Here is a 72,089-nt window from a genome sequence, read left to right on the forward strand (position 1 = left end):
CTGTCTTGTTGATAGTATCCTTGATTCAGGCAGTCGTAGAAATTATGGGTAGCTGCCAAGGTGTTGTCTTCTTGTTGGAGCTGCGGACATTCATCAGTGTAATGAGTATAGCAGTCACATATTCCGCACACTCTCTGAAGAACCAACTGTTGACACTATTATTGTGGGGGAAGCTGAGGTTGTTGTAGATTCAACTGTAGCTGCTTCAGTATGTTGGTCATCTCTCCCAGAGTCTGTGTGAGAGCAGCAGTCTCACTACTAGAGGAAACCTCCGCAATAGCCTTGGGATGGTTGTTCTTGTGCTTTGTATTTTGGGTAGACTCAGCTAGATCGGTGATCAGTTGCCACGCTTCTATCGCTATCTTGTACTTCTTCAGAGAGCCATTACTCGTAGCATCTAATGTAGTCTTGTCTTGAGACTTCATAGCTTGTGTGAAATAGCTAATCAACACCAACTGGTCAATTTTGTGGTGGGGACATGAATCTAGGAGATTCCTGAATCGTTCCCAATACTCATAAAGAGTCTCTGATTCTCCTTCGATAATACAGGAAATTTCTTTCCTCGGTCTATCTGTAACTTCAACTGGAAAATATTTGTCCAGGAATTCCCTTCTGAGCAGATCCCAATTAGTAACAACTTCTTTAGGTTGAGTGTAGAACCACTCCCTTGCCTTTCCCTCAAGAGAAAATGGGAAGGCATATAGCCAAATAGTAGTCTCATTTGCACCATGACGCCTAGCAGTTGAGTAGGCTGTCTAAAAATCTCGAACGTGCTTGATAGGCTCTTGAGTAGGTAAGCCATGAAACTTGGGTATTAAGTTGATTAGCGCAGTCTTCAATTCAAAATCTGCAGACAGATTCGGATGACGCGCTTGATACGGTTGCATCATAAAGTCTGGAGCTCCTGTTTCCTGGAGAGTAATCCTTCTGGGCTCCGCCATATTACTTGCACGTAAATCAACAGAATCAGTAGAAGAGGAGCTTGTTTCTTCCTCAAATGGCGCTTCAGATTTGCCCTTAGATAAGACTGATGAATTGGTAGTAACCATTTCACCACCCTCAGAGGCTAACCGCCTCTGAGCTCGCCTAATACGTGAATAGTTCTTTCAATTTCAGGATCAAATGCGGCTAAGCTCGGATCAAGCAGTGAATGCATCATTCAATGAAAGAAACATACAGCTCATTGATAAACCCTATTTTTAGGGTTTATCATGTATAGATTTTAAGGGTTTTATCAATGATCTTCCACACTTATTCATATAAAATTGCATGATTTTGTGTTTCTTTCCCCATTTTGCTTCATAGATGAAAACATGCTTCTTTTACATCAAAATTGATATATTGTAATCCTCCTCTATTACCATTCGATACCGTGATCCGTTTGTTAAGTAGTTTCAGAAGTTATAGGGCGAAAATGGCTAAGAGGAGTGAAGGAAGCATGCATGAATGGAAGGAGCATGGAATAAATTAGAGTTTTGGAGTTTGAGCATGGGCGCGCACGCGCACTGTACGCGCACGCGCGGATGTGCACCTTCAGATCCAGTGCGATGGAGCCGAGATGAGAAGCCGGCGCGCTTATGTGGCTGGGCCATAATTCCTTGGACGCGCGCGTGCACTGTACGCTTGTGCATAGGTTGCGAAAAGCGTACTGTGCGCGTACGCGCCGATGGGTGCACGTGATTTTTTAAGAAGAAAACGTGACCAACGATTTCAGGCAGTTCCAGGCCCTATTTTGGGGCAGAATTCTGGAGGGAAAAGCTTAAGAAGACTAAGGATTAGGGGGGTTGGAACAATTAGGGATAATTCTAGATATTTTGGGTAGTTAGTTACATTTCGTTTTAGAGAGAGAAACTCCAACTTCTCTCTAGGATTTTACCTTCTCCATGACAATTCTCCTTTGATTTCTTAGTGAGATCCATTGCTAATTCACTTTTACTTTGATACAAGTTGTAGATCTACTCTTCTTCTCCTCTCAATTAGTGTTCCTTTGATTCAATCTCTTGGATCTAGATTTGTGACTTTGTTATCCATTGCTAATTCACTTTTACTTTGATACAAGTTGTAGATCTACTCTTCTTCTCCTCTCAATTAGTGTTCCTTTGATTCAATCTCTTGGATCTAGATTTGTGACTTTGTTACTTTGAATTTTGATTAATAAATTGAGAAATTTCATTCAATTGCTTGATTGTTGATGATTGCTTGGATTAGGTAGCTTTAATTCAATTCTTTTCTCTCAATTTTATCATGTCTTCTATGATTGCCTTCCAATTGTTTGTGAAAATGAAAACCCTAGCTATGGAGTAGATTTCTTTTACTTGGCTTAGAGGTTGAGTTATTGGAGACACTTGAGTAGTGGATATCAATTGTTGATTAGGAATTGAGAATTGCTAATTGGCTTGGAGTGCACTAAAGCTAGACTTCCCTAGGGTGAGACTAGGACTTGTGACTCAAGTTAGTTACTCTCACTTGACTTTCCTCCATTATTAGGGGGTTAACTAAGTGAAGCAATAATTAATTCTTATCACAATTGAAGGGAACTACAATGATGGAACTTCTAATACTCACCATTGGCCAAGGCTTTTATCTCAATTGATTGTTGTTTACTTTTGCTAGTTTGAATTCTTGCACCAACTCTCAAAACCACAAAAGACTTCCTAATCAATGATGTGCATTCTAAGGCAATTCCTAGGGAGAACGACTCAGGATCAATACTCTCGGTCATAGATTTTAGAATTGTTTGATGCGATATTTGCGTGTCGGTTAGACTGTACTCACGATTGGATTCAATTCTAATTTCTAATCCAGCATAAGAATATTTCGTTCATCAAAATGGCTTTACACTAACCAATAATTTAGCATACTGTTACAACTCCCCGGCAATGACGCCAAAAATTGACGGGCGGAAAATTGCCGATTAAGAATTTATAGAGAAAATAGCGTTGCAAGTACAGTTCTTAACCGACAAAAATTTCGCTTATCAATTTAGAAAGAATTGTCACAAATTGAGAATAAAATACTGGGAGTAGAATTCCCAGGTCGTCTCCCAACGAGTTGACAAAAAAGTAGTATTTTATTGGTCAGGAATTTTCCGAGAAATTTTAGAGTTGGAAAACAGAAAAATAAATGATTATAAATTTAAGCAATGAAAATTAACGAGAGAATTTATATAATTAAAATAAAAGTCTTGACCGGGAGAAGATTAATTGGAAGTTCTATCCTTGTTGGATTTTCTCAAGTATGATGGTAAGAGGTTGTTGTTTTTACTTAGTTAACCTTTACCGAATAAAGAAAAGTCAAGTAATTGAGCCAACTCTGATTCACAAGTCCTAATCCTCTCCTTATGGAAGGATTAGCATTAGTGACTAGAGAATTGGCCAACAACTTCCAATTAAAATCAACACTTGAGTATTCCAACTCAAGGGTCTCCTTTTAATCAACTCCCAAGTCAAGTTAGGAGTCTACTCCATTGACATGAATAGCGTTTTCATAAACCATAAAAGGAGAAAAAAAGAAGACATGGAAATTCAAATAAAATAATGACAGAAAATTAATTGAAGATAAAAATAGTTCTTTGCATTAATAAATTCCAAAATCAAAGATATCCATATGTAAATTTGAACAGGGTAAATGGGTGATTAAAAGAGTAGGGAAATAAGGAAACAAACTAGAATAATGGAAACTTCAACGGAGGTAGTAACTCTTCTCAATATCCAAATCAAAAGCATAAAACTCTAAAACTATGAATGTGAAGAAAACCTAAAGGAACTAGTAATTTTTCTCTCCAATTCCAAACTAAAACTAAAAACTGTGTAAAAGTGAATGTGTGTTGAGTCTCTGCATGTCTCCTGGCTCTAGTCTGTGTTTCTGGGCCAAAAACTGGGTCCAAACTCAGCCTAAAATTGCCCCCAGCGTCTTCTGCACTTTCTGCACGTGGCGCACGTCACGCGTACGCATCAGTCATGCGTACGCGTTGATGGTCTTCTTTGTGTGTCATGCGTACGCGTCAGGTATGCACACGAGTCGCTATGGAATGCGCCAAGTCACACGCACGCGTCGCTGTGAAAATCTCCAGATCGCGTGCACGCGTGAGGTGTGTGTATGCGTCGATGCTCGCTGGTCATCTCCTTTGTTTCATGTGTTCCTTCCATTTTTGCAAGCTTCCTCTCCATCCTTTAAGCCATTCCTGTCCTATAAAGCCTGAAAACACTTTACACACAGATCACGGCATCGAATAGTATAAAGGGGGATTAAAAATACATAATTTAAAGGCTTAGGAAGCAAGTTTTCAACCATAGAACAAAATTGGGAAGGAATTATAAAATTATGCAAATTGTATGAATAAGTGTGCAAAGACTTGATAAAAACCACTTAAATTAGCACAAGATCAACCATGAAATAGTGGTTTATCACATAAGCATTCATTCACACCAAACACTCTCCTTTATTATTCTTTATTATTTCAAGGATAACACCCCTCCTAAGCAAGCTAGTAACCCCTCTTCCAACTCACATGGCATTCGGCCTCCTTCAACCAAGGTTGATGAGTACAAGACTGAAATGTCATTTTCTTAGAAATTCTGTCAAGAGGAAAGGGATAAATAGTTTGCCCGCTTTGCGGAGTATCTAAGAACATTAGAGATAAAGATCCCTTTCATAGAAGCTCTTGAACAGATACCTTCTTATGCAAAGTTCATGAAGGACATTCTAAGTCATAAGAAGGATTGGAGAGAGATACAAACAGTCCTCCTCACTGAGGAATGCAGTGCAATAATTCAAAACAACATGCCAGAGAAGCTTAAAGATCCTGGAAGCTTTATGATACCATGCACTCTAGGTGATGCTTGTACAAGAATAGCTCTATGTGACCTTGGAGCAAGCATCAACATAATACCAGCTTCACTAATAAAGAAGCTCTGCTTGACTAATGAAGACAAACCAACTCGCATGTGACTTCAACTTGCTGATGGGTCTATTAAGATACCATCAGGTGTAATAGAGGACATGATTGTCAAGGTTGGACCTTTTTCCTTTCCTACTAACTTTGTGGTATTGGACATAGAGGGACACAAGAGTGTATCTCTCATCCTAGGAAGACCCTTCCTAGTTACAGGACGAACCGTCATTGATGTTGAAAAAGCAGAAGTGACCTTAAGAGTCAATGAGGAGAAGTTCGTACTGAATGCTATGAAGGCTTTGCAGCATCCAGACATTCCTAAGGAATGCTTGAGCATTGACTTCATTGATTCCTTGGTGGAAGAAGTCAATATGGCCGAAAGCTCCAAGGACAGGCTTGATGATATCCTCAATGATACTTAGCCTAATTCAGAGGAACCTCTAGAAACCTCTGAGAAAAAGGGAAAGCCTCCTAAGCTTGAGCTTAATCCATTACCCCACTCCTTGAAATATGCATTTTTAGGAGAAGGAGAAACCTATCCTGTGATCATAAGCTCTACACTAGAGCCACAGGAAGAAAAAGCACTAGTTCAGGTGCTTAAAACCCATAGGACCGCCCTTGGGTGGTCTGTCAGTGACCTTAAGGGCATCAGCTTTTCCCGATGCATGCATAAATTCTGGCTGGAGGATAATGCCAAACCAGTGGTACAACCACAGAGGCGATTGAACCCAGCCATGAAGGAAGTAGTGCAGAAGGAGGTCACTAAACTCTATGAGGTTGGGATTATTTATCCCATTTCTGACAGCCCATGGGTGAGCCATGTCCAGATTGTTCCTAAGAAGGGTGGACTGACAATGGTTCACAATGACAAGAATGAGCTGATCCCAAAAAGGACAGTCACAGGGTGGCGTATGTGCATTGATTAGAGAAAAGTCAATGACGCCACCAGGAAATATCATTTTCTTTTACCCTTCATTAACCAAATGCTAGAGAGATTAGCAGGTCATGCTTTTTATTGTTTTCTGGATGGATATTCTGGGTACAATCAAATAGTAGTAGATCCACAAAATCAAGAGAAGACAACATTCGCATGTCCATCTGGCGTGTTCGCCTATAGACGAATGCCATTTGGCATGTGCAATGCACCTGTCACCTTTCAGAGATGCATGCTATCCATCTTCTCTGATATGGTAGAGAAATTTCTTGAAGTATTCATGGATGACGTCTCTGTATATGGAGATTCACTTGACTCCTGTCTTGATCATCTGACCCTGGTCCTAAAAAGATGCCAAGAAACAAACCTAGTTCTAAACTGGGAGAAATGCCACTTCATGGTAACTGAAGGCATTGTTCTTGGGCATCGGATCTGAAACAAAGGGATAGAAGTGGATCAAGCTAAGGTGGAAGTAATCGAACGCTTGCCTCCACCTACTAGTGTTAAGGCTATCAGAAGCTTCCTAGGACATGCAGGGTTCTACAAGCGTGATGGCACTAATCTTGGCACTAATCTTGGCAAGTGCACTAAATCGCTTCATGTAATACCACCGTGAGTGGATATCATTCCCACAAGAATTAAAGGATTGAACAAGGAACTTTTAATTAAATCTTCTAATTAGATCAGCCAAAATTACGGTGATTCTTCAATCCAGGATTGTATGCTTTTGAGAAAGGATCATTTTGTGGTCTTGAAACAATCCCCGTATAATTCATTTGCTCAATGGATGGTTGGGCTTTATTGATCAGTTTACATTCTTCATTCTTATGAGCTCTCCCACATAATTCACATATTGTAATGTGTGTTCCAATGGCTGAAACTTGCATTTGTCCCATTTGTTGTGTGAGTGAGGAGATTTGTTGAGACATAAGTCTGTTTTGTGCTAGGATTGTATCCATGGTGTCATTGTTGTCAAACTCTCAATTTAACTCGTAAACTCGTACGAGTTTACGAGTTTAGATATGGAATCGAGTTGACTCGGGTATAGACTCTATCTTGAGTAAACTCGGCTAGACTCGACTAGACTCGGTCAAACTCGGACAAACTCGTGAGTCTAGGACCGAATTAGCGAGTTTGTATTTTTCTTCATTTTTGCTCGAAAAAGCGTCATTTTGAAACCAAAAAAATATTTTTTTATTAGGGTTACGATAACACTCCCAAAGAATGAAAGAAAACTCACTCACAACTCACTCATCTGCGTCGTTTCTCTTAAGTCTTACTTTCTCCATGTTCTGCCGCAGTCGCCGTTCCTCGTCGAGCTGCCGTTGTTCGCCTGCATCTTCTACCTCTGCTCTGATTTGTGCCATTGTCTTTGTGAATTTTACCTATGTTGCCCTCTGCTTTGTATTTCTTCACATCTCCATTATCCGCAACTCCATCGTGCTATCACCGTTCATGAGTTCGACTACTTCTGTTTTAGTCCTATCTCTGCTCTAATTTGCACTATCATAAAATCTATGACTATTTGTCGTTGTCATTTCGTGCTACTACTGCACCCTCTCCACCGTTGCCTGCTGCACCTTTGTCTTCGATTTGCTGTTGCTGGGACCTTGCCCCTTCTTTTCTTCTGTATCTTCTATTTTTGTATGCCTTTTGCCCTTTCTTTGAGCCTTTGCTTCTTGATTTAGTTTTTTTTTTGCTTTTTAAATTTTATTGCTTCTAATTTTAGCCTATTGCTTATCGTTTATGTTAGATGGCCAGATGGTTCATCCAGTCAAGGCTGATTAGTAATTAATTATGTTGATTAGAGTTAATTTGATTATTTGATATTGTTCAATGTTCAATTAAAGATTTAGTATTACAGATTTAGAAATTTTAATTTTGTGTATTCTATGTTGTATTTGTATAAGAATAATTATAGAGGATTTGAATCTGTATTTTAAAGTATTTGTTATAATGTATGCTATTATTTTAATTTATTATGTGTTTTAAGATTGATATTATTAATTTTGAAGGGTTAGAATTGAGTAAATATACATTATGTATGATATATATAAACTTCATAACAGGTGAACTCGTACGAGTCTATGAGTTAACTCGCGAGTCGAGTCTAGGTCAGCTCCACGAGTTTACTTAGACTCGCGAGTTTGACAACCTTGCATGGTGTCCAACCTCATCACTCCTTTCTGCATTTTCCTCTCGGTCGAGTACATGAAATTATTGGCAGCCACTGTTTCAATTAACTCCAATGCTTCTCCAGGTGCCTTTCTATATAATGAGCCTCCTACTAACAAGTCGATCACGGTTCTTGAGGCTTGATGCTTAGACATCTTTAGTTATTTTTAGAATTCTTTTTCAATAGTTTTCTTAGTTTTAAATCAAAGTTCTTATGTTTTTAGTGAATCATTGTCTTAAAATCATTGTGTTTTCAAAAATAATTAAGCAAATTAGGATGAAATTTAGAAGAAAACATTAGCACTCCCAAGAGAAGAAGAGAAGTGGGCGTCCAACACCCAAATCACCAAGTTGGGCGCCTAAATCCCAAAGCCCAATGCCCAAACACCAAGTTGGGTGCTAGAACACCAAGCTAGGCACCAGGATGCAAAGCCTAATGCCAGGAGGCCAAGTTGGGCACCAGAATCATGAAGCCCAGTGCCAACATACCCAAGCCCAGCGCCAATGTCCATTCCTCCTCCCAGGAAGCTTCAATTCAAGTCAATATTCAAGATTTAAATGATTAGTTAGCAACAACCTCTTTTAGAAAGATAAGATTTGGTTGTTAGAATTTAGGTTAGATTAGATTATATTTGAATTTGAATAAAGTTATCTTTTTCTTTGAAAGATAAGATTAGTTTTTAAATTTTAATTAGTTAGAAAGTTAGATATAAATAAGTGATCAAGGTTCACATCCAGAGACACCATCTTTGACCGAATCATACTAGAGCATTCCAGCAACTCTTTATTTTTCTCTACCATGAGTAACTAAACCTCTCTTGTTAAAGGTTAGGAGCTCTATTTTATTTTATGGATTAGTAATGCAAGCGTTTTCTTTATTTTGATTCGTACTTCTCTACCTTTTCAAGATTGAGTTTCGTTCTTCATCTTTAATAGTTAGAAGTGTAACACCCTACCACACAGAGCTTTACGCTTAAGTCGTAACTCAATGATGGCGAGGCATTACTACACTTAGACTTGGAGTTACATATAAAATTATAGAAGGATAGTATTAAAACTAGGAGCCCGTGAAGAAAATTAAACATCAAAAATCATTAAACACACATGGACGTGTTAAAGCGATAAGCGTCGTATACAAAAGCAAAAAAAATCCCAAGACTCGATAAGTAGATACATAATAAGATATATACATAATAGTCACTAGTCTCAACCTGCAAAGAAAAGGCTAGCTAGGATTTTTAATCATTAGATAGAATACAAAATATACACCTATCTCTCCATAAAAGCCTCTAAGAGAAAATTAAAGTCATATACCGTATACTTTCAAAAGGGAGAGAATTCTAAAGTCAAAATAAAATCCCCAAAAGCAATCCTCTTTTTTTCACCACTTGAATTTCGCACTCTCTCACCGAGGTGCATTGCTTTCTGTATCTAAAAAAATAGAATAATAACAATGGCTGAGAACCCAAAGGTTCCCAGTAGGGTAACAGTTCTGAATAAAGACTACATAAGGAAATATGAACCCTCTAGGCAATTCTGATCTCCAACTTCACAAGAATCCAAGTCTAGGGTCTTAACTAATCCATGCAGGGTAAAGTTGCAAAGGCAAGAGTATTTTAAACTACCACTAGCCTCATCCATTCCTAACAATCATCATTATTAATTTAAATATCTATTCTTTCAATGGAATTCAAATACACACAAGCAATTATACCAAACAATCAAAAATAAGAACATTTAGAATGAGTAATACAATTAGTAGTTAACAGGATAATCAAATACGCAAACTAACGAGCTATAGCTCAAATGGCATAGTCTCTCCATACTCACCTAAGAGGTCGCGGGTTTGAGTCTCCCTATCTTCAGTAAAAAAAAGTAGGCAAACCAAAACAATTATGCACACCCAAGCACTGGCAAACAAATGCACATGATGCATGCCTGTCCTACTAGCCGTGAGCTCACGTGTCAGTTACACTGCCAGACCCAACACATCCGGTAGTTAATCGGACATAATCATTTTGCTGTGCATCCCCAGGAGGAACATAACATATATATATATGACTAACAAGAAGGGAATAATCAACCTTCTAGAGGAGAATCCTCAACCTTCCACCATTTTACTAGAGGCAGCACTATCTAGGATATAGTGCCCGCCACACTTCACAATCAGAAAGAGACAGCGGTGCAACAATAGGGAATTCTCAACCTAACTCATTCACACCATGATTAGAAACTGAATCAAAGGAAATCCTCAACCTTCTATTCAATCCCTCGATGTAACAAGAAAGGGAATCCTCAACCCTACTTTTCCACAGTAACACAAGAGAGGAAATTGTCAACCTTAAATTTGTCTATCCCGGAGCGTGACAAAGCCACCATCCTCATCGTGGGCAGGACGAACTACCATTCCCACAACATCAATAACACAAGCGGGACAAAACTGATGTCTTTGCCACGTAACCAGGACAAAATCCACGTCCTTGCCAATCAACAATTACATCTCATAATCATAAAAGCGGGACAAAACCTACGTCCTTGCAAATCATTAATCACCTCTCATTATCATGCAAGCGAGACAAAATCCATGTTCTTGCCAATCAATAATCACATCAACCGGACCCATTATCAGCATCAAATTCATCATTAATCATAATCGCTAGCATATATCTCAATCATGGTTTTCATCATGAACCTCATATAAATTCTTACTTTTTGACATAAGCCTCTAATCAAATCAATTCAATCATAATCACACTTTTAACCGATCTCGAAATGTATAATTACGCATAACTCCATCTGTTATTAAAGCAATTGACCTCATCAATCTGTGAGTGGGAGAAGCCAGCAACCTTATCGTAGACGGGACGAACCACCATCCCACAACATTTAAAACATTTAATTTTACAAGTTTTATAGGGAAATATACCAATTTAAATCCATTAATTCCATCTCCTATAAAATCAAGGTCAAAAATATGGTTTTCAGAGTTCATATAAAGGTTACAGCGGGCTACAAGCTCGCCGAAAAGACTTAACAGTTCAAAAATAGTATTTTTGGAAAATCAGCACACTCGTGTGTACGCAGGCTTCATGCATATCCTCAAAAGTGCGATGATGTGTACGCAGCATAGGTGCGTACACAGCGAACTTGATTCGGTCACTAACTCTGCAGAATCTACATAGTTCAGTTTTAACCACCAATTTTCAAACACCCATAACTTTTTCTACAAAAATTGTTTACCCTCTGTTCTTCGACGGTAATAAAGTAGACATCCTCAGTTTTAGTTCTAGAAAATTTCACTCATTTCCAGATTCCAAGAGCCATGTTATGGCCCTCCAAAGTTGACCAAAATTACCAATTTACACAAATTTTCTGCATCATTCAAAATTACCATTTCTTAAAACTCAAATCCTCTTCTTTTGAAACCAATATCAATCAAGCCTCATCCATCATTTACACCCCAATAACTCATCAAATACTAAATTTTTATCCAAATCATCATTTAACTTTTCCTCACCCAAACTTACATAATTTTTCAAACAAGCAACAATTAATCATCCCAAATTCAAATTCACATATTCATCATAAACAACTCCAATTCTCAATAAATTGAACATAACACCAAGACATACCAAACAAGAGAAACTCAGTCATTCAAGGCCTCCAGCAATTTTCATCCAACATCCAATATCATACAAAATCATGCATTCATACTAAACCACCATCATCAACAACATCAATCCAACAATATCTTAAGGTCAACTAGCCTAGGTTTTCACATAGCATTATATAGTGATTATCCAAAACTGAAACTCGTACCTTACTTGATGGCGATTCCAACCTCTTGAACCTTCTCTTCAGCCAATCCAAACCTCAACCAAACCCTCACCAATCTAAGCTTCAATAAACTCTACTCAATCAATTTCATACAAATCACACAACACTCATACTAGGTTTTTATATAAACTAGGAAAAATAGAAGGAAAGAGTTTCCTTACCTTATTCCAATGAACATCGGCTAAAACTTTGCTAGAATGTGAACTTGAGCTTCCCTTAAAGCATCAAAATCACAAACTTAATACCCATACTACCAAAACATAAAATAAATAAAGAATGGAAGAATGGGGAAGAGTTCTCATGATTACTCACTACAAAAGTTATATAAAAATGTAGGGAGATGAGAGCGACATATAGCCTCAAATGGTCGTCAATCGGAGATCCGATTTGTGAAAACAAAAGTGGAATTGAAGTGGGTGATGAATAGTGCTTAGGGTTTTCTTTCTTCTCTTCTCCAAGTATCGAGCCCTCTCTCTCAATTTGTGAAAAATGAATAAAAAATGAGTTGGAGTCACGTTTTATGACTCTTTAAGCGAATGGCATTTTTGTCCTTTCGCCTATTGGCCCTACCTAGGGCCAAAATTTTAAAGATAAAAGTTCCGGTTTATATTCTAAATATTTTTCTAGTTATGTCTATATTTTTATTTTTCTCATACACAATACCAGACAGACCTAAGCTGTACAGTTAATTATAATATTGGTACGCATTTTTTCCTAAATAATTATATTTTCTCACTCTAAATAATTTTCTGAGCTCAAATATTATCTGTAAATTTTCAAATTATAAAATTTAAACTTTTAACCTAGACTAAACAGTTTCTAACTCTCTTAACTCAATTTTAATTATTTAATCAACTGGTTAAAATTTTCTAGGTCTTACAAGAAGTATTAGAAAATATTCTAATTCTGTCTTGGATTACATTATTACATTGGAAAATTTAATATCGAAATTAGCTCTAAATTATTTCTCTTGATTTTTAACTTGACTATTTTAAAAATTGTGTGGCTTTAAATCAAAACCGTTCTTCACCTCTTCTCTTGGTTAATTGACCAAGGAATTGGCAATTAATTAAGTTAAGAGACATTAAATTGCCAAAGAATTGAAATTTGATTATAAATGATTTACTGTGAAAAGATTTTTGCATGAGTCAAAGTAGAGAAACACAAGCATCGCTTTTTCTAAGAATTTAACATCTCCAAAGCCTTTAACATTCCCTACCTTTGATTACTTCTTTAAAATCTCTAAGCCTTCTCTCGTTTTCTCATCCTCTTCTCCACTATTCTTGCTTCTAATTCAAGATCCACAATCCTATTACAAAGGCTTGATTGGTTTAATTAGAGATTCAATTAGACATTTCTTGCTTCAATCCGTTGATCCTCGTGAGAACGATATCCACTCACTATGGTATCACTTGATGCGATTTGGTAATACCAAAAACAAAACACCAAACTTAATTCAAAGTACCGTGGTTGAATAAAAAGAAAGAAACAAAATAAAACCCTAATAATGAAAAGAAAATTAAATAGGAATGAAAATGAAATAAAGACGGGATCTAATTTAGCAATTTAACCCAAAGTATGATGTCAATCTTAGTTAATCCCGGCAACGGTGCCAAAAACTTGATGAGCAAAAAGTAAGGCTCACGGATACCGGCAAGTGCACCGAATTGTTCAAGTAATACCATGGTGAGTAGATATCATTCTCACGAGGATTAAAGGATTGATCACGCAAATATCGAGATAAATAACTAATTAGATCAATAAAACTTGGATTGATGAATGTTGAAAAATCCTAGAATGCTTGAATGCTGGAATCTTGAAAGTTGAATGGTTCGGAGGCAGTAATTGTTGAATTGGAAGAAATCAATGGTGAAGAGTGTCTAGGATTCGGAGATGTTAAGTTCTTAGGAGAATCAAACTTTGTTAACCAAGTTCTAAATCATGCAAAGATCTTTCCACGATGAATCTTAATTAATTGATTTTCAGTGTCTCAAATCCTCTTCAAGTAACCAACCGCCAATGTCTTGGTCAATCGATTAATCTAAAAGGTCGAGTGCAAAATTTGATTCAGTTCATCATAAGATTCAAAAGTAGTCCTTAGGTTGGATTATATGTCATGTATCCAAGCTAGTCCTGTTGATGCACGGAAAACTTGTCTCATAACAAATTTTCTTCGGCAAGTGTACCGAATTTGTCGTCAAGTAAAAACTCACAATAGAGTGAGGTCGAATCCCACAGGGATTGATTGATCAAGCAACTTTAATTAGAGGAATGTTCTAGTTGAGCGAATCAGAATTTGAGTTGAGAATTGCAGAAAATTAAATGACGGGAAAGTAAATAACAGAAAAGTAAATGCTAGAAATAAAGAGCTGAATGTAGATGACGGAAAGTAAATTGCAGAATCTTAAATGGGAATGGGGTAATTGCTCATAAAAGTAAATGAGAGAAATTAAAGAGAATGGGTAAGATCAGAAATGGGGAGTTCATTGGGCTCAGGAGATGTTGCATTCTCCGGATCAATTTCATTTTCATCTCTTCCTCAATCAATGCACTCATTGATCTCCTTGGCAATCTTAAGTGATCGAATTACAATTCCTTGTAATTCAATCTCTCAAATCTTGATCAATAGCCAATTCCTTGGTCAATTGCTCATGAGAAGAGATGAAGTATGGTCACTGATTATACCACATGCATTTCCCAAATCACATGTTGAGAGGATTATAGTCACATATCCATCCAAATCCAATTTGGTCCAGCATGAGAAAGCATTTCTAGCATGATCTCTTCATTCCTCTTTCAAGGTTCAGAAGAGATCCAAGTTTGAATAGCTACTTTTCCAAGACAACTACCCAATTGGATGAAGATCAAAAGCTTTCAAGTAAAATCAAGAGAAAAGATAGAAGAAGAATAATGAAAACTAGTATTGATCCATCAAATTACAACAGAGCTCCCTAACCCAATGAAAGGGGTTTAGTTGTTCATAGCTCTGGAAAATGAAAACAAAGATGGAGAATACATTATGAAACTAGAAGTGTAGAGAAAGTAAAATACAGAGAGTAGTTCTATGCCAAGAGGCTCCCTATAATTTCCAACTCTTCTTTTTTCAATTCAAAGCTACTCCTATATATACTACTCTTCTGATCTTCTAGTTGGCTCTTCAAGTCTTGGGTATGGGCCTTTGGATCTTGAGTTTGAAGCAGTTATCTTCTTCATTGGGCTTGGCTTTACTTGCAGAGAGAAAGTGTGAAGTGGGCAGGGACTTTAGCTCAGGACGTTAGTGGTGTTAACGTTCAGTGAAAATATGGGTTCGAGAACGTTAGTGAGAATTACCTTTTTCACTAACGTTCCTCACCAAAGTAAGAGCCACGTTAACTTCAACGTTAGTGGCACAAACGTTGCCACTAACTTTGCCTCTATGTCCTTCGCACACGTTATTAGGACTTACCTTTCCCAGTAACGTTGAGAAGTCTCTCCCTTCCTTACGTTAGAGTCCACGTTAACTTAGTTAACGTGGCTCCTTAACGTAGGCTTGCCAACCTTCGAGAATGTTAGTGACACTTACCATTGTCACTAACGTTCCAGTGTGCCCCTATTTCTCACGTTAGAGTCCACGTTAACTAGGTCAACGTGGCTTCTAACGTGGCCATGCTAGCCATCTCCAACGTTAGTGACAAAGTTGAGTGTCACTAACGTTGGCTCATCATTCCCTTATCCACGTTAGCTTCCACGTTAACTAAGTTAACGTGGGAGTTAACGTGGCTCATAGTGGCTTGTGTGGGCTCATTCCAACGTTAGTGACAATGTTGGGTGTCACTAACGTTGGCGATCACCTCCCTTCTTCACGTTAACTTCCACGTTAACTAAGTTAACGTGGGAGTTAACGTGGCTTATTGGGGCTTGTGTGGGTTCCTTCCAACGTTAGTGACAATGTTTGGTGTCACTAACGTTGTCAACCACCTTGTTTCTTCACGTTAGCTTCCACATTAACTAGGTTAACGTGGGAGTTAACGTGGTTTATTGTGACTTGGCCAACGTTAGTGATAAAGTTGAATGTCACTAACGTTGGCTTCCCCTTTACTTCTTAACGTTAGAGGCCACGTTAACTAAGTTAACGTGGCAACTAACGTGGCCACTTATGAGCTTGGTCCAACGTTAGTGATAATGTTAAGTGTCACTAACGTTGGCTCCATTTCCTTTCTTCCACATTAGAGTTCACGTTAACTTAGTTAACGTGACTCTTAACGTGGGCAATGATGGCTTCGAGAGCGTTATTGGCAATTACTTTTCTCATTAACTTTGCATGTTACTCCCATTCCACGTTAGTGTTAACGTTAGTGTAACTAACGTAGCCACTAATGTGGTTCTTCTTTGCTTCCTTTGTCCTGAAATCAAGCAATAAAGTGCATCAAAGTTCTAATCCAAGTCATGGGAAATGCAACATTCAATTTGTCATTAAATTCATGCAAAATCCTCATGAAATCATGTAAAGTGCACAATGTATGCTTGAATCAAGATGTAAGTGAATATCTACCCAAAACTAGCTTATTTCCTAAGGAAATGCATGAAACTACCCTAAAAACAGTAAAGAAAAGGTCAGTGAAACTGGCCAAAATGCCCTGGCATCACAACACCAAACTTAAAGCTTGCTTGTCCGTAAGCAAGTACTGGAACAAGAGAATGATGAATGGAATGCCAAAAGAAATGAGTCATTCTTGTGGAAGTCATGTCCCTGGTTTTATGGTGGTTTCATGCATAGCAACTTAGGTTCATTCCTGGCTTTCAGACCTTTATCATGTCCTAGAACACTCACTGTGATTGCATCCCATGAGACTTTTATTCATTGATCCTTTTATTGTTATTTCAGGGCTTATTTGTGTTCTTAGGCTAAGTGCTCTGTAAGGGGGCGACTCTTTAAGATAAGCTTTTAGCCAACACTCCCGAACAAGTTGGTTCAAGGTGCTAGGTGTTAAGACACCCCTAAGGACTTACTCCCTCAAGTCTCTTTCCCCCATACTTACACACCACAGGCATATCGTTTATTTATTTTCTTTTCTTGAGACCTTGGTGTCCAGCACCTCTTTGGGTTACTAAATGCTCTGTAGTGAAGGTTACTCTTGATAGTGGACTTTCAGCTGATAATCCCGAGTTAGTTAACCCAAGTTACCAAGTGATAAGGCACCCCTAAGAGCTTATTCATCCAAGTAGATCCCTCACACAGGAGCACCACAGACACATGCCTCAAGATTAAAACCATTGGTGCCTAGCCTTATTGCTTACTCTTTTTCTTTTATTTTTCAACCTTTATTGTTCTTTCCCTTTTTCTTATTAGGATCTTCTTATTTAGCTAGTCTCATAGGGTGTGTCTCAAGCATAGTATTCATGACAGATAGTTGTCCTCCCACCTTGTGGTTGAACCAACTTAGCTAACTTATGACCACACCATAAACTCGTGAACTTACTCCAAAGTATGAACTCCTCTCTGGTCTTTTAAAACACTCATTCTCTTTTTCATTTAGTTCAAAAGGACAAGCATACAAGTAAACAAAGTAAGGATGCAGTGACATGAAGACTAGCAAACATAGACCTTATTCAACCAAAAACTTAAAAGATAAAATAAAAAAAACTCAAACTATCATGTAACTATTAATCAAGATTGCATTCGGACTTCCAATTTTCAACATTCTAAGTACATGGAGTTAAGTGACAATACAACCTTCAGGTGATGGTTTCTAGTTGCCCTCTTTTTGTCATCATCCTGGTCTTTGCTACCTCATTTCCTTGGGTGAAGGTGCACCATTTCCTCATAAGATTCCTGCAAAATTATTGGAAGTTGCTTGTTCCCAAAGCACTTGAGAAATAGTTAGCTTGCATGTATGCTTGTGACTTCTGAACTTAATTTGGTGTGTCAACACCAAACTTAGTTCCTTGCCCAGTACAGAACCTTGCATATATGCAGAAAACCTCATATCTTGATGTTTAACAAAACAATTATCAAATAAAATCTAACTAAATCTAAGTGGTTTCCATTGATTGATTGGAGCTAGCAATGTGCTTTGGGAATGGAGTGTGATTCTAACTAAATTCCTTTGGTGGAACACCAAACTTAGAATCACACTTTCACTCTTGAATTGTTTTGGTGTGGAACACCAAACTTAGCTCCTCGCAATACAGGGGAAACAACTTGTGATCCTTATTGAAATAAAGATGAAAAGGAAACTACTTGAGGTTGGGTTGCCTCCCAACAGAGCGCTCTTTTATCGTCGCTAGCTCGACGGTTCCTCTTTTACTTGAGATGGTAATTTACTCTGGGGTTTTCCCCCATGTTGCCCAGATAATGCTTGAGTCTTTGTCCGTTCACTGTAAAAGTCCTCTCTGAACCTTCATCCATGATTTCGGTGTGTCCATATGGCAAAACTTTTGTGACAAGAAAAGGTCTGGACCACCTTGATTTGAGTTTTCCTGGGAATAGTCTCAATTTGGAATTGTAAAGGAGTACTCGCTGCCCCTTTTTCGAAACTCCTGGGTGCAAGATGCAGGTCATGTCTTCTCTTTGCTTTCTCTTTATACATCTTGGTATTTTCATAGGCTTGTGACCTGAATTCCTCCATCTCTTGCAGCTGCAAGATCCTCTTTGCACCAGCAGCAATGCTGTCAAAATTTAGTATCTTGATAGCCCAGAGAGCTTTGTGTTCCAGCTCCAGTGGTAAATGACAAGCTTTCCCATACACTAGTTGATATGGGGACATTCCAAGTGGTGTTTTGAATGCTGTTCTGTATGCCCAAAGAGCATCATCCAGCTTCTTCGACCAATCCTTTCTTGATGCACCCACAGTCTTTTCCAGAATCCTCTTTAGCTCTCTGTTGGATATCTCAGTTTGTCCACTTGTTTGGGGATGGTAAGGTGTGGCTACCTTGTGTTTTATCCCATATCGTAGGAGAAGAGCTTCTAGTGGTCTGTTACAAAAATGGCTCCCTCCATCACTAATGAGTGCTTGTGGGACTCCAAACCGGCTAAAGATATTCTTCCTGAGGAAGTTCATGACTACCCTGTTATCATTCGTTGGGGTTGCAATAGCCTCTACCCACTTGAAAACATAATCCACTGCTACCAAGATGTACTTGTTTGCATATGAGGTTGGGAATAGTCCCATGAAATCGATTCCCCACACATCAAACAATTCCAGTTCCAAGATAAAATTTTATGGCATCTCGTTTCTTTTGGGCAAGTTTCCAGATCTTTGGCATTCATTGCAGCTCTTTACTAGTTCTTTGGCATCCTTGAAAAGGGTGGGCCAAAATAATCCGCTTTGTAACACCTTAGCTGCAGTTCTATCCCCTCCAAAGTGGCCTCCATAGCATGAGCCGTGGCAATTCCATAGGACCTCTCGTCCTTCTTCTTCCGAAACACATCTTCTAAGGATTCCATCTGAACACTTCTTGAATAGATATGGCTCATCCCAGACAAAGTACTTTGCATCATTCATGAGCTTCCTTTTTTGATGTTTATTGATCTCTAGAGGCAATGCTCCAGTTGCCTTGAAGTTGGCAATGTCTGCGAACCATGGGGCTTTGTGAACCATCATCAACTGCTCATCAGGGAAGAACTCGTTCACACTTGTATCAGGTGTTCCACCTTTATCATGAGGAATTCTGGATAGGTGATCTGCTACCTTGTTCTCCACTCCTTTCTTGTCTCTGATTTTAATATTGAATTCCTGCAATAATAAGATCCATCTTATTAGTCTTGGCTTTGATTCTTGCTTGGCAAACAAATATTTAAGTGCTGTGTGATCTGTAAAAACAATCACTTTAGCACCAATGACGTACGATCTAAACTTGTCAAATGCAAAAACTATTGCTAGCAACTCCTTTTCAGTAGTGGTATAATTTCTTTGAGTATCATTAAGGACTTTGCTCGCATAGTATATCACATGGACTAAGTTATCTTTCCTCTATCCTAACACTGCCCCAACTGCAAAATCAGATGCGTCACACATTAATTCAAATGGTAAATTCCAATCAGGTGGGGAAATGATAGGAGCAGAGGACAACCTCATTTTCAAATTTTCAAAGGCTAACATGCATGTTTCATCAAAGATAAATGGTGTATCAGATACAAGGAGATTGCTTAAGGGCTTGGCTATCTTTGAAAAATCTTTAATAAACCTTCTGTAAAAACCAGCATGCCCTAAAAAACTCCTAATTGCCCTGAAATCACTGGGTGGGGGTAGTTTTTCAATAAATTCTACTTTGGCTCTGTCAACTTCAATGCCTTGGTTAGAAATTTTGTGACCAAGGACTATTCCTCCTGTCACCATAAAGTGACATTTCTCCCAGTTCAAGACCAGATTGGTCTCTTGGCATCTTTTCAATACCAAGGCAAGGTGATATAGGCAACTAGGGAAGGAATCTCCGAATACCGAGAAATCATCCATAAAAACTTCAATGAATTTTTCTATCATATCTGAAAAGATAGAAAGCATGCAGCGTTGGAAAGTCGCAGGTGCATTACATAACCCAAATGGCATGCGCCTGTAGGCAAACACTCCATATGGGCAAGTGAATGAGGTTTTCTCTTGATCTCTGGGATCAACCACTATTTGGTTATATCCTTAATAACCATCGAGAAAACAATAATATGCGTGCCCTGCAAGTCTTTCCAACATCTGATCCATGAATGGAAGGGGGAAATGATCTTTTCGTGTAGCCTCATTGAGCTTCCTGTAGTCTATGCACATTCGCCATCCTGTGACTGTCCTTGTAGGAATTAGTTCATTCTTCTCATTGGGAACCACGGTAATTCCTCCCTTTTTTGGGACAACATGCACGGGGCTAACCCAGGGGCTGTCTGAGATCGGGTAGATTACCCCTCCCTACCATAACTTCATAACTTCTTTCTGTACCACTTCCTTCATGATTGGGTTCAACCTCCTTTGGGATTGAATGGATGGTTTGGCATCATCTTCCAGCAGTATCTTGTGCATGCATATGGCCGAACTTATCCCTTTCAGGTCAGCAAGAGTCCAACCAATGGCATCTTTGTGGTTTCGCAGTACTTTGAGCAGTTCATCCTCTTGATCTTGGCTGAGGCATGAGCTTATGATTACTGGGTAATTTTCATCTTCTCCTAAGTATGCATATTTGAGAGAGGGTGGCAGTGCTTTGAGTTCAAGTTTGGGTGCTTCTGACTTTTCGTTCTCTTCCTTTGGTGCACCTTGTATTTGAATCTCTGCTGTTGCAACCTCTTCACTAAACGTAGACTCCTCCTCTATTATACCTTCAGGTTCTTCTTCTTCAAAACTTTCCTGCACTGCATCTTCAAGTGAGTCCAACCTCATACACTCTCCCAATTGCTCTGGTGCGTAACTCATGGCCTTGAACACATTGATCGTCATCTTTTCATTGTGTAATCTCAGGGTGAGATCTCCTTTTTGTACATCAATGATAGCTCCAGCAGTGGCCAAGAATGGCCTTCCCAGGATGATGGAAGCTTTGGCTTCCTCCTGCATGTCCAGCACTACAAAGTCTGCTGGGAAGATAAAATCTCCCACTTTCACCAGCAAATCTTCTACGACGCCATGCGGGAACTTGAACGATCGGTCTGCCAATTGTAAGGCCATCTTTGTTGGTTTAGCTTCCTCAATCTTCATCTTTCTCGTCATAGCTACCGACATCAAATTGATGCTGGCTCCTAAGTCACAAAGAGCCTTTTCCACTGTGATTTCCCCTATAATACAAGGGATCTGAAAACTCCCGGAATCCTTCAATTTCTGGGGTAGTTTGTGCTGAATGATAGCACTACATTCTTCGGTTAATATCACAGTCTCGTTGTTCTTCCAGCTTCTTTTCTTAGTCATTAGCTCCTTTAAAAACTTGGCGTAAAGTGGCATTTGTTCTATTGCTTCAGCAAAGGGTATGTTGATTTGTAGTTTCTTGAAGATCTCCAAAAATCTCAAAAACTGGTTGTCATCCCCCTTCTTCTTTAATTGCTGAGGATATGGGACTCTTGGTACGTCTGGCTTCAGTACTCCTTCCCCTTTTTGTGAACTCAGATTAGGAACTTGAGCTCCATCCTGCTCTTCTTCCTCTTTATCTGAGTCCTTTCCTTGTGGTTTCTGGGGGGTTTCCTTCAGTTCTTTCCCACTCCGAAGGGTGATAGCCTGACACTCCTCCCTTTGTGTTGAGCTAGTATTGCTGCGAAGGTTGTGGCTGGAAATTTGCTTGAATAAGTAGCCAATTTGAATGCTGTTCATTTATTTAAATCCTAGGTTTTACCTAATAATTCCAATTCAAATTCAAAACTAAATCTTATCTTTTATGAAGAATAAGATAACTAATAATAAAAATTCAAATCCTAAAACTAAAACTGAATAAAATCAAATTCAAATATTGGTGCACGGAATTGTGATCACACTTTTTACAACTCCAGTACAACTAACCAGCAAGTGCACTGGGTCGCCCAAGTAATAAAACCTTACGCGAGTAAGGGTCGATCCCACAGAGAATGTCGGCTTGAAGCAAGCTATGGTTATCCTGTAAATCTTAGTCAGGCGGATTCAAATCGTTATGAGGTTTTGATAATTAAAAGATAAATAAAACATAAAATAAAATAGGATACTTATGTAATTCATTGGTGGGAATTTCAGATAAGCATTTGGAGATGCTATGTTGCTTTTGAACCTCTGGTTTCCTATTGTCTTCTTCCAATCATGCATGCTCCCTTCCATGGCAAGCTGTATGTTGGTGGATCACCGTTGTCAATGGCTACCATCCGTCCTCTCAGATGAAAAATACCAGGTACGGTTTCTACACGGCTAATCAACTGTTGGATCTCTCGTCTTGGATGAAAAATACTAGGTACAGCTACCGCACGGCTAATCATCTGTCGGTTCTCACTTGTCTCGGAATAGGATCTCTCTATCCTTTTGCACACTGTCACTGCGCCCAACATTCGTGAGTTTGAAGCCCGTCACAATCATCCCGTCCCAAATCCTACTCGAAATACCACAAACAAGGTTTAGACTTTCAAAGTCTCAGGAATGCTGCCAATTGGGTCTAGCCTCTACCACGAAGGTTCTAATCTCACAGATTCGAATGCTCTGTTGTCAGGAGAGGCAAGTCAAATCCATGGATCAGAGACCCAAGAGATTATACTCCAGCTGTAGTCCAATGACTACGTTGAACATCATGTAGACTGCTTGTGTTTGTCAGGCACGCGGATCTTGGCTAAGCGGGTAACGAAGATAGTGGGTGATTGTCACGGGTCACCCCTCCATTTTGACTTAACTGAATCAAGTACGAGAGTATATTTTGGAGAAGAAGTAAGCGTGAATTGAAAGAGAAACAATAGTATTTGCATTAATTCATGAAGAACAATAGAGCTCCGCACCTTAATCTATGAGGTGTAGAAACTCCACCGTTGGAAAATATATAAGAGAAAAAGGTCTAGGCATGGCCGAATGGCCAGCCTCCCAAATGTAACATAAAAGTCTAAAGATCATAAGATTCTAAGATTACAATAGTAAAAGGTGCTATTTATACTAAACTAGTTACTAAGGATTACAGAAAATAAGTAACTAAGTGCAGATAGTGCAGAAATCCACTTCCGGGGCCCACTTGGTGTGTGCTTGGGCTGAGCATTGAGCTTTACACGTGCATAGGCCTTTTCTAGAGTTAAACGCCAGCTTGGATGCCATTTTGGGCGTTTAACTCCAGTTTTGGTGCCAGTTCTGGCATTTTACGCCAGAAAAGGGTCTTTGGCTGGCTTTTGAACGCCAGTTTGGGCAATCAAATCTAGGGCAAAATATGGACTACTATATATTGCTGGAAATCTTAAGATATCTATTTTCCAACGCAATTGAGAGCGCGCCAATTGCGCTTCTGTAGCTCCAGAAAATTCACTTCGAGTGCAGGACGGTCAGAATCTAACAACATTTGCAGTCCTTTCTCAGCCTCTGAGTTAGACTTTTTCTCAGATCCCTCAATTTCAGCCAGAAAAATACCTGAAATTATAGAAAAACACACAAACTCATAGTAATGTCCAGAAATGTGATTTTTGCATAAAAACTAATAAAAATATAATAACAAGTAACTAAAACATACTAAAAACTACCTAAAAACAGTGCCAAAAAGCGTATAAATTATCTGCTCATCACAACACTAAACTTAAATTGTTGCTTGTCCCCAAGCAACCAAAAACAAAATAGGATAAAAAGAAGAGAAAATACAATAAATTTCAAAATATCAATGAAGCTTAGTTCCAATTAGATGAGCGGGACTAGTAGCTTTTTGCTTCTGAACAGTTTTGGCATCTCACTTTATCCTTTGAAGTTCAGAATGATTGGCATCCATAGGAACTCAGAATTTAGATAATGTTATTGATTCTCCTAGTTCAGTATATTGATTCTTGAACATAGCTACTTTATAAGTCTTGGCCGTGACCCTAAGCATCTTGTTTTCCAATATTACCACCGGATACATAAATGCCACAGACACATAACTGGGTGAACCTTTTCAGATTGTGACTCAGCTTTGCTAGAGTCCCCAGTTAGAGGTGTCCAAAGTTCTTAAGCACACTCTTTTTGCTTTGGATCACGACTTTAACCTCTCAGTCTCAAGCTTTTCACTTGACACCTTCACGCCACAAGCACATGGTTAAGGACAGCTTGATTTAGCCGCTTAGGCCAGGATTTTATTCCTTTGGGCCCTCCTATTCATTAATGCTCAAAGCCTTGGATCTGTTTTACCCTTGCCTTTTAGTTTAAAGGGTTACTGGATTTTTACTCTTGCCTTTTGGTTTAAAGAGTTATTGGCTTTTTCTGCTTGCTTTTTCTTTTTCTTTCTTTTTTTCTTTATTTTCGCCATTTTTTATTCTCTTTTTTTTTTCTCGCAAGCTTTGTGTTTTTCACTGCTTTTTCTTGCTTCAAGAATCAATTTTATGATTTTTCAGATTATCAATAACATTTCCCTTTTTTCATTATTCTTTGAAGAGCCAACAATTTTAACATTCATAAACTTCACTATAAAAAATATGCACTGTTCAAGCATTCATTCAGAAAATAAAAAGTATTGCCACCACATCAAAATAATTAAACTATTTTCAAGATAGAATTCGAAACTCATGTACTTCTTTTTCTTTTTCAGAAAACATTTTTCATTTAAGAAAGGTGAAAGATTCATGGAACATTCATAGCTTTAAGACATAGACACTAAACACTAATGATCATGTAATGAAGACACAAACATAGTCAAAACATAAAGCATAAAAACCAAAAACAGAAAAGAAAATAAACAAGGAGATTAAAGAACGGGTCCACCTTAGTGAGGGCGGCTAGTTCTTCCTCTTGAAGATCCTATGGAGTGCTTGAGCTCCTCAATATCTCTTCCTTGCCTTTGTTGCTCCTCTCTCATGGCTCTTTGGTCCTCTCTGATTTCATGGAGGATAATGGAGTGCTCTTATTGAGATCCATGAGTGGGCTCTCTTGTTTGCTCCATCCTCTTTCTAGTGATGGGCTTTTGAGATAACTTTCTCCATCTCCCATGATTTGGAGTTGGAAGCAACTGCCTTCCCTCTCCTCTTCCTAGAGGTTTCTCCAGTTTTATGTGCCATTAGTGGTTATGGAATGTATGGAAAGCAAAAAAGATGAGCTTTTCCACACCAAAGTTAAAAGCTTTGCTCATCTTTGAGCACAATAAGATAAAAGGGAGTAGAAGAAGAATGATGCAATTAATTTTGAAAACTTATTACTATATACAAGAAAAATTAAAAAGAGTTGAAAAGAATTTGAAAAGATATGTAAGTTTTGAAAATGTTTTGGAAGGAATTGAAAAGAATTGAAAAAGAATTAAAAAGAATTGGAAAGATTATTAATTTTTGAAAATAGAAATTGAAAGATGAACGTTTAAAATATGTTTGATGCAAAAAATTATGAATTAAAACATGAAAAATTGAAAAAATTCGAATTGGAAACAAAATTACCTCCCTTGTGTCATCTTGGCGTTAAACGCCCAGAATGCTATCCATTCTGGCGTTTAACACCCACTTGACTGCCTCTTTGGGCGTTTAACGCCTAGCCAGATACCCTGGCTGGCGTTAAACGCCAGGAATCCTTCTTTACTGGGCGTTTTTCTGAACGCCCAGGATGCTGCCATTTCTGGCGTTAAACGCCCAGAATGCTGCCCATTCTGGCATTTAATGCCCAGAATACTGCCTGCATGGGCGTTAAACGCCCATTCTGCTATCCTTACTGGCGTTTAAATGCCAGTAAGCCTGTCCTCCAAGGTGTGCTATTTTTGATGCTGTTTTTGATTCTGCTTTAATTCTGCAGCTGTTTTTGTGACTCCTCATGATCATCAACCTAAAGAAAACATAAAATAACAATAGAAAATGAAATGAAAAAGTAATTAACATAGATAAATAAGATTGGGTTGCCTCTTAATAAGCGCTTCTTTAATGTCAATAGCTTGACAGTGAGCTCTTATAGAGCTTCACAGAGACTCAGAGCATGATTGTGGCCTCCCAACACCAAACTTAGAGTTTGAATGTGGGGGCTCTGCTTGACTCTATATTAAGAGAAGCTTTTCATGCTTCCTCTCCATGGTTACAGAGGAAGATCCTTGAGCCTTAAACACAAGGTAGTCCTCATTCAGTTGCAGGACTAACTCTCCTCTGTCCACATCAATCACAGCTCTTGCTGTGGCTAGGAAGGGCCTTCCAAGGATGATGAATTCATCCTCATCCTTTCCAGTGTCTAGTATTATGAAGTCAGCAGGGATGTAAAGGCCTTCAACCTTCACTAAGACATTCTCTACAAGTTCATAAGCCTGTTCCATTGATTTGTCTGCCATCTTTAGTGAGATTCTTGCAGCTTGTACCCCAAAGATCCCCAGTTTCTCCATTACAGAGAGTGGCATGAGGTTTATACCTGACCCCAGGTCACACAGAGCCTTCTCAAAGTTCATGGTGCCTATGATACAAGGTATTAAGAACCTTCCGGGATCCGGTTTCTTCTGAGGTAATTTTTGTTGAACCAAGGTATTCAGTTCATTGATGACCAATGGGGGTTCATCCTCCCAAGTCTCATTACCAAATAACTTGGCATTCAGCTTCATGATTGCTCCTAGATACCGAGCAACTTGCTCTTCAACAATATCTCCATCCTCTTCAGAGGAAGAATACTCATCAGAGCTCATGAATGGCAACAGTAAGTTCAGTGGAATCTCTATGGTTTCTGTATGAGCCTCATATTCCTTTGGTTCCCCATTAGGGAACTCCTTAGTGGTTAGTGGACGTCCATTGAGGTCTTCCTCACTGTAAATCACTACCTCTTCCTCCTCATTAGCACACCTGTCGATGCTACCAATCCTTTAGTGATGAAGAATGGAATACTCAATCATGACACAAAACCAATCCTTTAGTGATGAAGAACGAAATACTCAATCATGACACAAATCAATGCAATACTTTAAAACGAAAGAAAACTTAGATTAATAAACCATAAAAACATAAACAGAGCTCCTAATGCCTTGAAAAGGCTTTCATGGCTCATGGGAAATCGAAAAATAAAGCAAAAGAAAAGAGGAAGAAGAAAGACACGTGAGGTATCCGAAGATCCTCCCCCCCGGATGTCTTCCCTTGTGAACAATGTTCATTTATTTAAATCCTAGGTTTTACCTAATAATTCCAATTCAAATTCAAAACTAAATCTTATCTTTTATGAAGAATAAGATAACAAATAATAAAAATTCAAATCCTAAAACTAAAACTGAATAAAATCAAATTTAAAAACTTGGTGCACGGAATTGTGATCACACTTTTCACAACTCCGGTACAACTAACCAACAAGTGCACTGGGTCGTCCAAGTAATAAAACCTTACGCGAGTAAGGGTCGATCCCACAGAGATTGTTAGCTTGAAGCAAGCTATGGTTATCCTGTAAATCTTAGTCAGACAAATTCAAATGGTTATGAGGTTTTGATAATTAAAAGATAAATAAAACGTAAAATAAAATAGGATACTTATGTAATTCATTGGTGGGAATTTCAGATAAGCATTTGGAGATTCTTTGTTGCATCTAAACCTCTACTTTCCTATTGTCTTCTTCCAATCATGCGTACTCCCTTCCATGGCAAGCTGTATGTCGGTGGATCACCATTGTCAATGGCTACCATCCGTCCTCTCGGATGAAAAATACCAGGTACGGTTTCTGTAAACCCCAATTAAATTAGTAAATAATTAGTCAATAAATTAGTTTTTAATAAGGAGGATTAGAAATATAAATATTATATCAAATTAGGATAGAGCTCATCGAAACGAGAATTTTGACACCAATTTCGAAGAAAACGGTCTAAAATTGGACCGAACGGGCTGAACCGGTTGAACCGGACCCAAACCGGGTCGTCGGTCCAACTGGACCAACTCATTAAATGAAGCCTAACCCCTTTCTCTCCCTCATTTGGATGCAGCAGCGTGAAACACTTCCAGGGAGGGGAGAAAGCTTTCGTAACTTTACGGTAAATTTCCGATCCCCGTAACTTCTCCGTCCGAGCTCCGATCGCCGCACCGTTTGTGGCCACGCGTCTACCGCGTCGAGCTCTACATTTCTACCGGAACAATTTCACTGGTAACTTGTTTAATCACTATCAGCCCTCTTTTCCCCCAATTTTCGAATTTTAAGTGGGAATGTTGAATTTCTTTGATTTCTGATGTTTTAGGATCCAATTAGCTTGAGAGAAACATTCACTCTTGCTTATGTGAAGCTTGGGTAAGGTGAAGATACGATAATTCTATTTTATTTTCATTGAATTTGAGCTTTGAGTATTAAATTGGATATATATGTGTTATGAATGTGTATTAGGTTGTGAATAAATAATTGGAGCTTGGAATTGTGAATACTGGAACTTGGAGGAAGCGGATTAGTTGAGTTTTGAGGGGCTGCCTTGGTTTTGAATAAATAGCTTTGGTCATTACGTGAAAATCGGACAAGGTATGGTTTAGGTTTCTTGCATTTAATATATAATGTTCTGTGAAAACTTAGGCTAGATGACCATTGGATAAGTTAGAATGCAGGTGTATGTTTAATGTTTAGTAATTTGTCGATGAATATATTTGGTTGAAGTTTATTGGATAATTAGTTTTTAATTTTGGATGGTGAATGTTGTTATGTTAATTTGGAGAGAATTATGGTTGAATGTTATTGTTGACGAACATGGTTAGTTTGGTGCTTGTTGATTAACTAATAATTTGGTGAATTATTGATTTGAGGTATAATTATTGTGGAGATTGTTGTGATAATTAGGTATTTTGTGTTAAAAGCCTAGGATTTGTGAACTATGATTCTTAGTTGGATTTTGGTTGTTGGATTTGAATATTGCATGAGTTTAATTATCGATCTGAGGTAGATTTATTGTGGTGATTGTTATTATGATGAGGAAGGTTATGTTGAATTGAAAAGAATGCAAGTTTGGACCCGAAAAGGGTGGCAAAGTCCGAGTTTTAGAGGAGATGCTGCCGAAATTTTATAAAAATTAGAGATTTTATTTAGATGATTATTTAAAAGAGATTTAGATTTAAAGGTTATATGGTTTGATTTTGAGTTATTAAGAAAATGAATATGTTTTAAGTTTGAAGTTTGATTCGTAGAAAATAATGAATTATATTTTGAATTGGAACTATTGATGGACGGAATGGGAGGTGTGATAATGAAGGATAAGGATTGAATATGTTTAATGTATGATGATGAATGAGATGTAATTGAGAATGATGTGGATGTTGATGAATTATAACTGAATTATTTATATGGCTTATGAATTTGAATAATCTGAGATACGAGATTCCCTGGATTAAGTGTCGTGGCTTGCCACCACGTGTACCAGGTTGAAAACTCGATACTCTGTTGACCCTACGACGTAAGTGTGACTGGGCACTATATAAATTCCCGAGAATGTTACCCCCATTGAGCAATATTGATTATTTGAGAAAAATCTATGCATAGACTCTTAGGGATGCACGTCGAAGGAAAGTCTAAGGACAATTCAGACTTGTCGGGTTAGCTGGATAACCGACAGATGAGCCTTATCAGCCATAGGACAGGCATGCATCATATGGATATTACTTGAATTACTTGCTTGTGCTCTAATTGGGTGTGCCTATATGTATTTGCCATGCTAAATGTATATTTGTTACCTGCAGTAGTTGTAACCTTCTTGTGTTTGCCTTTATCTGTCTATTTGTTTGTGAAAATGCATGATGGAGTTGGAGGTATGGAGGAATGGCAGTATAGGACTTAGATTTAAGGTTAAGTTAAGTTAGGATTAAATATTTTTAGGAAACCACCTTTTATGGCTTCTGTTTAATACTTTAAGCTCTATAATCTGAGTGTCGGCGTTCTAGGATTGCCTATGGCATTCCCAGGACCTTATATATTATGTGTGTGGCACCTTTACCATACTGAGAACCTCCGGTTCTCATTCCATACTATGTTATTGTTTTTCAGATGCAGGTCGGGAGCCATCTCGTTAGACGTCTGGACTCTTAAAGCGGAGGGGTTATTGGATAGTGTTGTTATATAGTTTTGTTGTACAGTGATGTATATATATGTACTTAGCTTTCTCTCTACATAACTTGTCCTTTTTTATCCTCTTAGAGATTTATGGAGAAGCAGGATTGTGTGTATGTACTTTTGGATTTTGGATATATATGTATATATGTGTAAATATTCTCCGGCCAGTCTTGACTTCGCAGGCTGAGTTAGGGGCTTGTTATTTTGTATCTTTGGCACTCTATTTCTACTTCTGTTATCTTATGTTTGACAGTTACGGTTTTCTTAGTATGCAAGTTAACTCGTTCCTTGAGCGTTGCGCTTTTATCTCGCGATTTTTATTTCCCCTATTCTTCAAGGCTCCTAGCATATTATAACTCTTCTGCTATTATATGTACTCATTTTATTTTAGAGGTCGTAATACCACATCACCTCTGTTTTACGACTTAAGCGTAAAGCTTTGTGTGGTAGGGTGTTACATTATGGTATCAGAGCAGTTCATTCCTGTAGAGCCTGAAAGACGGACTGATTGTACTTTTGTGCATTCTCTGTATATGTGTGTATGTGCTATTAGGATATCTGACTGATATATATGGCATAAATGTTTGTGAGCATGCATTTGGAACTTAAAGCATTAGACCTGAGATATTGAGACTGATCAACTTAATATCACTTGTTTGGTGTGTATAGGGACCAGATGTCGACACGCAGACGCGGTCGCGGGCGAGGTAGAGGTAGGACAGGCACCGTTACTCCTGCCCCCATAGGGACTGATCCAGTAGATTTTATGGCTGCCCTGGGGAATATGGCTGCAGTTATGTAGGCGACAGCCGAAGCACTGGGTAACCAGATAAATCAGGGTAATCATGGGAATAATAATGATGGAGACGGTCCTATGACACTTGCTACATTTCTGAAAGTTCGCCCTCCGACTTTTAGGGGAACCTCAAATCCCACTGATGCAGATAATTGGATTCAGGCTATGGAAAGGGCGTTACAGGCACAACAGGTTCCTGAAGAGCAATGGGTTGAATTTGGAACTTATCAGTTGCAAGGTGAAGCTCAGTATTGGTGGCAGGGAACACGACGTATCCTGCAGCCTGATGGTGCTGTGATTCCTTGGGAGGTTTTTCGGACAGAGTTCTATAAGAAGTACTTTCCTAATTCAGCCAGAAATGCTAAGGAACTTGAATTAATGAAGTTAAAACAAGGACAGATGACTGTTGCTGAGTATACTAGTAAGTTTGAGGAGTTGTGTCGCTTTTCTCGTATTTGTCAGGGGGCACCAGAAGATTTTGCCGAATGAAAGTGTATTAAATATGAGGGAGGTCTTCAGAGCGATATTCTGAGCTTCGTTGCCCCAATGGAGATCAGGGTGTTTTCTGAATTGGTGAATAAGAGTAGGGTGGCTGAGGATTGTGTGAGGATGGCGGCAGCAAAGAAAGGAAGTTTGAGGGTGCCTTTTCAGAGGCCTTCAGGGAGGAACTTTGCTCCGAGAGGTAGGAATTTCAAGCGTGGAGGTTTTGTTCTGCAGCAGACTCAGGGTCAAGGTAATTACAAAAGGCCGAATATTACTGTTAATCAAGGAAAAAGGTTTGGGAAGCAGCCACAGCAGGATCTGAATTGTCAGAAGTGTGGAAAATATCATCCTGGAGTTCCGTGCAGATTAGGACTTGGAGTGTGCTATTCCTGTGGACAGCCCAGACATATAGCCAGTAATTGCCCAGAGAAGAAGAAGTATGAGACTGGTAGGGTGCAGCAGCCGGGGAGAGTATACACCACTTCTACCATAGGTGCTGAGGGATCTGAGACACTGATTAGAGGTAATTGTGAAATGGCTGGTAAAATCTTAAATGCTTTATTTGATTCAGGAGCAAGTCATTCATTTATTGCATTTGAAAAGGCCCATGAATTAGGATTGAGAATGGTGGTCTTAGGTTATGATTTGAAAGTATATAATGCTACTCATGAAGCTATGGTGACTACGATAGGATGTCCCCAAATTCCCTTTCGAGTACAACAGCGTAAATTTGTGCATGATTTGATTTGTTTGCCTATGACTGGTCTTGATCTCATTTTGGGATTGGATTGGTTATCCAAGAATCATGTTTTACTTGATTGTTTTGAAAAGTCAGTACAGTTTATGCCGGAAGGGTCAGAAGCACCGGTTGTGGTGAATAGTTACTATTTGAATTCTATGATAGTAAACTGTTCTGGAACTGAATGTCAGGGTATTATGTTATTAACTGCGGGAGTATCAGGTGATGATCAGAGTTTAGAGCAGATTCTCGTTGTATCTGAATTTCCAGATGTGTTTCTGGATGATATTAATGAATTCCCACCTAACCGAGAAGTTGAATTCACAATTGAGTTAGTGCCTGGAGCCGGTCCGATTTCAATTACTCCTTATAGGATGTCACCTTTAGAAATGGCTGAACTGAAAGCTCAGTTGGAAGATCTGTTGGGTAAGTATTTTATCCGACCAAGTGTTTCTCCGTGGGGAGCGCCAGTGTTACTGGTAAAGAAGAAGGATGGGAGTATGCGGTTGTGTGTCGATTATCAGCAATTGAATAAGATCACTGTGAAGAATAAATATCCGTTGCCTAGAATCGATGATCTAATGGATCAGTTACAAGGTGCCGGCGTGTTTTCTAAAATTGATCTGCGATCTGGTTATCACCAGATAAGGGTTAGAGACGAGGATATTCTGAAAACTGCTTTCAGGACGCGTTATGGTCATTATGAGTATACAGTGATGTCTTTTGGGTTAACTAATGCCCCGGCAGTATTTATGGATTATATGAACAGAATTTTCCGACCGTATCTGGACAAGTTTGTTATTGTCTTCATTGATGATATTCTTGTTTATTCTCAGTCTGAAGAGGAACATGCTGATCACTTGCGAACTGTGCTGCAAATTCTGAGAGACAGGAAGTTATATGCTAAGTTATCTAAATGTGAGTTCTGGAAGAGTGAAGTGAAGTTTCTCGGCCACGTGGTGGGTAAGCAGAGGATAGCTGTGGATCCTGCTAAGGTGGAAGCAGTGATGAATTGGGAGCGACCAACTTCAGTGACAGAGATCAGGAGTTTCCTAGGTTTGGAGGGGTATTATCGCAGATTCATTAAGGGATTTTCACAGCTCGCCTTACCTTTAACTAAGTTGACTAGGAAGGATACGCCTTTTATCTGGACTCTGGAATGTGAAGAAAGTTTCCAAGCATTGAAGCACAGGTTGACTACTATACCTGTATTGGTATTACCTGAACCAAGTGAACCGTTTGAAGTGTATTGTGATGCATCTCTGAAAGGGTTGGGGTGTGTTCTGATGCAGCACCAGAATGTTGTAGCATATGCCTCACGGCAGTTAAGGCCGCATGAGATGAACTACCCGACACATGATTTAGAACTTGCTGCTGTTGTGTTTGCTTTAAAGATTTGGAGGCACTACCTCTATGGCATTAGGTTTCATGTTTTCTCAGACCATAACAATTTGAAGTATCTTTTTGAGCAGAAAGAGTTGAATATGCGTCAGAGGAGGTGGATGGAGCTCCTGAAAGACTATGATTTTGAATTGAATTATCATCCAGGAAAAGTGAACGTTGTGGCGGACGCTTTGAGTTGAAAGTCTTTATATGCAGCTCGGATGATGCTACAGGAGGAAGAGTTACTGAAGGCATTTCAAGGTTTGAATTTGGGAGTTAGAGAAGAATCTGGAATCCTGTGTTTGAGTTAGTTGCAGATTTCAAGTGATTTTAAATTAGAACTTCTGAAGGCTCATCGAGATAGTGAAGCGTTACGTAAGGTATTACTAACAGTTGAACAGGAAAAACAGTGGAGAGTGTCAGAAGGTCAGGATGGTTTATGGAGGTTCAAGAACCGGATTATTGTGCCTAATGTTGGAGACCTGCAACAAAGTATCTTGAAGGAAGCTCATAAGAGTGGGTTCTCAATTCATCCGGGGAGTACCAAAATGTATCAAGATCTGAAAGCGATGTTCTGGTGGCCATGGATGAAGAATGATGTGGAATTACATGTATCTAAATATTTAACGTGTCAGAAGGTTAAGATTGAGCATCAGAGACCATCAGGAACCCTTCAGCCTTTGGAGATTCCACAATGGAAATGGGAGAGTATCGCAATGGATTTTGTGATAGGTTTGCCTAGAACCTGATCTGGTTGTGACGCTATTTGGGTAGTTGTGGATCGACTGACAAAATCAGCTCACTTTCTTCATATCCGAATAAGCTGCACAATGGAGGAATTGGCTCGAATGTATATCAAAGAGATTGTCAGGTTGCATGGTGTGCCTTCTACTATCATATCTGACAGAGATCCTCATTTCACATCAAGGTTCTAGGGAGCTTTTCAGCGTGCATTTGGAACTCAGTTAAGCTTGAGTACTGCGTATCACCCTCAGACAGATGGTCAGTCAGAAAGAACTATTCAGACCTTGGAAGATATGCTAAGAGCTTGTGTTTTGGACCAGCCAGCGAGCTGGGACCGGTATATGCCATTAGTAGAGTTTGCTTATAATAATAGCTATCATGCGAGTATTGGAATGGCTCCATATGAGGCTCTGTATGGCAGGATATGTCAATCTCCGTTGTGTTGGTATGAAACTGGAGAAAGAAGTTTATTAGCGCCTGAGATGATAGCTGAAATGACTGAGCAGATAAAGAAGATTCGTAATCGAATGCTTATAGCCCAAAGCCGCCAAAAGAGCTATGCTGACCAAAGGCGAAAGCCTTTGGAGTTCGAAGAAGGAGAACATGTCTTTTTGAAAGTTACACCAACCACTGGAGTGGGAAGAGCTATTAAGACTAAGAAACTGAATCCCCGTTATATTGGACCGTTTGAGATCCTGAAGAGAATTGGGCCAGTGGCTTATAGAATTGCCTTACCGCCATATCTTTCGAATTTGCATGATGTGTTCCATGTGTCACATCTTCAGAAGTATACTCCTGACGCAAGTCATGTTCTGGAACCAGAACCAATCCAAGTAAGAGAAGATCTAACACTTCCAATAATTCCAGTGAGAATTGATGATACTAATATTAAATGATTACGTGGAAAGGAAGTATCATTGGTAAAAGTAGCTTGGAGTCGTACTGGTATCGAGGAACATACCTGGGAGCTCAAATCAGATATGCGGAAGGACTATCCACATCTCTTTTTAGGTAACTAGATTTGAATTTTGAGGGCAAAATTCTTTGTTAGGTGGGTAGAATGTAAACCCCGATTAAATTAGTAAATAATTAGTCAATAAATTATTTTTTCATAAGGAGGATTAGAAATATGAATATTATATCAAATTAGGATAGAGCTCATCGAAACGAGAATTTTGACACCAATTTCGAAGAAAACGGTCTAAAATTGGACCGAACGGGCCGAACCGGTTGAACCGGACCCGAACCGGGCCGTCGGTCCAACCGGACCAACTCATTAAATGAAGCCGAACCCCTTTCTCTCCCTCATTTGGATGCAGCAGCGTGAAACACTTCCAGGGAGGGGAGAAAGCTTCCGTAACTTTACGGTAAATTTCTGATCCCCGTAACTTCTCTGTCTGAGCTCCAATCGCCGCACCGTTTGCGGCCATGCATCCACCGCGTCGAGCTCTACATTTCTACCAGAACAATTTCACTGGTAACTTGTTTAATCACTCTCAGTCCTATTTTCCCCCAATTTTCGAATTTTAAGTGGGAATGTTGAATTTCATTGATTTCTGATGTTTTAGGATCCAATTAGCTTGAGAGAAACATTCACTCTTGCTTATGTGAAGCTTGGGTAAGGTGAGGATACGATAATTCTATTTTATTTTCATTGAATTTGAGCTTTGAGTATTAAATTGGATATATATGTGTTATGAATGTGTATTAGGTTGTGAATAAATAATTGGAGCTTGGAATTGTGAATACTGGAACTTGGAGGAAGCGGATTAGTTGAGTTTTGAGGGGCTGTTTTGGTTTAGAATAAATAGCTTTGGTCGTTACGTGGAAATCGGCCAAGGTATGGTTTAGGTTTCTTGCATTTAATATATAATGTTCTATGAAAACTTAGGCTAGATGACCATTGGATAAGTTGGAATGCAGGTGTATGTTTAATATTTAGTAATTTGTCGATGAATATATTTGGTTGAAGTTTATTGGATAATTAGTTTTTAATTTTGGATGGTGAATGTTGTTATGTTAATTTGGAGAGAATTATGGTTGAATGTTATTGTTGATGAACATGGTTAGTTTGGTGCTTGTTGATTAACTAATGATTTGGTAAATTATTGATTTGAGGTATAATTATTGTGGAGATTGTTGTGATAATAAGGTATTTTGTGTTAAAAGGCTAGGATTTGTGAACTATGATTCTTAGTTGGATTTTGGTTGTTGGATTTGAATATTGCATGAGTTTAATTGTCGATCTGAGGTAGATTTATTGTGGTGATTGTTATTATGATGAGGAAGGTTATGTTGAATTGAAAAGAATGCAGGTTTGGACCCAAAAAGTGTGGCAAAGTCTGAGTTTTAGAGGAGATGCTGCCGAAATTTTATAAAAATTAGAGATTTTATTTAGATGATTATTTAAAAGAGATTTAGATTTAAAGGTTATATGGTTTGATTTTGAGTTATTAAGAAAATGAATATGTTTTAAGTTTGAAGTTTGATTCGTAGAAAAGAATGAATTATGTTTTGAATTGGAACTATTGATGGACGGAATGGGAGGTGTGATAATGAAGGATAAGGATTGAATATGTTTAATGTATGATGATGAATGAGATGTAATTGAGAATGATGTGGATGTTGATGAATTATAACTGAATTATTTATATGGCTTACGAATTTGAATAATCTGAGATACGAGATTCCCTGGATTAAGTGCCGTGGCTTGCCACCACGTGTACCAGGTTCAAAACTCGATACTCTGTTGACCCTACAACGTAAGTATGACCGGGCACTATATAAATTCCCAGGAATATTACCCCCTTTGAGCAATATTGATTATTTGAGAAAAATCTATGCATAGACTCTTGGGGATGCACGTCGGGGGACAGTCTAAGGATAATTTAGACTTTTTAGGTTGGCTGGATAACCGACAGATGAGCCTCATCAGCCATAGGACAGGCATGCATCATATGCATATTACTTGAATTACTTGCTTGTGCTCTAATTGGGTGTGCCTATATGTATTTGCCATGCTAAATGTGTATTTGTTACCTACAGTAGTTGTAACCTTCTTGTGTTTGCCTTTATCTGTCTATTTGTCTGTGAAAATGCATGATGGAGTTGGAGGTATGGAGGAATGGTAGTATAGGACTTAGATTTAAGGTTAAGTTAAGTTAGGATTAAATATTTTTAGGAAACCACCTTTTATGGCTTCTGTTTAATACTTTAAGCTCTATAATCTAAGTGTCGGCGTTCTAGGATTGCCTCTGGCATTTCCAGGACCTTATATATTATGTGTGTAGCACCTTTACCATACTGAGAACCTCCGGTTCTCATTCCATACTATGTTATTATTTTTCAGATGCAAGTTGGGAGCCATCTCGTTAGACGTCTGGACTCTTAAAGCGGAGGGGTTATTGGATAGTGTTGTTGTATAGTTTTATTGTACAGTGATGTATATATATGTACTTTGCTTTCTCTCCGCATAACTTGTCCTTTTTGATCCTCTTAGAGGTTTATGGAGAGGTAGGATTGTGTGTATGTACTTTTGGATTTTGGATATATATGTATATATGTGTAAATATTCTCCGGCCAGTCTTGACTTTGCAGGCTGAGTTAGGGGCTTGTTATTTTGTATCTTTGGCACTCTATTCCTACTTCTGTTATCTTATGTTTAACAGTTACGGTTTTCTTAGTATGCAAGTTAACTCGTTCCTTGAGCGTTGCGCTTTTATCTCGCGATTTTTATTTCCCCTATTCTTCAAGGCTCCTAGCATATTATAACTCTTCTGCTATTATATGTACTCATTTTATTTTAAAGGTCGTAATACCACATCACCTCTGTTTTACGACTTAAGCGTAAAGCTTTGTGTGGTAGGGTGTTACAGTTTCTACACGGCTAATCAACTGTCGGATCTCTTGTCTCGGATGAAAAATACCAGGTACAGCTACCGCACGGCTAATCATCTGTCGGTTTCCACTTGTGTCGGAATAGGATATCTCTATCCTTTTGTACACTGTCACTGCCCCCAAAATTCGTGAGTTTGAAGCCCGTCACAATCATCCCATCCCAAATCCTACTCAGAATACCACAGACAAGGTTTAGACTTTCTGGGTCTCAGGAATGCTGCCAATTGGGTCTAGCCTCTACCACGAAGGTTCTAATCTCACAGATTCAAATGCTCTGTTGTCAGGAGAGGCAAGTCAAATCCGTGGATCAGAGACCCAAGAGATTATACTCCAGCTATCGTCCAATGACTACGTTGAACATCATGTAGACCGCTTGTGGTTGTCAGGCACGCGGATCTTGGCTAAGCGAGTAACGAAGATAGTGGGTGATTGTCACGGGTCACCCCTCCATTCTGACTTAACTGAATTAAGTACGAGAGTATATCTTGGAGAAGAAGTAAGCGTGAATTGAAAGAGAAACAATAGTATTTGCATTAATTCATGAAGAATAGCAGAGCTCCGCACCTTAATCTATGAGGTGTAGAAACTCCACCGTTGGAAAATACATAAGAGAAAAAGGTCTAGGCATGGCCGAATGGCCAGCCTCCCAAATGTAACATAAAAGTCCAAAGATCATAAGATTCTAAGATTACAATAGTAAAAAGTACTATTTATACTAAACTAGTTACTAAGGATTATAGAAAATAAGTAACTAAGTGTAGATAGTGCAGAAATCCACTTCGGGGGCCCACTTGGTGTGTGCTTGGGCTGAGCATTGAGCTTTACACGTGCATAGGTCTTTTCTAGAGTTAAACGCCAACTTGGATGCCAGTTTGGGCGTTTAACTCCAGTTCTGGTGCCAGTTCTGGCGTTTTACACCAGAGAAGGGTCTCTGGCTGGCGTTTGAACGCCAGTTTGGGCCATCAAATCTCAGGCAAAATATGGACTATTATATATTTTTGGAAAGCCCAAGATTTCTACTTTCAAATGCAATTGAGAGCGCACCAATTGGGCTTCTGTAGCTCCAGAAAATACACTTCGAGTGTAGGAGTGTCAGAATCCAACAGCATCTGCAGTCCTTTCTCAGCCTCTGAATCAGACTTTTGCTCAGATCCCTCAATTTCAGCCAGAAAAATACCTAAAATTACAGAAAAATACACAAACTCATAATAAAGTCCAGAAATGTGATTTTTGCATAAAAACTAATAAAAATATAATAAAGAGTAACTAAAACATACTAAAAACTACCTAAAAACAGTGCCAAAAAGCGTATAAATTATCCACTCATCAAATATCTTGGTAGAATCTTCCAATATCTTGATTAAAATTACGACTTCCAAGGGTATGTGGGCTTCTATTGGCATGTAATTGGGTCTTCGGCGTGAAAAATTGAAGTCTGGGCATGTAAAATTGAAGTCTAAGCGTGGCACGTGGTGTCTCAGCATGGCATGCGAAGCCCATTTTTGCTATTTTCTGAGCTGAAAAGGTGAAAGTCGTTCGTGACCCAAACTGAACGTCCACAATAGACATATGCATATTATTTTGAAACTCTGGATGTTAGCTTTTCAACACCACTTGAACCGTCTTATTTGGATCTCTCTAGCTTAAGTTATGGTCATTTGAGTGTGAAAAGTCAATATTGACAACATTGCAATTTGCTCTAACGGGTTAATTTTTCCTCAAGCGTGTCACGCCTTCATTGGCTTGGTTAGGGCGTGGCACGCCCCATCCCAGGCATAGCCTGCCTCCTTTTGCTTGCTCCCAGGGACTTTGCTTCATTCGTTAGCGTAGCATGCTCCTTGTTGCATGTGGCATGCCTTGCTTCTCTTTCATAAGGCGTGGCATGCCCCTGCCTAGACATGGCACACCTCTGCTTTTCTTTCCAAGGCATGGCACGCCCTAGTCATGGCGTGGCACGCCTAGCCTTCAATCTCTAGGGCATGGCATGTTCTTGCTTGGCCATCCAGGGCGTATCATGCCTATGCTTCTCTTTTTCTACATGGCTTGATCCTTAGGTGCTTGGCTTTTGATTCTTCATGCAATGCTTTGCCCCTTGAACAACCTTCCTTTACTACTTGGATTTCCTTCTTTTTAACTATAATTCTTTGAAAATACTTAGCAAATACCTTAGTAGCAAAAGATACTTAAAAGTGATTAGATTAGAGGAAAAAATTGTGATTAATCCTAAGAAAATAATAAAATAATACAAGAAAAACTACTAAAGATACTGACACATCAATAATAAAGGAATCCAAGACATAGTTAGAATATTATCCAATACTTCTAAACATTAAGATGAAGAACGAAATTCAATTCTTGAAAAAGTATCAATGCATTAATCAAAATAAAAAAACAATCACATTACCAATCCATGAAAATAAATATGGCTTCTAACCTTAACAAAAGAGGATTAGTGACTCATGATAAACAGAAAAATAACTATCCGAATGAATGCGAGATGAAGGATACTAGATCATCGGATTCTCCTTTGTGAACCATCGTTCACTTATTTATATCCTAAATCCTATCCTAGAATTTAAATTCAAAAACTAAATCTAATCCTATCTTTGGAAAGATAAGATAATTAAAATAATGATTCAAATCTAAACTAAAACCAAATCTTGGCGAGTGCACCAAATTGCTTCAAGTAATACCACGGTGAGTGGATATCGTTCCCATGAGGATTAAAGGATTGAACAGGCAACTTCTAATTGAATCTTCTAATTAGATCGGTCAAACCTTTGGAAGAGGAAGGATTTGAATATTGAATTATTAAAGAACACTAAGGGAGAGTATTTGGTGTGAATGAATGCTTATGAAAAATAGAGAAATAAACAACGAATAAAGATGTTCAAGGCTTCTAAGATATTTAACTTTCAAAAAAGAAAATCCTTATGTTTATTTACTTTGATTTATGAAAAAATACTTTCACGACAAATCATATATAATTAAATTCTAATTTCTTGATAATTCAATTTTTCTTTAACTTATTTAATCGTCAATTCCTTGGTCTATTAATTAATAAAAAGAGGTTAAGCACAATTTTGATTTAACACTGCACAACTTTCAAAATACTATTCCTAGCTAAGTTGAAAAATTATGAGAAAGAGTTTCAAGCTAATCTCGATATTAAATTTTCCAAAATAACAATAGAATCCAAGATAGAATTAGAATATTTTTCAATACTTCTAACTATTACGATGAAGAACGAAACTCAATTCTTGAAAAAGTATCAATGCATTAATAAAAAAATCACATTAACAATCCATGAAAATCAAACAAAGCTCCTAACCCTTAACAAAAGAGAGTTAGTTATTCATGATAAATAGAAAAATAAAAGCTAATGAATGAGATGCTAGATGCTCGATCATTCGATATTGCCATCCGTGAATCATCTCTTCCCCATTTATATCCTAAGCACTATCTAATAATTCAAATTCAAAACTAAATCTAATCTTATTTTTCGAAGGATAAGATAACAATAATTCAAATCTAAACTAAACCAAATCTTATCTTTCTAGAAGAAGTGAATCAACAACTAATCATTCAAATCTTGAATCTTTGGGAAGAATTAGAACTTCCTTGGAGAGGACCATGGGCTTGGCGCTGGACTTGGGATATTGGCGCCTAACTTGGATGTATTTTGGACCCCTAGGAATAAAAAAATCACTTGAAGTCAGGCTTCAGGCTTGGGTGCTAGGCGCCCAGTATGTTGATGGTCCTTTGAAGTTGGGCACCCACTGTTGGCACTTGACTTGAGCCTTCCTCTTGGTGGTTGGCATGCTGGCGCTGGACTTCAAATCCTTGAAGTCAGGTGCAGTTTCTTTTTCTCTCCTGGGAGTTCACTTTGTGTTTCCTTGTTTATTTCTTTTATCCTGCTTACTTTAAAAACTAATTCTGGAAGCACAATATTTCTTAAATAACTCCAAACATATGATTAGCTATGAAAAATTTGTTAAAAACAAAATAACTTCAAATTAAACCTAATAAAACTACTTAAAAAGATACGAGAAAATCACTAAAGATGTCAAGGCATTACAACACTAAACTTAAAACTTTGCTTGTCCTCAAGCTAAAAAAAGAATAAACAAAGGTGATCTTAGTGATAGGAATTGAAGAGTTTGTTAATTCAAACCCAAGTTAAAGTAAAAAGTGGGGTTTATAATAATCTCTTTGATTACATATAGACTTTTCTTATCTCTATGAATCTTGCATACTTAAGAGTCAAGAATATCCAAAAGACTCTAATCCGGATTATATTATGATAACCTTTTATTATCTTATGATCTTGGAAGCAGCACACTTTTCAAAAAGTTGTAATAATTTTCTTAATCGGGGAATATACTTAAAATTTTTTATTCTATGTGTTTTGTCTCAAAGCAACTCCTAATATAGGTTTTCAATCGATAATTCCGAGCCAGCTTAGACTCATACACCATGTAACCGACCCCTTTAGAAAATGTATAACTTTATTGCCAATATCATTAACTCAGAAGAAGCAAAATCCTGTCCAATAAAAAATTCACAATCTTCGGCAACAAAACCTACACCAAACAAGAGGTAATAGTTTTCTTGTCCAAAAGTATTGTTAAAAAAAAAAAGCTATCACGATACCATATACCGAAGTTCACATACTTAGAAAATTTCAGTGCGTGCATGGCCTCAAGATCTAGAGCACGCATAAATGATGGCACACCAAAAGCACTTGCACTTGCACTTGCTACATTTTGCATGACTGCATCACTGCTTCATCTACGTCTTTCTGGGGTTCGTCAATGACTTGGTAATTGACTTCAAAATCCTCTATACTATCATTGTTACCATCTCAATTCCCTCCATTCGTCCTAATTTAACTCGTATTCAATCTTAGTCGCAACCGTTTTCTCAAACTCAACAAACATCTCTATCATTGGCACATGAGCTCAAGTATGATAATGAATCTGAAACATCTACTCCATAGTTGGTTTGTCAATGATGGGCATGGGTTAAAATCGTATTACCTCGCCAAATACTAACACAGGATTTTTGTATAAAATATTGCTCACCCTATTCAAGATATTACTTTCGACATTCTTACAAAAATCGTTTTGTAATGCCGCAAACGTTATAATCCATAGAATAACAAAAGAAAATGAATGTTTGCACACAAAACTCAACCTTTTTGTCCGTGTAATATAACCACACCATTATGATATACTCGCAAATTTATACTACTTTCGATTGTTTGCCACTCACTTTAAGAACTTCCAAAACTAACACTTTACTAAAAGAACATACAACAAGAAGGAAAAAATTCATACTAACATTTTACATTGTGTGAAAACTCCTGCGGTACTTTAATTTATTTATAGAAGAATTTATTGTATAAAATTATATTTTTGCAGTCTATAAAAAATAAATGTTAAAAAAAGTGGACAATAAAAAATTTTTTGTGGCAAGCAAAAAACCCTGGATAGAAAAATTAAATGAATTATTTTCTTTAATTTTCACAACCTGCAAAAATATAAATGGACCAATCAGATGTTTATTTCTCTTGTAACAAATAACACATATCACAAATCTATAATTTTCGCAGCCTGCAAAAATTGTTTGGCCAGATATATATTATACCTGGCAAGTCTATTTACGTGCATTACACCAAAATTTTATTCATATACTAATTTTTTAGCCTAAGAATTTGTATTACTGGAAGAAATAAAAAATCACAAGACGTAACTGTTCTCCGATGTTGGAAATTGCATTTCAATAGCTGGCAACTTCCAAAGACAAGAAGTACAAATCCAAATACTATTTTTGGGAGACTTTTACACGCAAAGACTGTACGTAGTACAATCATCATATGCGGAAAAAGGAAATTACTGTGTAGGACAAATATCGATATTTCTTGGATATGTTCAAAGTGAATAAAAGGCTTTGATTTTTAGTTGAGAATGTTTTTGATATCTTGTATCTCATGCAAGAAGAGATTAAAAAGCATATTAAGAATTTCTCTCCGAATAAATGCATCGAGTAAAATATTCAAAATTAATAATCCATTACAAGTGGTCAAAGAGGCAGTGAGGCACTATAATAATTAAGTTGATATAATTTTTATATATATAAACTTAAAAACAATTAATATTACATAATTTTCCTTAACAAAAATCAAATATACAAAAGTCATTTTTCATTATTCATATAAATCATTTTAAAATGCTCAATTTTATGTTAGAACATAAATCATCGAGGATGATTTATGAGTTAGAATTTTAACTAAAAAATAAAGATAAATCGTATTAGCTTAATGTGTGTTAAAAACACATATCTAAGTTGTCTTAGACTATGATAATTTATATTCAAAAGTTGAATTACAATAATCTAAGACAATTTATGAATAAAACTTGAGATACCTTTATATGATTTTGATTAATTTAAAAAATAAAAATTTATATAATTCATTACGATTTAGATCGATTTATATTTTATCTAAATTTTAAATTTTATAATTTTATAATTTAAAAATTAAAATTAAAATTTATAGAAACCATTTAAAAATTTTAAATTAAAATTTTTATCTCGATAAAATTTAGACGTGATATGACTTAAATTAAAAAAAAATAAAATTATAAGTCATAATTTCTCTCTCAAACGTGTTAGAAACTTAGAACTCTCTCTAAAACGTGTATATAACAAACAAAGAAACTAATCTATTCATTCATAACTGATAAGTTTTTTTTCAATTACTTTAATATTTTTATTTCTTATTATTTTATTTATTTTTTGAGGCACTTATTATTATTATTATTTGGATTGAATTATTTATTATTATTATTTTTTTATTATTATTTTATTATTAAAAGTTTGATGAATTTATTATTTTTATTTTTTATTATTATCTCTTACCTTATCCTACTTTAAATTTTAAATGATACAATACAAATCAATATAATTTGTTGTGATTTAGACAGTATCGTTTTACATAGCTCATCCAAATTTTAATTTATTTTCATTTATATGTTTTTGAGTAAAACTTTAGCGATTAGTAATCAATTATAATTGTTTGTTTGATTAATTGGATAGTATATAATTTTAGTAAAATGTTTAGGAGATTAGATAGGATATAACTTTGTTAGAATTTTATGGTTAAAATTTTATGAGGATGTTGTTGCTATTGCTAGAATATGAAGGTGATTAGATGTGATAATTTAGGATTTTGTAATTGATTGTATTTGCTCTTTTTTTTTTTTCATAAATCATCTCACCTTATTGTTATTTATGTTTATTTGTAAATATATAGTTCTGTTCCCAGGATTATTAAAAGGTTGATTTGAGCCTGAACGTGAGGTCTAGATCTCTATGTGTGGCAGTGACCAATTTGTTAGTGCTGAGGTGCCGCTTGTCCAAGTTCTTAGTGAGGAAGTGGGGGTGGTACCTGCAAGAGACTCCAATGCTTAAGCTAGCAAGGACTTTAGGCAGGTTTTTTAGTCGATTAGAACGTAAATTATACCTGAGGGGTATCAGTATATTTATAGTAGAGTCGATAATCACCTTTGTTGGAGTAGTTCCATCTTTTCTGATGGATAGTCGTTCCATGTATATCTTGGGAATTTGTTAGAATCTATCTTATAGTAAAGATAGATTGCATGCGAGATTCGCAGAAGCAGTTACTTGCTTTGAGCAGGTGGAGTTGGGCTCCTTTGTTGGTGTCCGACCTCTTTAAAGAGGTTGGGTACATTTGTGGAGGCCACCTTTCTTGGTGGGCCTTTCTGTTTATTGGGCCTGGCTTTGCTTATTGGACTAGGGTGTGACCAGTACCCCTGCTTGAATCCTGAGCCTTCTGTAGGTCGGGCTCAAGCATTTCGTGGCTTCTGCTTAGACATCAGGTGCCCCTTTTCGGAGGTTAGGTACTCGACGTGTTTAAAAATTTGAACGTTGCCTCTCTTTAAATGGGAGGCAAATGTTGTGCGGCAGTTTCCCTAGGGAGTCACACACGTTTTAAAGAGGAGTTAAGAGCTATTATGCCCCCTTTGTCTCTTATAAAAATGTTTTGGCTTCTTTTCTTCTTCTTTTCCACATTTCGAAAGCCTGTAAAAATCCTTTCTTTTTCTTCTTGCTTTCTTGATCAGTCTCGATCCCAAGATTTCTTCATCTTGGATTCTCTGAAGGTCTTGCCTTGCAAATTTGGAGAGGAATGTTCGTGGTTTTGCTGTTTGACGTGCCCTTTCCTTTTCCGAATTTTTTATTTGAGGTTGGTGCTTCTGTTTATATTATCAGTAGCTTCACGTTTCTATTTGTCTTGTCATTATCTTGAATGGTTTTAGTAATGTTTGATGGTGGGTCGTTGTGGATGATCACTTTCGCTATTTTGGGCTAGAAATTTTCTTTTCTTGTTTTTTACTGTTGCTTCTTTTGCTAAGAAAGCTGTATCTTTTCTTTTGAAATGCTTTTTTGTTGATTAGGATTGCTGTTGATCTCTTGGTTTATGCTTCTTGAGGATTGTAGTCATTTTGTTGATTGCATTTGTATTGCCCCCAATGGTGTCGTTTCAGTGTGATGATGTTGCTTCTGTTGTATAGGAGAGACATCATTTTTGCCATGCCTTATGAGAGTTTTGAAAACTGGCTTTCTTTAGTTTTGGCTTTGTTTTGACCGAATTTTTTTTATACAACATCCAAGTTGTTGTAGTAATGATCTCTTTATTTTGCATCTGTAGGTGTAGCTTTTATGTCACGTGCAGTAGTTCTGAGTATGTCGACTAAGGTTCCTCCTAACCTTTTGAATTGGGTAGGTTCTACCGTCCTTTTTGCGTCCCTGTAGTTGATAGGGAGTACAACGATGCCTCTTGTAGGCATCATAAGATATGTGCGAATAGAGAGGATAAGAGAAATTATGAGCTAATGATGCCCAACCCTGAAGAAAAAATTTGTTTTCCCCCTTTGAACGAGTCGGAGCGCCTCTTTTTTTACTCCTGTGATTGTTTTTTCACCATGTTAGGCATTTTTCTTCCTTTTACCGACTTTGAAATGAATATTCTTTGGGCTTGTAATGTTGTCCCTTCCTAACTTCATCCAAACTCTTGGGCCTTTCTAAAAATTTTTCAACTTCTATGTCGAGAACTTGATGTCCGTCCTTCTAGCCAGCTTTTCTTTTATCTGTTTGTTTTGACAATACCCAGACATTGAAAGGGAAGGCTTCTTGGTTTTCCTTCCGTGTTGTCCAAGGTAGGAAAGTTTTCTCTATTTTTGATGAATCCTTCCATGATTTCAAAAATCATTTCTTTAAGATTCGAGCTATGGAGGGTGTCCGACCTTTCTTTTTAGACAAGAATGGCGAGCCTTCCTTTCCCATATATTGTCAAGAAGAACATGTAGTGGCCAAATATAGTATAGGCAATCTAGATGAAGTTGAAAAAGGTTTCGTGAATGTGTTGTAAGAGTACTGGGGCCGAGCTTCTCACTGGGACACAAAAAGGTTCTTAGGAGATCTTGGTCAACTTCGGTCCGAGCTAGGTAGTTTTTTGACCTCTTGGATTTTATGATTTCTCATATTACATTTCATTGCTTTAATGTGCTTTTGTAGTTCTTTCAGAGACTATGGCTTCCAAAACTTCATTTATGAAATTCCTTCGCCAGACTAAAAGGTCAGTTATGGCCCAAAGTCTTCAGGGTCAAGGGGCTGAGGGTGATTCTTTCCGACCTTCCCCAAAGAAGGCGGACTCTGGTCTGGCTAGATAGAAAAAGCTCATTCCCACTCTTACCATTTGCCTGATCCCCTCTGACCCGGCTTTAGAGAGTTTGGGTTCACCGTCATCCTCATCACCTTCAGGGACTCATCCCAAGAAGTAGAAGACTACTGGAGAGTAGAGCATCGACGACAAGGATTTTGACGGGTTTTCCTAGAGCAACAAAAATATCCTACCCCATAGCCAGATAACTATGGATGATGTGGCCATTCAAAATCACCTCCACCACATGGCCCGTAATTGTATCCGTATGGCGGGGGTGAGTGCTACTCTGGAAAAGGAGCTAAGGAAGACCCCTGGCCGTGCTACTTAAGCATTTTTGGACTCTGCCCGAGTTGAAGCAGAGAGGCTGACGGGTTTGAAGGAGGAGTTGGAAGAGGAGAATGCCTAACTGAAGTCTAACCTGGAGAAAGCCCGTTCTCGGGCAGTAAAGGCTGAAGCTGCAGCGTTGATTGCTGAAGGGATAAGAAAAAAGGACAAGGAGAGTTATACTCGGACCTATGGGGAGCTGATCGACCTCTGCGAGGAGTTACAGGATGCCCGGGAGGAACATGCCGCCCTTCAGGAGAACGTGGTCAGGGGGATGGACGAGATGTTCAATAATTTGAAGGCTCAAGTTCAAGTCCTCACTCCCGACCTTGATCTTTTTTGTTTATCCCAGACAATATTGTTGTTGAGGGGAAGATCGTGCCGGCCCCTGATGAGGATGAGGGGCCTCCTCTCAACCCGAAGACTTCTGCTCCCCAGATCGGTCAAGCTTCAACACCCTCCGAGGTCCAACCCGAGGTCGTTAATGCGGGGGATTCTCCCTCACCTTCTGTTGCTATCCCGACTGTGCTAGTTTCCATGCTCCCCCTGACTTCCCCTGTCAGAGGAGAAGATGTTGTGACCGGTGAAAAGCTTAGTCCACTTACTAGCAAGTCTTCTTAGTATACCCTTATGTTTTATTTGGGATGTTTTGGAATGACCCGACTTATGGGTTTTATGAAACTTTTTATTTTGTAATAGTTAATAACTTTTTTTTGAACACTTTACTTTATTGTTTGCTTTTTCATAATCTATATTACGTAGTGTTCCAATTACTTTTTTATGCTTAAAGAACCCTTCAGAATTTTGAATGATTGGAACTAGGTCCTTGAGGTTGAATGTAGTTTTCTTAATTCTAGAACTTAGTAATTTTGTTAAGTCATGAGTTTCCTTTCATAGTCCCAAATTTGAGGAGTTGGCCTTTACTAAGTTACTTTTACAGCTCATATTTTACCCGACCTTGTAATTGAGGTCGTTTTTGCACGAGTTGTTTATATAATTTCTTACATTAATTTGTACCTTGTCGCTTCATCTTGCCGACCATTTTAGGTCGTGCAATGATTTCGGCGGTTTGTCGAACTTAAATTAATGCGCTCTAGATAGGAAACTTTTTGAAGAAAGAAATAGGGATTTTATTAATGGTTAAGAAATTCCTTTACACAAACCTACGTGCTAGGGGTTTGATTACCCTTAGTCCTTGTGTTGGTGCCTCGTTAAAAAACCCTAAATCAGGGAAAAAGAGTACACCAATGCACAAGGTTTGCTATCTAGCTATAATAGTTTCTCAGGTTACATGCATGCCAAGACCTCAAGAGCTCCCGCCCTTAGAGGTCGGATAGCTTGTAGTAACCTTTGCCCAAGACCTCAATTATTTTGTAACATCCTTTCCAATTGGCAGCCAGCTTTCCTTCTCCCGATTTCTGTACTCTTTCGGATCAAGATGAGATCATTGCCGGTGAAGTTCTTTTTTATCACGTTTTGATTATATCTTAGAGCCATCCTTTCTTTTAGGGCTTCCTCCTTAATTTGAGCTCTTTCTCAAACTTTGGGGAGAAGATCAAGCTCTTCTTTATATGCCTGGATGTTGGTTTTTTCAATGTAGAATATAACTCTAGGTGATTCTTCAACTACTTCTATTTTGATCATGGCCTCCATTCCGTAAGCAAGTCGGAAGGGTGACTCCCCCGTTGTGGAATGGGAGGTGGTCTAATATGCCCATAAGACTTGAGAGAGCTCGTCAGCCCAAGCCCCTTTCGCATCCTGCAGTTGGCATTTCAACCCAGCCAGTATAACTTTATTCGCAGCTTCAGCCTGTCCATTGGCCTGGGGGTGCTTTACTGATGTGAATTGATGTTTTATCTTTAAGTCGGCCACCAGGTTTCTGAAGGTTGAGTCGGTGAATTGAGTTCCATTATCAGTAGTGATAGAGTGGGAAACTCCAAACCTTGTGACAATATTCTTGTACAGGAATTTTTTACTTCTCTGGGCTAAAATGGTTGCGAAGGGCTCCACTTCGATCCATTTAGTAAAGTAATAAATCCCTACTATGAGGTATTTGACTTGTCCTGGTGCTTGTGGAAACGGTCTGAGCAGATCGAGGCCTCATTTTGCAAATGGCTAGGGTGAGGTGATGCTGATATGCTCCTCAGGTGGCACGACGTGGGAGTTGGCATGTTTCTGGCAAGGCGGGGACGTTTTGACAAACTCGGTCGCTTTCCTTTGTAAGGTCAGCCAGAAGAAGCCATCTCGGATCACTTTTTTAGCCAGTGAGCGAGCTCCCAAATGGTTTCCGCATATGCCATTGTGTACGTCTTCCAAGACTTCTTTTGTATTGGAAGTCGCGATGCACTTCAAGACGGGTGTTGAGATCCCTCTTTTATATAGGACATTGTGGACCAGTGTGTAATTTTATGCTTTTTTCCGAGCCTTCGTGTCTCTTTTTCATTTTTTGGAAGGATATCGAATTTAAGATAGTTGACTATAGGGGTTATCCATCCTAAATTTTGATTTGATATCTAAATTGCCTCCTTTTGATACTGATGGCGCTTGTAGATTCTCCTGAATAAGGCTTCTGTTGTTGCCCCCTGGCTTGGTGTTGGCTAATTTAGAGAGGGGATTAGCTCGGGCATTGGATTTCCGGGCTATATGTCACACTTCTCCTTCTGAAAAGTGTGTTAATTGTTCTCGGGCTATATTTTCTCTCACTACTTTTACACCAAACCTTTTATTTGCTTTCTTTATTCTCTTGTTTATTGTTCTATGCGAATTACACCTTCAAACAACCTTTTTTGTTCGCCTAACTAAGCCAATTAGACAACCATTGTTGCTCAGTCCGACAATCCTCGTGGGATCGACCCTCACTCACCTGAGGTATTACTTGGATGACCCGGTGTACTTGTCGGTTAAGTTGTGCGAGTTCACAACTCACGCACCAGCCTCTTCTGTGGTGATTTTGACATTCCTCCTCCAGCAAATCCCCCATTGATCATGTGTATCTGTCGCTCCGGGTCTGAGGTGGATGCTCTTGTCATCCTCTGTCCTCTTCCCTCCTCCTCTTCCTCAGGTCATTTGATCTGTCAGCCAAATATCTGTCTAGTTGGCCTTCTCTGGCCAAATTTTCTGTGACATTTGATGAGCGGATATTTTATATGCTTTTTGCCATCATTTTCATATAGTTTTTAGTATGTTTGTTTAAGTTTTATTAAGTTTTCATAGGCTTTAGTGAAAAATTCACATTCTTGGATTCTACTTTGAGTTTGTGTGTTTTTATGCAATTTTAGATATTTTCTGGCTGAAATTGAGGAGCTAGAGCAAAAGTCTGATTTAGAGGCAGAGAAAGCACTGCAGATGCTGTCAGGATCTGACCTCTTTGCACTTGAAAGAGCTTTTCTGGAGCTACAAAAGTATAAATGGAGCATTCTCAACGGCTATGAAAATCTAACATCCAGGGCTTTTCATCAATATATAATAGTTCATACTTTGCTTCAGAATCAAAGGCCTAAAACTGGCATTCAATGTCAGCCATCTGCCCTATTCTAGCTTACAACGCCCACAAGGGAGTAGCCAGCATTCCAACGCCCAAAAAGGACCCCCAAGCAGTTGTTCAATGCCAAGGAGCCACCCTAGCTCGTGGAGACACTCAAGTCTCAGCCCAAACACTTACCAAGTGGGCTCCGAAAGTGGATTTTCATACTAAAAGACTATTTTACCCCTTTTATGTAATCCTTAGTCATTAGCCTAGTATTTATTTGAGAACTTTTAGACTTTAAGGGAGATCGAACACTTCTAGCATATTTTTGAATTCCACATTGTATTTTCTATCAGTATGAGTCTCTAAACCTCCTAGGTTGAGGGGAGGAGCTCTGCTGAGTTTTATGGATTAATAAAGTATTACTATTTTATATTCAATCCGTGTTTGATTCTCTATTCTAAGATGTATCTTCGTTCTTTATCCTTACGAATGCGTTGAATTGGCATAAGGTTATCTCATTCTACATGGGTTCAGAGTGAGTCTTTCATCGGACAATGATGAACCACTAGCTTGATTATACATCTCTTAGACGGCTAATCCACGACTTCATTGGGGACTTTTCGAGACACTAGTTCAGCCGAGGTATGTGGTAAAGGCTAGAACCAAAGGCGCAGCATTTTCTGATCTAGAAGATTCGACCTTGTCTGTGGCGTTTTGAGTAGGATCACTAAGGGGAATGGACTGCAGGAGCTTCACCCTCAATCAGACAAGATCCGCACTAACCCTGGGGGTTCAGATCTGGAGGAGCATTGGCGACCTCTCAAGAAAGATGTTGATCACATACAACCTTCCATAGAAGAAATCATTCAAAGTTGGAGGAGACAGTAAGACCGAATTGATCCAGAAGAATAAAGTATCTCCGAAGCCTTAACCATCTTCTTATCATTGCTTTCACCATCAATTGCGTAACGTTTTCTTTATTTTCCTTTTATGCGTTTTAAACAATGAACCAACCTTTCTATTTGCCTGACTAAGATCTACAAGATAACCATAGCTTGCTTCAAATCACTATACTCGTGGGATCGACCCTGACTCACTCAGGTATTACTTGGACAACCCAGTGCACTTGCTGGTTCAGTTGTGCGAAGTTTAATTCCGTGCACCAAGTTTTTGGTTGCCGGAGATTGTTCGAGTTTGGACAACTAACGGATTATCTTGTTGTTTAGATTAGGTATTGTTTTTAATTCTATTTGAGTCTTTTATTTTCTTCTTCTTTTTCAAAAAAAATAAAAACTTTTTCAAAAAAATTTACTTTTCTTTATCAATCTTTATCTTTGGTTTGAGTCTTTGTTCTTGTTCTTGTTTGAGATTTTTTCAAATTTCTTGAGTCTTTTTCAAAAATTTTTCAAAAATAGTGTCTTTTATTTGAGTCTTGTGTCAATCTTTAAGTTTGGTGTCTTCTTGTGTTTTTTCTTTCAAAATTTTTGAAATTGGTATTTTTGGTTTTCAAAATTTTTAAGTTTGGTGTGCTTTGCATGTTGTTTTCTTTGAATTCTTTAAGTTTTGTTCTTGGTGTTCTTCTTGATCTTTAAAGTGTTCTTGTTTTTCTACTTACTTTGATCTTAAAATTTTTTAAGTTTGGTGTCTCTTTGTATTTTTCTTTGCAATTTTCAAATTCTAGGTGTCTTAGATCTAAAAATTTTAAGTTTGGTGTCTTTTTGTTTGTTTTCCTCTTTCTTCATTAATTCAAAAAATTAAAAAAATATATCTTTCCTGTCTTTTTGCTTTAATTTTCAAAAATTACAACAAATTTTTTAAATTTTAATTTCAAAATCATTATCTTATCTTATCTTAGTTTTAAATTTCAAATTCAAATCCTTTCAAAAATCATATCTTTTTCAAATTACTATCTTATTTTTCTATCTTTCTTTAAAAATTCAAAAATCTTATCTTATCTTAATTCAAATTCAAATTTTAAAATTCAATTTTCAAAATTTAAAATTTAAATTTTCAAAATTTAAATTTTAAAATCAAATCTTTTTCAAAAATCAAATTTCAAATCTTATCTTTTTCAAATCTTTTTCAAATCTTTTCAAATTCTTAACTTATCTTTCCTAATTTCAAATTTTAAATTCAAATCTTTTCAACTTCTATCTTATCTTTTCTAATTTTAAATTTTAAATTCAAATCTTTTCTAATCTTCTATCTTATCTTCTTTTCAAATCTTTCTTAATTAGTTACTTGTTTTCTCTTTCTTCTTTTTCAAAACTTCCTAACTAATTCTTTCTCTTCTAATTTTCGAAAATATCTTCTCTATTTCTCTCTCTTCTTTTTTGAAAATTCATCATTTAATTTTCAAATATTTTTAGTTAATTAGCTTTAATTTTTGAATTTAATTAATAAATAAAATAAAAACAAAAATATTTTCTCTTTTTACATTTTAATTTTCGAATTCTTCTCTCTTCATAGCCGAATTCTTTCTCTTTTTTCTCTATCTTCATTCTTCTTTTCTTTCTTCTTCACATCTCATAGTGAGTCCTCTGTCTAGAGCTCCTATTCTTCTTCTCTCTTATTTTCTTTTTCTTGTTTATGACCAAGAACAGGGATAAAGAATCTCTCTTTAATCTTGATCCTGAACCTGAGAAAACTCTAAGGAAGCATTTACAACAAGTTAAAGCACAACACTCCAGAAGAAACCTCTCAGAAAATTTCAAACAAGAAGCTAAAGACATGGCAGACAATGCTAATAATGGAGGAGATGCAAGAAAGGTTTTTGGTGACTACACCATACCAACCTCTGATTTCTATGAAAGAAGTATCTCCATACCTTCCATTAGAGTTAACAACTTTGAGCTTAAGCCTCAGTTAATCTCTCTTTTGCAACAGAATTGCAAGTTCTCTAGACTTCCAATAGAAGATCCACACCAATTCTTGTCAGAATTCTTGCAAATCCGTGACACTGTTAAGACCAATGGAGTGGATCCTGAGGTCTACAGACTTATGCTCTTTCCCTTTGCTGTTAGAGACAGAGCTAAAATATGGTTGGATTCTCAACCTAAAGAAAGCTTAGACTCTTGGAAAAATTTGGTTAATGCTTTCTTGGCCAAGTTCTTTCCTCCTCAGAAGATGAGCAAAATTAGAGTGAAAGTTCAAACCTTCAAGCAGAAGGAAGGTGAATCCCTCTATGAAGCTTGGGAAAGATACAAGCAACTGATCAGGAGATGTCCTCCTGACATGCTCTCAGAATGGTCTATCCTAGGTATCTTCTATGATGGCTTGTCTAAGATGTCCAAAATATCATTGGACAACTCTGCAGGTGGATCACTCCACTTGAAGAAAACACCTGCAGAAGCAAGAAAACTCATTGAGATGGTTGCAAACAACCAATTCATGTACACCTTTGAGAGTAATCTTATGAACAATGGGGTCCCTCAGAATAAAGGAGTTCTTAAAGTTGACACTTTGAATGCCATATTGGCTTAGAACAAGATCTTGACCCAGCAAGTCAATATGATCTCTTAGCATTTTACTGGAATGCAAGCTGCAACTGGCAGCACTCAAGAAGCTTCCTCTGAAGTAGAAGCTTATGATCCTGACCAACCCACCATGGAAGAGGTGAATTACCTGGAAGAACCCTATGGAAACACCTATAACCCCTCATGGAGGAACCATCCTAACCTCTCATGGAAGGATCAATAGAAGCCTCAGCAAGGCTTCAATAATAATCAAGGTGAAAGAACCCAGAATAGGTTCAACAACAGGCCACCATTCCCATCTGCTCAAGGGAATATGGAAACGCCTAAGAAGAGCCTTTTTGACTTGATAACTATAGTCTCCAACCTCTCTAAGACCACTCATAGTTTCATAACTGAAACAAGATCCTCCATCAGAAATCTGGAGGTACAAGTTGGTCAACTGAGTAAGAGAATCCCTGAGACTCCTCCTGATACTTTTTCTAGTAGCACTGAAGTAAATCTAAGAGAAGAGTGCAAGGCCATCACCACAGAGGATGAGGCTGAACCTGGAGAAACTCAGATGGCATTAAACATTAGTGGGGAAGACCTCACTGGGCATTTAACGCCCAAGCTAGCACAGAAGCTGGTGTTGAACGCCAGTGAGGAATACCTCACTGGCTACCTTACTGGGCGTTCAATGCCCAAACAGGCATCAAAGCTTGCATTAAACGCCAGTGAGGAAGACTTCACTGGGCGTTCAACGCCCAAACTGACAGGGAATCTGGCGTTGAACACCAGTAAGAAAAGTCTTACTGGACGTTCAACGCCCAACTTGGCAAAGAAACTGGCATTGAACGCCAGTAATGGCTTACTTAATGAGTGTTCAGCACCCACTGAAGAAATTTCTATCCAAGAATTAAAGAAAGCCAAGGCTCATATAGAGACCATAGAGGTTCCCTTGCATGCACTCCTGCAGTGCATAAGTTCTGATGAATACTCATCCTCTGATAAGAATGAGGACACTAGGGAAGAGCAAGTTGCTCAGTACTTAGGAGTTCTTATGAAGCTGAATGCCAAGCTGTTTGGTACAAAACCTTTGGAGGAAAAACCTCCAGTTCTTACCAAAGAACTAAATGCTTTGGTATAACAGAAGCTACCTCAGAAGCTTCCGGATCCCAGACGCTTCCTAATTCCTTGCACCATAGGCACCATCACCTTTGAGAAGGCTCTATGTAACCTAGGGTCAAGTATAAACCTCATGCCACTCTCTGTAATGGAGAAGCTAGGAATCTTTAAGGTACAAGCTGCAAATATCTCACTAGAGATGGTAGACAAATCAATGAAGAAAGCATATAGCTTAGTAGAGGATGTACTGGTAAAGATTGAAGACCTGTTCATCTCTGAAAACTTCATAATCTTAGATACTGGGGAAGATGAGGATGAATCCATCATCCTTGGAAGACCTTTCCTAGCCACTACCAATGCTATCATTGATGTAGCTAAGGGAGAACTGATTCTACAACTAGGGAAGGATCACATCTTGTTCAAGATGCCTTACTCCAACTCTCCCTCTGAAAAAAGAAAGATAACTGTGCAATACTTAGTGCTCCAACCATCTCTTTCAGTGCAAAGCTTTACTAAGCCCCCAAACATCAATTATAAGTTTGGTGTTGCGCGGCTATCAACAAGCACTGAGAACAAAAGTACTAAGAAGAAAGTACCTAAAGGCTGGAAGGACAAGAAAGTCCCCACTGAAGGCCTCTCAACTGGCATAAGAGTTGTCTTCACCAAGAAACCAATCATACCACATACAGTGAGTCGTGTCTTATCTCTAGAGCAAAAGTGGAAGGAATACAAGAAACTTAAGGAACTGCTAAAGCTGTCCAGCCTGACCTCTTGGTACTAAATCGATCATAACTTGAGCTACAGAGATTCAAATGATGCGGTTCTAGTTGCGTTGGAAAGCTGACGTCCGGGGCTTCGCAACTATATATAATTTGCTATAGCTTCTCTGAAGCCAGATGATGCGCACGTGTGGATCACGCAGACGCGTGACCTGGCAAAAACCCAATCCACGCTAACGCGTGGACGACGCTCCCGCATGACTTTGCCGCGACCTGTACGTACCAGAAATCACTGGGGCAATTTCTGGGCTATTTTTGACCCAGTTTTTGGCCTAGAAAAAATAGATTAGAGACTATAAAGTGGGGGAATCCATCCATTCATTCAACTATAATTGATACAGCATTCATAATTCACAATTTTAGATTTTAGATGTAGTTTTAGAGAGAGAGGCTCTCTCCTCTCTCTTAGGATTTAGGATTAGGATTTCTAATAATTTCAGGATTGTTTCTTCATTCCAGGTTCAATATTCCTTTACTTTATGTTCTCTTCTACTTTTATTCATTGAATTACTTTAGTTGTTTACTTTGCCAATTTGGCTTATGAATTCTTATGTTTAATTTGATTCAATACAATTTGAGATATTTCAGATTTATGATTGTTTTATTCTATTTATGATGCTTTCAATTTAATTTATATTTTTCTCCTTTTGGTTTTGATTAAGTAATTGGTAACACTTGAGTTATCAAACTCAACGGTTGATTGAGAATTGGAAACTGCTGATTGATTTGGATCGCTCTAAAGCTAGTCTTTCCACAGGAGTTGACTATGACTTGAGGATCAAATTGATTGGTCCACTTGACTTTCCTTTATTTAGTAAGGGTTAACTAAGTGGGAGCAACAATAATTCTCATCACACTTGTAAGGATAACTAGGATGGGATTTCCAGTTCTTATACCTTGCCAAGAACTTTCATAATTATTAATTTATTTCTCTTGTCATTTAATTTACTTGTTCTTTAATTCAAAAAAACCCAAAAATATACCTTTTTCCATAACCAATAATAATTCATACTTCCCTGTAATTCCTTGAGATACGACCCGAGGTTTCAATACTTCGGTTATAAATTTTATTGGATTTTGTTACTTGTGACAACCAAACTTTTGTACGAAAGGATTCTCTGTTAGTTTAGAAACTATACTTACAACGCGATTATTTTTACAAAATCCTGAATTAGCAGAAATCCGATCGTCAAAATGGCGCCGTTGCCGGGGAATTGCAAACGTGTACCTTATTATTGGTTATTGTAGATATTTGCTCTTGCTTGTTTATTTATTTTTATTTTTGTTTTTTATTTTTTTTTTGTTTCTTTTTTTTAGTGTTTCTAGTTTTAGGAGTTTATTTTCATTAATTTTTATTAATTTTTGTCTTTAATTGCTACTATGAATACTCACCCCTCTGGTTTCAAGTTTGGTTCCAATGTTGTTATAAGGAATGGAAACTATAATAAAAATAGGCATCAAGGTTGGAAGAATCAAAGATAGGAGGAGCCACAAGGATTTGATCAACCCTCTTGGCAACAACCCCTTCCAATGCGCTATAACCAACAACCATTCTGTGATGCATACTAAGACAATAGTTATGGTGGACTCTTTCGTGACAAACTACCTCCACCAAATTACTATGGTCAAGAGCCATTCCAGGGAGCGTACCAAGATGATGAATATGGTGGACCCTCTTGTAGTTTACCAACAAGCCCCGCCATATGCTTATGAACTGCCTCCCTAACATACCTTTGAACCACCATACTCACAAGCACCTTACCACCAAACACCCCCATATGACCCTAACCCACATCTACCACACCAACCACCACATGAACCACACCCAGAACCACCACCTCAATATCCACCATCTCTATATCCTTATCAAGAAGAACCACCTCCGTATTATGAGCCCTTTCTCCCATCAAATGAACCCTCCAATCCACCCCAACCTCCATTGGATAACAACACACTCATCTCTAATATTATTGGTCTCACCTCTACACTCTAAAATCTTATATCCCGCATGGACCAACCCTCTACCTCCAATATTCAACCTTCAAGCTTCAGTGCGCTTCTGGTGCACGAAATTGTGATGTCCAGGCTCAAACAATCCCTGGCAACGTGAGCAACTTGGTACGCGTAATCGTGATTACACTTTAATTATGTAAAATTCATGGCTCTTTCTTTCCCTGGCAGTGGCACCAAGAACATGGTGCCAATACCATGGTTCACAACTTCGATATAACTAACCAGCAAGTGCACTGGGTCGTCCAAGTAATACCTTACGTGAGTAAGGGTCGAATCCCACGGAGATTGTTGGTATGAAGCAAGCTATGGTCACCTTGTAAATCTCAGTCAGGAAGATATAAAGTGATAATGGTGTTTTCGAATATTATATAATAAAATAGGGATAGAGATACTTATGTAAATCATTGGTAGGAATTTCAGATAAGTGAATGGAGATGCTTTTCGTTCCTCTGAACCTCTGCTTTCCTGCTATCTTCATCCAATCAGTCTTACTCATTTCCATGGCTGGCTTTATGCAAAGGCATCACCGTTGTCAGTGGCTACATCCCCTCCTCTCAGTGAATAATATGCTCACGCACCCTGTCACGGCACGGCTATTCATCTGTCGGTTCTCGATCATGCTAGAATAGGATTCACCCTCCTTTTGCGGCTGTCACTAACGCCCAACAATCGCGAGTTTGAAGCTCGTCACAGTCATTCAATCATTGAATCCTACTCGGAATACCACAGACAAGGTTTAGACTTTCCGGATTCTCTTGAATGCCGCCATCATTCTAGTGTACGCCACGAAGATTCTGATTAAGAGATCTAAGAGATATTCATTCTAGCTTATTTCATGTAGAACGGAAGTGTTTGTCAGGCACGTGTTCATAGGGGAGACTGGTGATGAGCGTCACACATAATCATCACCTTCATCACGTTCTTGGGTGCGAATGGATATCTTAGAAGCGAAATAAGATGAATTGAATAGAAAACAGTAGTACTTTGCATTAATCTTTGAGGAACAGCAGAGCTCCACACCTTAATCTATGGAGTGTAGAAACTCTACCGTTAAAAATACATAAGTGAAGGTCCAGGCATGGCTGAGATGGCCAGCCCCCTAAAACGTGATCAATAGTCTCCTAAGATGAATAATGGATTAAAACTGAGACCAAAGATACCTAATACAATAGTAAAAGGTCCTATTTATAATAAACTAGCTACTAGGGTTTACATGAGTAAGTAATTGATGCATAAATCCACTTCCTGGGCCCACTTGGTGTGTGTTTGGGCTGAGCCTGAGTGTTGCACGTGTAGAGGTCTTTCTTGGAGTTGAACGCCAGCTTTTGTGCCAGTTTGGGCGTTCAACTCTGGTTTTGGCTCCTTTTCTGGCGCTGGACGCCAGGTTTGGGTAGAAGGCTGGCGTTGAACGCCAGTTTACGTCGTCTATTCTTGGCCAAAGTATGGACTATTATATATTTCTGGAAAGCCCTGGATGTCTACTTTCCAACGCAATTGGAAGCGCGCCATTTCGAGTTCTGTAGCTCTAGAAAATTCACTTTGAGTGCAGGGAGGTTAGAATCCAACAACATCAGCAGTCCTTCTTCAACCTCTGAATCTGATTTTTGCTCAAGTCCCTCAATTTCAGCCAGAAAATACCTAAAATCCCAGAAAAACACACAAACTCATAGTAAAGTCCAGAAATGTGAATTTAACATAAAAACTAATGAAAACATCCCTAAAAGTAACTAGATCCTACTAAAAACATACTAAAAACAATGTCAAAAAGCGTATAAATTATCCGCTCATCACAACACCAAACTTAAATTGTTGCTTGTCCCCAAGCAACTAAAAATCAAATAGGATAAAAAGAAGAGAATATACTATAAATTCCAAACTATCAATGAAACATAGCTCCAATCAAATGAGCGGGACTTATAGCTTTTTGCCTCTTGAATAGTTTTGGCATCTCACTTTATCCACTGAGGTTCAGAATGATTGGCATCTATAGGAACTCAGAGTTCAGATAGTGTTATTGATTCTCCTAGTTCAGTATGATGATTCTTGAACACAGCTATTTTATGAGTCTTGGCCGTGGCCCTAAGCACTTTGTTTTCCAGTATTACCACCGGATACATAAATGCCACAGACACATAATTGGGTGAACCTTTTCAGATTGTGACTCAGCTTTGCTAAAGTCCCCAATTAGAGGTGTCCAGGGTTCTTAAGCACACTCTTTTTTTTTGCTTTGGACCTTGACTTTAACCGCTCAGTCTCAAATTTTCACTTGACACCTACACGCCACAAGCACATGGTTAGGGACAGCTTGGTTTAGCCGCTTAGACCAGGATTTTATTCCTTTAGGCCCTCCTATCCACTGATGCTCAAAGCCTTGGGATCCTTTTTATTTGCCCTTGCCTTTTGGTTTTAAGGGTTATTGGCTTTTTGCTCTTGCCTCTTGGTTTTAAGAGCTTTTGGCTTTTTTCTGCTTGCTTTTTCTTTCTATTTTTTTTCGCCTATTTTTTTTTCTGCAAGCTTTGTTCTTTGTTGCTTTTTCTTGCTTCAAGAATCATTTTTATGATTTTTCAGATTATCAAATAACATGTCTCCTAGTCATCATTCTTTCAAGAGCCAACATATTTAACATTCTTAAACAACAACTTCAAAAGACATATGCACTGTTCAAGCATACATTCAGAAAACAAGAAGCATTGTCACCACATCAATCTAATTAAGCTAAGTTCAAGGATAAATTCGAAACTCATGTACTTCTTGTTCTTTTAAATTAAAACAATTTTTATTTTAAGAGAGGTGATGGATTCATAGGACATTCATAACTTTAAGACATAGTTACTACTACTAATGATCATGTAATGAAGACACAAACATAGATAAGCACATAACATAGAAAACGAAAAACAGAAGAAATAAGAACAAGGAATGAATCCACCTTAGTGATGGTGGCGTTTCCTTCTTGAGGAACCAATGATGTCCTTGAGCTCTTCTATATTTCTTCCTTGTCTTTGTTGCTCCTCCTTCATTGCTTTTAGATCTTCTCTGATTTCATGAAGGATGATGGAGTGCTCTTGATGTTCCACCCTTAGTTGCTTCCAATAATTGTGTGGAAGAAAATGTATCCCCTGAGGTATCTCAGGGATCTCTTGATTTGCAGTCAAATGTTCTACCACTGAGCTATAGACCCTTGATGGAAGCTTTTGTCTTCCCTTTCCTCTTTCTAGAGGTTTCTCTGGCCTTAGGTGCCATCAATGGTTATGGAAAAAAACAAAAAAGCTATGCTTTTACCACACCAAACTTAGAATGTTGCTCGCCCTCGAGCAAAAGAAGAAAGAATAGAAGAATAAGAAGAAGATATGGAGGAGATGGATGGGAGTGTGTATTCGGCCATATGGATGGGATTGGGTGGGAGAGAGATGTTGAATTTTGAAGGTAGTGGGTGTATGGATGTGAGTGGTAAATGGAAAATAGAAGGGATGATCATGAATGGAGAGAGAGATGATGAGGTAGGTGGGGATCCTGTGGGGTCCACAGGTCCTGAGGTGTCAAGATATTTACATCCCTGCACCAATTTAGGCATGTAAAATGCCCTTGTACACAACTCTGGGCGTTCAGCGCCAGGTTGGTGCCCATTTTGGGCGTTCAACGCCCATTTGCTGCCATTTCTGGCGTTGAACGCCAGAACCATGCTTGTTCTGGCCGTTCAGCGCCAGGATGCTGCCCATTTTGGGCGTTCAGCGCCAGAACCATGCTCTGTTCTGGCGTTTGAACGCCAGACAGATGCTCCTCCAGGGTGTGATTTTTCTTCTGCTGTTTTTGATTCCGTTTTCAATTTTTTTATATTTATTTTGTGACTCCACATGATCATGAACCTACAAAGACATATAACTAAGAAAAATATAGTTAGATAAATAAAAATTGGGTTGCCTCCCAACAAGTGCTTCTTTAATGTCAATAGTTTGACAGTGGGCTCTCATGGAGCCTCACAGATGTGCAGAGCTTTGTTGAGACTCTCCAACACCAAACTTAGAGTTTGGATATGGGAGTTCAACACCAAACTTAGAGTTTGGTTGTGGCCTCCCAACACCAAACTTAGAGTTTGACTGTGGGGGCTTTGGTTGACTCTGCTTTGAGAGAAGCTTTTCATGCTTCCTCTCCATGGTTGCAGAGGTAGATCCTTGAGTTTTAAACACAAGGGAGTCCTCATTCCATTGAAGGACTATTTCACCTCTGTCAACATCAATCACAGCTCTTGCTGTGGCCAGGAAAGGTCTTCCTAGGATGATGGATTCATCCTCTTCCTTTCCAGTATCCAGGACTATGAAATTAGCAGGGATGTAAAGGCCTTCAACCTTTACTAACACGTCCTCTACTTGTCCATAAGCCTGTTTTCTTGAACTGTCTGCCATCTCTAATGAGATTTTAGCAGCTTGCACCCCATAGATTCCCAGTTTCTCTATTACAGAGAGGGGCATGAAGTTTATTCCTGAACCAAGGTCACACAGAGCCTTAAAGATCATGGTGCCTATGGTACAGGGTATTATGAACTTTCCAGGATCCTGTCTCTTCTAAGGCAATGTCAGTTGATCCAGATCACTTAGTTCATTGATGAACAAGGGAGGTTCAACTTCCCAAGTATCAATGCCAAATAATTTGGCATTCAGCTTCATGATTGCACCAAGAAACTTGGCAGTTTGCTCTTCAGTAACATCCTCATTCTCTTCAGAAGAGGAATACTCATCAGAGCTCATGAAGGGCATAAGGAGGTTCAATGGAATCTCTATGGTCTCTAGATGAGCCTCAGAGTCCTTTGGTTCCTCAGAGGGAAGCTCCTTATTGATCACTAGACGTCCCAGGAGGTTTTCCTCCTTGGGATTCACGTCCTCCACTCCCCTTGTAGGTTCAGCCATGGTGCTTATGTCAATGGCCTTGCACTCTCCTTTTGGGTTCTCTTCTGTATTGCTTGGGAGAGTACTGGGAGGGATTTCAGTGATCCTTTTACTCAGCTGGCCCACTTGTGCTTCCAAATTTCTAATGGAAGATCTTGTTTCATTCATGAAACTTACAGTGACCTTAGATAGATCAGAGACTAAATTTGCTAAGCTAGATGGATTCTGCTCAGAATTCTCTGTCTGTTACTGAGTGGATGATGGAAAAGGCCTGCTATTGCTAAACCTGTTTCTTCCACCATTATTAAAGCCTTGTTGAGGCTTTTGATCCTTTCATGAGAAATTTGGATGATTTCTCCATGATGGATTATAGGTGTTTCCATAAGGTTCACCCATGTAATTTACCTCTGCTATTGCAGGGTTCTCAGGATCATAAGCTTCTTCTTCATAAGAAGCCTCTTGAGTACTGTTGGATGCAGCTTGCATTTCATGCAGACTCTGAGAGATCATATTGACTTGCTGAGTCAATATTTTATTCTGAGCCAATATGGCATTCAGAGTATCAATCTCAAGAACTCCCTTCTTCATAGGCGTCCCATTACTCACAGGATTCCTTTCAGAAGTGTACATGAACTGGTTATTAGCAACCATGTCAATGAGTTCTTGAGCTTCTGCAGGCGTTTTCTTTTGGTGAATGGATCCACCTGCAGAAGTGTCTAGTGACATCTTAGATAACTCAGACAAACCATCATAGAATATATCCAGGATGGTCCATTCTGAAAGCATGTCAGAAGGACACTTTTTGGTCAACTATTTGTATCTTTCCCAAGCTTCATAGAGGGATTCACCTTCTTTCTGTCTGAAGGTTTGGACATCAGCTCTAAGCTTGCTCAGCTTTTGAGGAGGAAAGTACTTGGCTAAGAAAGCCGTGACCAGCTTATCCCAAGAGTTCAGGCTGTCTTTGGGTTGAGAATCCAACCATAATCTAGCTCTGTCTCTTATAGCAAAAGGGAAAAGCATGAGCCTGTAGACTTCAGGATCTATTCCATTAGTCTTAACAGTATCACATATCTGCAAGAATTCAGTTAAGAACTGAAAAGGATCTTCAGATGGAAGTCCATGAAACTTGCAGTTCTGCTGCATCAGAGAAACTAATTGAGGTTTCAGCTCAAAGTTGTTTGCTCCAATGGCAGGAATGGAGATGCTTCTTCCATGTAAATTGGAATTAGGTGCAGTAAAGTCACCAAGCATCTTCCTTACATTATTATTATTTTCGCCTGCCATCTCCTTTTCCTGTTCGAAAATTTCTGAAAGGTTATCTCTGGATTGTTGTATTTTAGCTTCTCTTAATTTCCTTTTTAGAGTCCTTTCAGGTTCTGGATCTGCTTCAACAAGAATGTTCTTGTCCTTGCTCCTGCTCATATGACAAAGAAGAGGGCACAAAGAAAAATAATAATAATAATAATAATAGAGATCCTTTATGCAACAGTATAGGGATCCCTGTGTGAGTAGAAGAAGAGGGGGAGACAAAGAATGTAATATAATGGAAGAACCACAACTGTGAGGATGGCAGAGATGTGAGATGAGATGTTAGGATATGAACGAATAAATAGAATAAGATGGGGGAGGGATAATTTTCGAAAATTATTTTTGAAAAGGAGTTAGTGATTTTTGAAAATAGTTTTTGAAAAATTGTTAGTATATTTTTTTTTCAAAAAATTTTTAAAATTAAAAATAAAAATAAGAATAATTAGTTAATTAAAAAGAAATTTTTGAAAAAGAGGGAAGATATTTTCGAAAATTAGAGAGAGAGAGTTAGTTAGATAGTTTTGAAAAAGTTAAGAAACAAACAAAAAGTTAGTTAGTTAGTTGAAACAATATTTTGAAAAGATAAGAAGTTAGGAGGTTAGAAAAGATATTTTGAAACCAACTTTTTGAAAAAGGTAAGATAAGAAGATATTTTTAGAAAGTAGTTTTGAAAAAGATTTGATTTTTAAAATCTCAATTAATGACTTGATTCATAAGAAATCACAAGATATGATTCTAGAACTTAAAGTTTGAATCTTTCTTAACAAGCAAGTAACAAACTTCAAATTTTTGAATCAAAATATTAATTGATTATGTTATTTTCAAAAATTTGGTATAAAAATAAGAAAAATATTTTTGAAAAATATTTTTGGAATTTTCGAAAATAACTAAGAATTTTGAAAAAGATTTGATTTTTGAAAAAGATTTTGAAAAAGATAAGATTTTCAAATTGAAAATTTGATTTGACTCATAAGAAACAATTTGATTTAAAAATTTTTGAAAAAGTCAATCCAAATTTTCGAATTTGATGAGAGAAAAAGGGAAAGATATATTTTTTTTTATTTTTTTAATCTTTATGATGAGAGAGAAAAACAACAAAAAGACTCAATGCATGAAAATTTTGAATCAAAACAATGAATGCATGCATGAATGATATGAATGTCAAGATGAACACCAAGAACACTTTGAATGTCAAGATGAACATCAAGAACATATTTTTGAAAAATCTTTGATGCAAAGAAAACATGTAAGACACCAAACTTAGAAATCTTTCATGTTTAGACTCTAAGAAACGAAAAATGCATATGAAAAACAAGAAAAGACACAAAACATGAAATCATCAAGATCAAACAAGAAGACTTACCAAGAACAACTTGAAGATCATGAAGAACACTATGAATGCATGATATTTTCGAAAAATGCAAGATGCATATGCAAGTGACACCAAACTTATGATATGACTCAAGACTCAACAAGAAACAGAAAAATATTTTTGATTTTTATGATTTTCTAATTTTTTTGGATTTTTCGAAAATTAATTGAAAAAGGAAAATAAGGATTCCAAAATTTTTAATATGAATTCCAGGAATCTTGCATTCTTAGTCTAAAGCTTTAGTCCAGGAATTAGACATGGCTCACTAGCCAGCCAAGCTTTCAAAGAAAGCTCCAGTCCAAAACACTAGACATGGCTACTGGCCAGCCAAGCTTCAGCATGTAATTCAGACATGACATGCCTGACATACTCATTCCCAAAGGAATAGACATGGCTTTACAGCCAGCCAGGTTTCAACATGCTTCATGAAACACTAGAATTCATTCTTAAAAATTTTGAATAAAAATTTTTGAAAACATTTTTATATTATTTTCGAAAACAGATGAGAAAATTTTAGAAATATTTTTGAAAAATTTTTGAAAATAAAATAAAAAGAAAATTACCTAATCTGAGCAACAAGATGAACCGTCAGTTGTCCAAACTCAAACAATCCCCGGCAACGGCGCCAAAAACTTGGTGCACGAAATTGTGATGTCCAGGCTCAAACAATCCCTGGCAACGTGAGCAACTTGGTACGCGTAATCGTGATTACACTTTAATTATGTAAAATTCATGGCTCTTTCTTTCCCTGGCAGTGGCGCCAAGAACATGGTGCCAATACCATGGTTCACAACTTCGATACAACTAACCAGCAAGTGCACTGGGTCGTCCAAGTAATACCTTACGTGAGTAAGGGTCGAATCCCACGGAGATTGTTGGTATGAAGCAAGCTATGGCCACCTTGTAAATCTCAGTCAGGCAGATATAAAGTGATAATGGTGTTTTCGAATATTATATAATAAAATAGGGATAGAGATACTTATGTAAATCATTGGTAGGAATTTCAGATAAGCGAATGGAGATGCTTTTCGTTCCTCTGAACCTCTACTTTCCTGCTATCTTCATCCAATCAGTCTTACTCCTTTCCATGGCTGGCTTTATGCAAAGGCATCACCGTTGTCAGTGGCTACATCCCCTCCTCTCAATGAATAATATGCTCACGCACCCTGTCACGGAACGGCTATTCATCTGTCGGTTCTCAATCATGCTGGAATAGGATTCACCCTCCTTTTGCGTCTGTCACTAACGCCCAACAATCGCGAGTTTGAAGCTCGTCACAGTCATTCAATCATTGAATCCTACTCGGAATACCACAGACAAGGTTTAGACTTTCCGGATTCTCTTGAATGCCGCCATCATTCTAGCGTACGCCATGAAGATTCTGATTAAGAGATCTAAGAGATATTCATTCTAGCTTATTTCATGTAGAACGGAAGTGTTTGTCAGGCACGTGTTCATAGGGGAGACTGGTGATGAGCGTCACACATAATCATCACCTTCATCACGTTCTTGGGTGCGAATGGATATCTTAGAAGCGAAATAAGATGAATTGAATAGAAAACAGTAGTACTTTGCATTAATCTTTGAGGAACAGCAGAGCTCCACACCTTAATCTATGGAGTGTAGAAACTCTACCGTTAAAAATACATAAGTGAAGGTCCAGGCATGGCCGAGATGGCCAGCCCCCTAAAACGTGATCAATAGTCTCCTAAGATGAATAATGGATTAAAACTGAGACCAAAGATACCTAATACAATAGTAAAAGGTCCTATTTATAATAAACTAGCTACTAGGGTTTACATGAGTAAGTAATTGATGCATAAATCCACTTCCTGGGCCCACTTGGTGTGTGTTTGGGCTGAGCCTGAGTGTTGCACGTGTAGAGGTCTTTCTTGGAGTTGAACGCCAGCTTTTGTGCCAGTTTGGGCGTTCAACTCTGGTTTTGGCTCCTTTTCTGGCGCTGGACGCTAGGTTTGGGTAGAAGGCTGGCGTTGAACACCAGTTTACGTCGTCTATTCTTGGCCAAAGTATGGACTATTATATATTGCTGAAAAGCCCTGGATGTCTACTTTCCAACGCAATTGGAAGCGCGCCATTTCGAGTTCTGTAGCTCCAGAAAATCTACTTTGAGTGCAGGGAGGTTAGAATCCAACAGCATCAGCAGTCCTTCTTCAACCTCTGAATCTGATTTTTGCTCAAGTCCCTCAATTTCAGCCAGAAAATACCTGAAATCACAGAAAAACACACAAACTCATAGTAAAGTCCAGAAATGTGAATTTAACATAAAAACTAATGAAAACATCCCTAAAAGTAACTAGATCCTACTAAAAACAATGTCAAAAAGCGTATAAATTATCCGCTCATCAGCTTCCTTTTCAACCACATAATAATCTTCCCATCCCATCACCACCCTCCATGGAAGAGCACCCACATCCATCAATCCAAGAGCAAGATGATCCCAGTTATGCTTTTGATATGGAACAAGAAAGAAGGAATCATCTTCGCGAATCCATACTTCATAAGAAGCTAGAGGAGGCCCTACAGATGAAGGTAGTGGAGACCCTTGAAGTCAAAGGAGTGGTTGAAGAATTAGTGAAGGAAGACATCAAGAAGGAGTCTAATTTTGTCTTAGAGCAAGAGGAGGCCCAAAATGTGGAGATAGGAGAGACCCTTGAAGATGAAGGAATGGTTGAAAGGAGTTATCATGGAAAGAAAATCATCAAGGATGAGTACAATTTTATACTAAAACAACTGGACAAAGCAGTAATTATTGAAGAGGAAGAAGTGGTTGAAGACTTAGAAGATGATAAACCTCCATGGGAAAGTCCAGTCGTAGAACCTCCTTCCAAGACATCTAAATTTGATGTTGAAGAGGGTGTACAACCTCCAAGGCATATCATGGCTAAAGATTTTGTAGAGGTTGATCAAGAGATGGAGATTAAAGAAGAAGAAGCACAACCTCCCATGACCTTGGTGAGTAATGAAGAAGATATTGAATTGGAAGAAAGCTACCAAGAGGAAGAGGTTGAAATTGAAGAAGCTTGCAAAGAGGTGGAAGTTATCAAGGAAGAGCACAAGGGAATGGAGCTTGAAATCACCTTGCCAAGGTTGTTGGAGACCTCTCCCCCAAAGCCATTACCATCCAATACAACATTCAAGTGGGTAAAATATTTATCCTTGACCTTTACCTTCCCGCTTGAATATGGGTTACTTGAGACAGATGGTCAACTTCGAGCTCTTTGTGGCTTTACGAGTAAGAGGGAGATGGCTAGTGGTAGGAATTGTCATCCAAGATTCAATATGGTGAAAGGCTCAAAGTTTAAATGCAAAGGTTGGTGTAAAGCACAACTAAATGGGTCTAGGAGCCTGTTTGGATGCCTTAGTGAGAATTCTGATTGCTTACCACCCGAATGGAATCATGATGATCAACTTGAAGACGGATGTAGGATCAAGATTTGGGATCCGAGAATATATGAGGATCAAATTTGGGAGCTCAAAGCTTGTGAAGAACTCTGTCAAAGCTTGAGAAATTTACTTGGTATTGATAGAGCTTATTGGAAGTCCAAGCATTGGTGGAAGTTTCAAGACGAGTTCAAGCACAAGCCACCATGACAAGGAGCTCACCAAATGTCCAACTTAAGGACTTTAACTAAAAGTGCTAGGTGGGAGACAACCCACCATGGTATGATCGTTCAGTTTTAGTCTTAGTTCTATTTTACTTTATTCTATTTTTATTTTTGTTAAATGACTCTTCTCATAATCTTTGCATATAGCCTGCATTTGCATTTGCATACAAAAAAAAACTTTTTTATATTTTATTGATTAAATATAATTGTCAAATACAAACAGGTTGTTAGTTTGAAAGAGTTGATAATCAAATTGGGCATTTAATGCTTGATCTATGCTACTCATGCCTTTGCCGGCATGCCAATAAACACCTTGCATCTACTTGCCATTATATGCACTTGCTATATTTCCATTGATGAACTTTTCATATGTAGTCATGACCATGTGTTAACGACATCCCTCTTTACCATGCATTGATTATCACTTATACCATCCCCTTCCTTGCTCTAACCCTTAAGTTTTAAAGTTACTTACTTTTTCCCTTTTTAGGATGGCCACCAAGAAGGATAAAGAGAAAGCTGCTCCCAAAACACCCGCAAGGAGAGGAACCAAGAGACCTCCAACTAAGGCGCCTCCATCTACAAGCATCAGTTGGAGCAACCCGTTCACTTGTACATCTCAGCATGCACCAAGGACGGTGCAATCTTTAAGTGTGGGGAGGTCGATACCGATCTCCATGGGTTAGTTATTTTATTCTCAACACCAATATTTTACTTTATTAGTTCATTATTGCATTTGCATGTTTGATTGCATATTTGTTTGATTTTATGCATATTTTACCACCACTTGGTTAAAGTAATATTTTCTTTTTCAATAAACTTTTTATAGCATTCTACTAATTTGAATTAAATTTATTGAACTTGTTTGAAGAAATATTATACTAGAACATGGTTTAGAACTCGAACACACAAAACTTGTGAGATTTTTTAGCTTATTTGAATTGGTTGCATTTTACCAACCAATATTTTATTTTTTGTGTGTGTTTTTCTCTCTAAAATTGTGATCTTTGTCTTGCTTAATTCTATATTTCCATTATTTGATGTATGCATACACTTACATGATTGAGGCCTTATTTCACTAAGCTTACATACCCATATGGCCTTACCCTTTCATTATCCTTTGCAAACCAATGTTGAGCCTATTATACCCCTTTATTCTTTACTTTAGCTCATCATTAACTCTAAGCGGAAAACAATAATGTCCTTAATTTAAATCCTTGGTTAGCTTAGACTAGTGAGAATGCTTATGATTTAAGTGTGGGGAAATTGGGTTCGGAAACATTTGGTTTGGAAATTAAGTATGTTAAACTTCTTTATGAAAATGTGAAAGAAATATTTAGGACATGTTCATGCATTCAATAATCTAATCATATGCATTGAGAAAAACAAAAGAAAAAAAATAAATATAAATAAAAAAAAAGAGAAAAAGAAAAGAAAAAGAGCAAATAAGTAAAAGGGGACAAAATGCCCCAAAGTAAATGGTGAAAGCAATGCATATGTACTGTACTCGAAATTAGGATGCATGAATATGTGGAAAACATGGTTAAT

The 72,089-nt window shown here is 38.0% G+C and overlaps 2 non-coding genes across 2 annotated transcripts; one reads left to right on the forward strand and one right to left on the reverse strand.

The window, feature by feature from the left end:
• Positions 1–55,112: 55,112 nt before the first annotated feature.
• LOC148555121 (small nucleolar RNA R71) lies at positions 55,113–55,219 on the reverse strand. Its single transcript, XR_015887953.1, has one exon. It is a non-coding gene; the product is annotated as a small nucleolar RNA R71 (small nucleolar RNA).
• Positions 55,220–65,015: 9,796 nt separating this feature from the next.
• LOC148555122 (small nucleolar RNA R71) lies at positions 65,016–65,123 on the forward strand. Its single transcript, XR_015887135.1, has one exon. It is a non-coding gene; the product is annotated as a small nucleolar RNA R71 (small nucleolar RNA).
• Positions 65,124–72,089: the final 6,966 nt, after the last annotated feature.

The sequence above is a fragment of the Arachis ipaensis genome, chromosome B6 (assembly GCF_059453495.1).
Source record: "Arachis ipaensis isolate K30076 ecotype BB chromosome B6, ASM5945349v1, whole genome shotgun sequence".
Lineage (NCBI taxonomy): Eukaryota > Viridiplantae > Streptophyta > Magnoliopsida > Fabales > Fabaceae > Arachis > Arachis ipaensis.